Genomic DNA, 60,948 nt, shown 5'->3' on the forward strand with positions numbered 1-60,948 from the left:
GAAGGTCAAGGGCATGTCAAGTGTTTCTTCTCAGGTGAAGGACAAGCTGCGGAACTTCAAGTATCTCTCCACTTAAACAAAAACAACAAAAATAACATTTTGTGGGTCTCTTTGGAATTTGAATTTGGAGGCCACAAGTACCAAAGTTGGGAATACTCCTCTGACTCATTTATTGGGCAACCCCAGAGGCTGCCAAATTCTCAGGGGCCCAGAGCCAGAGTAGGCTCTCCAGCAGATCCTAGCTGTGGCACAAGATGCTTTTTTTTTTTTTTTAAGATTTTATTTATTTGACAGAGAGAGAGACAGCGAGAGAGGGAACACAACCAGGGGGAGTGGGAGAGGGAGAAGTAGGCTTCCCACCGAGCAGGGAGCCCGATGTGGGGCTCGATCCCAGGACCCTGGGATCATGACCTAAGCCAAAGGCAGATGCTGAACGACTGAGCCACCCAGGTGCCCCACCTTCCTTCTTGATCCTAGAACTCAGCAGGTCAGAAGGTGCTAGCAAGATCTGTGATTGGTTAGGATGTTGTCTGGAATCTGGAAAGCTCCAACACCAGAGACAGAACAGAAGGGTAGGATTCTAGAGTAAACCGGTGCCTTCTAGGGATGCGAACCAGTCATGTGAAGAGCAGCTCCTGTGCCCTGGTAGCAAGAGATCACCCAACAGCAGGACACAAAGTGAGAACTGATCAGTTTCCCATCATAAACTAGATGGGATCTGATCCATCCATCACAGAATTCGGTGTGCACAGCAGTGAGCTATTGTGCAATGGTAATGGCCTGTTTGGGACTGGACCCAAGTGTGGCCATAAGGCCCAAGTGAATCACAGAACATGTGACCCAGACTCCTACCTGTGCTGCCTCTCCCCTCGACAGCACCCATGCTTCATGGGGGGTTCCCATGACTAACTGGCACAAGAAAAGGACTCAGAGTGAATCACAACCAGGCTGGCTTGTCATGTTGGCAGAAATGGCCTGCTGCTGCATGCTGCCTCCTCATAGCACCACTTGGGATGTCCTTGGAAGACACTGTGAAAGGAAGTCCTTCAAATGTACCAAGCTGAGAGTGGCTCAGTCAGTCATTCGTAAGAAAGAAAATGACTGAAGGTACAGAGATACATGGACTTTTGACAGTGGCAGATGGCTTGCCTGGTTAGGGCCCTAGAAAGGTCAAACTGGAAGTCCGAGGAAGTTGGAGGAGGGCAAACAGCATGAGATCTTTGTGTCTTACCTGAAAGCCCACCAGAAACCACGTACTACAGGGAAGTCTCTCAACAATACGGTAACAAGATGACCATCCTCTGGCTGCCAGGCAGACTCTTCTCACCAATCTGGTCCTTGTGCAAAGGCCCATGAATAGTGTCAGGGAGAAGAGCTAAGCACAGGCCCAATGGCAAGGACTTCCTATATCAAGACGCACCTTACCTCCATAGCTGAAGGCCTCTCTAATGGACAGCAGACTGATGCTATCAACTTGGCACCGTTAATCCTGGGTATTTTGTCCTTACGACACCTGCCTATGGTTCTGCCAACACCATCACCCAAAGACTTAGAGAATGCCTTACCTGTGATATCCCACAGTACTGCCTCAGAACGAAGGACCCATTTCACACCAAAGGAGGTGTGACCATGAGCTCATGACTATGGAATGCGCTGGTCTTGTCCCATACCCATCATCCAGGATTGACTGGCCTGATATGATGGTGACACGGACTACTGACAGTTCCACTAAGGTGCTGGCCAGGGGTCAATACTTAATATGGCCTGGATACCATCTTCCACCCAGGATGTGCCATACATTCTGAACCAATGACCAATGATGAATAGTGCCACTACTGCTAGAATACAGGAGTCTGAGACCCAACAGGTGTGGGAGTGGCCCCATCTATTACGACAGCCAGCAACCCTGCATATTTTGTTTCCCATTCATACAACCTTGGGCTCTCAGGGATTATAGATAGGTCCTAGCTCCTGGAGATAGGAGTGGAGATAATTCTTTCAGGGTCACAGCAAGCATTCCTTTTAAGGGGAAGCTATGACTACCACCTGACTCTTTTTTATTCTTGGCCAGTGGCCCAACAGGCAAAAACTGGGATTGTAACTGACAAACATCAGGGACTAAGGTTGCTAGTAGATAATCGAGTAGAGTGGTGTGTGTCTACAACCTAGGTAAGTAACTGGGTATCTCTTAGCAGTGACTTAGCAGCAATGACTTTCAATGAGCAAGGGAAACCACAACCATCACCTTGGGGACGAAGATCTGGGTCACCCCACCAAATAAGCAACCCAGATAGCCCAAAACGCTGCTTAAAGGGAATCCAGCAGAGGGACTCTTGCTCATTTCACTAGTGCTCTTGCCATAGGCATCCAGAACAGGTCATCATCAACTTTGGGAATCTGGTCACATTTGCAGAGTAAGGATGCCTTTGTTCTCAGCAGGAGGCAGCTCGGGGATGGTAAGCTCCACAATGTAGTCTGAGAAATGTACACAATGGGAGGGAGTTGTGCAAAGGGTGGACTGAGCTGGGACGCAAAACTTATACACCTCCAACTCCCTCAACCAGTTCCCTCTCTCCTGCGGTTGGCACCCCATCTGCAGCAGGCTGCCCTGCACTTGGAGCTGACTGAGGCACACACTGCAGGGCATTTGAGCTGGCTGTCAGCCACTAGGTGCTGGATGGTACATACCAGAGGTGCACAGGACTGAGCCCCACAATGAGCTAAGACCTCAAAGAGCTACACTCTCAGAGCAAAGGAGATTAGCATCTAAACCTGCCCCTCCTGCCAGGTGCAGGGAATGAGAAGGCAGCCTGGTGCAGACCAGAACAGGGGAATGGGGGGAGGGGAGGCCTGGTAGGGAGCTGAGACAGCTACCCTGAACCTGCACTACTGGAACACATACCTTGGATTGGCCATTCAGATGTGAACAGGACTGAGGCCGTCTCCATCACTGGGTCCTGTGTCCATGTGTCTGCAAACACTCAGCATCATCCAGCTACCTTTTTTTTTTTTTTTTTTTTTTTTGCCAGCCTAATAGTACAAAGTGATAGGTCATTATTGTTTTATTTGGCTGTGATTACTAATGATTTTGAGAATTTCTCCTGTACTTTAGGGTTTGGTTTCTTCTGTAAATTACATTTCCTCTTAGTTCAATTTGGCAGTTGCTGTCAATGGCATGTCTTAATTTTGGTTATGGTGTCGCTTGTACAAAAGATTTAAATTTTGATATAGACTACTTCGCTGTGGGTTTTGCTTTTGTACTATTTAATCATGCTTTAAAAGCCTTCCCTTTTTGAATTTTTCCCCTATAATTAAAAATGCTGTTTAGATCCTTTACACATAAAAAAACTTATTTTTGTGCATGGTATGAGAAAGGAATCTGATTTTATTCCATTTGGATAGCCAGTCCTTCCAAGATCACATTCTGACTTGAAATGTCACTTATATTGTATACCCAATTTCCAAACATACCTTGGTCTGTTTCTTGATCCTCTATTGTCTATTCACACACTGATGCCACTTGCCTCAATGACAAAGTTTAATTTTGTCTTCATAATTCACAGGGCAGGTCTACCCCTTCCTTTGCCCTTTTGTTTCTGCAAGACTGTCTTGGCTACTCTTGTCCTCTTATAGCTCCATATACATCCGATAATCATCTTTTTACATTCTATTTTTAAAATGGTAGCAATTTTATTGGTATTGCTTTCACTATATGGTCTCTTTCAAGTAGTAATTGTTCTATCCATGAACATGGGTTATCTCTATTCTTCCTTTAGAAAAGCTGTGTTTTTTCTTCATAAAGTTTTTTTTTCTTTTTAGATCCCAAGATATTATAGTTTCTGGTGTTACTGTGGATGGGATAATTTTCCTATCATATTTTCTAATTTTTGTTACACTAATTTCAATATGTAGATAACCTATTCACTAATCATGCTGATTTGCTAACTCTAATGATTTTCTTAAGTTTCTAAAGGAGATAGTACTATTTAGAAATTATAGCACACATACCATTTCTAATCTTTTTTTTGGAATTTAAAAAAGTATTACATTTATTAGTACGCCCAGGGCAATACTAATCATGGTGGTGATCAATGTCGTACTTACCTTGTTTCTAACATCAGTAGAAATGTTTGTGATTACCTATCATTAAGCATGTTTGCTGTCTTTCATATTCCTTTTATCCAGTTAAGAAAATTATCTTCTATTATTTTGATATTTCATCATTTCTGCTTAGATTTTCTATTTAACTCGTCATTTAAAAGTGAATTTTAATGGTGTGTGTGTGTGTGTATTTGGCGTGACTGTCTTTTCAAAAAGGAATTTTATAGTTAGCAATTAGTATTTTGGAATTTGTTAAGACTTCACTTGTGGCCAAGTACTAGGGAAAATTCTTCAATGTGTTCTATTTCTACTTAATACAGAGTATCTTGGCCTGCACCTGGAGTAAGAGGCTCAGAGGAAGGCTGAGATCTGCCTGCTGCAGGAATCAGAGGTGCCACTGAGGCCTTCGTGCTCCCTCAGCAGCAACAGTCCTTGCCATATGAGAAGAAAGAAGCCTCAGAACTTGGATTTAGAGGACGTGAGTCCTTTGTGTTTCCCCCAGGTCGTGGTATCACACCTCATAGACCTTGCTTTCCCATGAGGAGCCTGTCTGCCAGACTCCACACACACACCTTCCACAAGAGCTTCCTATGCTCCCATTATGACTCCCTCCCAAGCTTCCCACATCACACCCAAAGCAGGGGTCCACAGAGCTCTCCTTGGGCAGGGCCACCATAGCCAGACATGACACCACTCTAATGCTGCAGCCAGCATATGCCAGGCTCTGGCTGGCTGCCTTCCCTAAGAACTGACCACACTGCTTTCCCAGTCACCACATATCCATGCCTCTCAGGTGGCCCATACACTCACCATTCCCTTATCTGACCTCCCCTTTTGCTAACACTCCAGCCTCTTTCCATGTGTCTTCACCAAAAACTCCGGTATCTCAACTTACCTGAACTTTCCCTTCATCTTCTGAAACAGCTATTTCCTTTCTTGCCGTGTCACGTGTGTTTATTTTAGCTAATTTCTTGTCTCCTCTCCCTTTCCCCCATGGCTGTATGCAGGATGCACTAGGACCACTGAGTACCAGATAGGACTGTAATAGGATTAACAGAGTTCTGACTTCAAGGTGACAAAGACCTTGGGTTTCACGTTATGTAAGTAAGATATTCACACCAGGGGAGGCTGGGCAAAAGGTATATGGAATCTGCGGCACTGCCTTTGCCACTTTTCTGTAAACCTAAAATTATCCCAAAATAAACCTTATCTTAGATTTTTAAAGGGCGGGGTAGGCTATATTTTCCTTTTGAGGAAATGGCTGTATCTGGGTTTGTCTATGTGGGGCACAGGTGCTATGTTGGGTATAAAGTATCAGGAAGAAGGGGCTGTGGTACTGGACAGCTGAAGCCACAGGTTGTAGTAAAGAGTTTCTCATCCTCATTGTCTGTTTCTCAAGAATGCTTCTTATTTTTGAAGAATTTTTCACAGTGCAAGTCGACTGGGAGCCGCTCAACTGAAGCTGAAGGGGTCGCTCTCTCCCATCCTGGCCCGGGTGGTGTGGGCATGTGGTGAAGCCAGAAAGTCACACACACATCCTGGTGTTTTGAGCGTCGGGGCTGCTGGACGTTTTCAGACAGCGGCGGCACCATGGGAGCACTCGGGGAGAACGACGGCAGGCAAGACCTTGCTGGAATGGGCCCTGGCTGCTGCCCGCTGCTCTGCTTCCTGCGGTCCCACACCTGTGCCTCCAGCCTTCCTGACCTGCTGCACTGCTCTATTTCCTTCCAGTAAATTCCTTTCTTGGGGTTAGCTAGCTTTCTATCCTGTTGCTTGCAGTTGAGAACTCTAATGATATGCCCACCAAAGCAGCCGGGGCCTCTCCGTGGACCACCTCCGGGGATGCCACTTGCACAGAGTACAAAATGGCGTCCCCACAGTTCTGCAGTATGGCACCACACAACTATTTATTGATGCGTGTCTAAAGCAGGTAACAGAATAGGACATTTCCTTACTTCACTACGTATCTGAACAACAATCAGGATACAAGTCTAGTACCTTGAACATGGGCCTTCTTACATCCACTCCTCTCTCCCACTTACTGTCTGAATAAGCTTGGGCAGGTGGCATAGCAGCCAGACAACAGGCCAATGATGGGTCTCTGTTACTGGTCATGCTCCTTGTCTGAAAAATAGAGACATCATATGTCCTTCATTGACTTGTTGTGAGGATTTAAAAAGAAAGTCACATAACACAGTGCCTGGCCCATAAGAGGCATTTGAGAATTGCTCATTCCTTTTCCAGTGTTGATAAAATAATCATTTAGTTTGTATGTAGACAAGCTTTTCACCAAAATGAGATTATCTTCAATTGACACAATCATCTGAGCCATGCTGCATGTTGAAGCAATATGACCTCAGAATACTCGTCCCGATGCTTCTGGCTTCCACACCTACAATGCTCATACTGTCACTTTCCACATGGGTGAATCCACTGCAAAAGGAAGGGACAGGCTGCATGTTAACTTGAGGAAGACATATATTTAAGTAGTTAAGCCTTTACGTGAAGATGGAACACAACCTCTAGACCTTCTCCATCCTAGTGCACCCCATCTGTGTTGAGACCTGCGTTCATTCCTACCAATTAGCAAATATGCTCACATTCTGGAGTGGGAGTATCAGCTTTGGGCCCTCCTGATGGTAGCTGCCTGAATTACGATTTCAGCAAGTCTAGAAGCTTCGGTAGAGAACAGGTACCTAATCCAATCTCGACAGGGTAGAGTCATTTCCCCAGAACTGAGAATCGGGCCATCAATTCCCAGCCAGTCTCAGTGAAAGACATCGACAGGAGTCGTCATTCTCCACGATGCTATCTTTGCCTAGAAAGAGGACAATGCTGCTCTGAGGTATGACAGAGAGTGAGCGGGTGTAGACAGAACCATACCAGCCAAACCACAAAAGGGACCTGAGTTTCCTGTAGAAGGTGGTTTTGGCCATAGATTGCTTCTAAGCTACTGCCACTTCGGCTTTCATGAACTACCTTTTAGCTTAGAAGAAACTCCATACTAAAAATAAAACAAGACAAAATAAAGCTGCTAAGAACGTTCATGTACAAGTCCTTGTTTGGATATAACAAACATTTCTCTTGGGTAGATACCTGGGGGTATGTGGCTAGGTTTCTGATAAAGTTATATTTAACACACCCATTTTCCCTGTTTTCTTTAGAGAATTATTTATGTATTACATATTCACAGATGATAACATTTTAGGAAACTGAAAAGCTCTCAGAAAGTACTGGTTATGTCTTGCAGCATTCAAAAAGGTGCTGGAAAAAACTTATGGGGAACAGCATGAAGCAAGAGTGCTGGGTTTATTGTTGCCAAATGAAGCTCCCAAAAGAAATTACCACTCAACTAAGGATTTCTGGAGGAATCTGTTCTGAATTAGGAAAGGGGCATAATTTAAAATCATGATCCATTCTGGGGTCATGATTAAAGCACACTTTTGAAAAGATATTTCTAAGTAAGTGTGCTACTTATTTATCACGTTGAGAATGATGTCATTTCAGTGAAGGATGTTTTCCATTCTACATCCATGTAAGTCAGCGTGTAAAAACACACGTGTAAAAGAGTCTCACAGTGCTACATGCTCAGCACGAGGGTCCTGTTGGGTAGTGCATGCTGTGCAGTGTTGCAAAAGACATGTAAAAAAGAAGTTTCTAAAAGTGCCACTTGCTTGCTAAGTTGAAACGGTGTTATTTCAGTGAAAGGATGCTCTAATCACTCAGTAATGATGTAGAGAATTCTTTAAAGACACACACAGAAAAGAAAGGGGAAAAGTGTATTTTGAGGCCAACATGGGAGCATAATCCCCTCACTTTCCAGCAACCATGAGAACAAATGTCTGCACTGTGTGTCCCTCAGCAGAGAGAGGCTTCCTGCCTCTGGAGGAGGAAGCATCACGGCGGTCCGAGTGGTTGCGGCGTCTAAGCGGGACCTCTCCCGCCGGAGAAGTTTGTCACAAACGCCGGCCTCTGGTCACACGCAGACTCAGCACGGTGAGGCCACGATGCCCCCGCCCCTGAAGGGCAGCGGCGTGAAGGGGCAAGTGTACAAGGGCATTAACTAGCAAAAATACAGCAAAGCAGATGCAAACGTGGCCTCAAACTTCAAAGGAATTTAAGGAGGAATCCTGAGTGAAGAAGCAACTGATGCAAGTCCTTCTCAGAACGGGAGCATCGGGGCGCCTGGGTGGCTCAGTCGGTTAAGCGTCTGCCTTCGGCTCAGGTCATGATCCCGGAGGCCTGGGATCGAGCCCCGCATCGGGCTCCTTGCTCTGCGGGAAGCCTGCTTCTCCTTCTCCCTCTCCCTCTGCTGCTCCCCCTGCTTGTGTTCCCTCTCTCTGTCAAATAAATAAATAAAATCTTTAAAAAAAAAAAAGAACGGGAGCATCAGGCTGTCCTCTATGCTTTGTTTAGCAAGTTAAGAGAGCGTGTTAAAACCTACCAGTTACCATAAGATTTAAGCTGAATCTCTATCAGAAAGTTGAGCTTGTTTACTAAAAGGAATGAAGTTCTTCTGTATTAATTAGGAGTTTGCTTTAAGAATTATCTTCAAATGACAACTGATTGAAAACTCAGAAATGAGGTAGGTTTGTTACAGAAATCTGTAGTTTTTTAAAATATTTGGTTTGGGGCTTGGTATTTTTTCCATTTTTCATTTACGACAGTAAAATGTCTGCCACAGGAGGCTGAAATTACCTCGGACCTCACACCAGTGATGGTGGTCAGCCCTGTCACCGTGAGCAGCCCGGGGCAGACCTGCCCGCCCTGTCCATTTGCAGAACTCAGTCTGGCAAGAAGAAACAAGTGATTCCAAAACACTAATTAAAGAACCCAAAGCAAAACCGCATTCTTGGGGACTTTTCCCACCACACCCCACTGACTCCACCACCACCTGCATTTGGGAAATGGTTTTAGAATCGTGTGGCTCAGGGCAGGAGGTGAGAGCGGGGCTGCAGGTCCAGGCCGGGCCCACCTGGGTGTCACTGTGCGTCCCTGCGGGACTGTGGGCAAAACAGCCACACCTCACAGCCTCTGTCTGATCCGGGAGCGTGCGTGGTACCAACCACAGGCGGCAGTTTTGTACGTTAGAGGAGATAATGTAGATGCTGCTTAGCATCTTTGTTTTGAAGCAGAGGAAATGGCATCTGAGCAGCGACTTATCTCAGGTCCCCAGATAGTGCAAATAGGCCGGGCTGAGACCCAAGTCCCAGTCACATGCCTTACAGCTGCCGCCGGCAGGCCAGGTGAGGCCGCTTCACGGGTCGGGCGAAGGGAACTGGAAGCAGTTACCTGGCCCATCTGTGGGAGCCCCCGAGCAGGTGATAGCAGCTCTTGAGGACGGGAAACTTATTTTCCTTATTCCACACGTAGACCCGCAGGGAGAGGTCGAAGGAAGCAGTGAGGACTCGGCTCTGGTCCTTGAAATGAGAAGCCGAGTGAGGTGGAGCCGCAGGCTCCGGAGGCGGGGCCCCGATGCAGGCGGGCAGGCCCCCACTCACCACCCACAGGGACGTGACGGGCTTCTGGTGGTCCTGGAAGGCTGCCAGCCGCAGGCCCTGGATGGTGAAGAGCACCAGCTCCGACCCCGACACCAGCAGGATCAACTGAGAGCCATGGCCCTTCATGAGGTGAGGGGGTGTCATGGCGTCTGGCAGGAGGAAACTTGCAATCTGTTGTACTTTTTCAAATGAAAACACAGACTGTCACCTCAGTAGCAGCTGGGGGTGTGGAGTACACGTGCCTCACCTAAGATGACGTGGTACACTGACAAGAGCAACACCTTTGTGGTCACACCTGCGAGTACTCCCTGAAGCCTCCCATACGGATGGCGGTGCCCTACTTAAGGGGACTGTAAAGATTCGAGGCAAAATGCATGTGGAAGTGACAATATCTGGCACACGTACCTTCCAGGGGATAGGCCCCCTGCCCCTCCCCAGCTACGGCAGGGGGATGTAAGATGTGGTGCCATGAGAACTATGACATTTGTAACATCTGCCAAAAACTATTATGATGATACTGTCTTTTATACTGTATAGCATTCCTTTTTTTTTTTTTTAATTAACTGGATCATTTCCTTATGGTTTACCAGCAGGAAAAAAATTACCTCTTTCGAAGAATTCATGCTCATATCAAACAAGGGATTTGAGTACACATCCTGTTTCCCTTTTTTCCTTGGCTGCTAGGAAGCTCAGAGTAAACTTTATGGTCAAATGATGACATGAAAACAAATGAATATAGTACAAAAGAAAAAATTCTAAGGGCCACAGGGCAGGCCAGTCACAGTGACATCCAGTTTGGGAGACAGAGGAGGCAGAAAAAGAGACAGCTATGGGTCTTATTTTCCTGTTGGCCTGGGAGCTCCCTGGGGAAGAAACGGTTGTGGCTTTTACTCATCTCTGTGCACACTCAGCACCAAGAAGAGTGTGTCTGCCACAGTTGTAACAAGACAGTGAGGAGAGGCGAGACTGTACGTGGTCAGTGGTTAGTGCCTGGATCCCAGGGCCACACAGAGGGCCTGGAATGCGGCAAGCGCTCAACCACTCGGCCAGTACAATCACAAACAACAAGACATTTGTTGGGCCACTATATTCACTGAGAGGGAAGAAAAGTGCCCCAAAGGAAACCCGAGGAATCTGTGCTTGAGGCACCACAGTGCAACAGTGACAGTCCTGGCGTGGGGACACTTACCCACAACGTCCACTCCTTCCTGGGACTGCTTGGCCCCCAGCTCGTAGGTGCTGATGGCCAGCTGCCTGCTATCATTGTTTCTGTGCATCACCATCAGCCTGGCTGTCTCGTCAGGGGCCCAGCAGGCTCTGGAAGTCAGCCAGATGGGGAGAGTGGTGGAGACAGGAGGCTCATCCTCTACCAGACAGAGCAGGGAGCGAGTGTAGAACACCTGGGGGAACACTGCCATGTGGTCTGTGCCACTGAGAAGCACCCAGGAGGGCCACAGACCCACACCCAGTGACCTCACTGTGTCTTACAGGGTTTCTGGTGCCCCTTGTGTGCCCTGCTCTCCAGACTGCTCGGACTAGCTGGTCAGGCCCTGCTGGAAACATCTTGCACACCAGTCCCGGGTCAGTCGGTGTGATAGGACAACCAAATCAACGGCTCTTGTGTTTTTTAAGGGCTCTTGTGGTTTTGAGCAGTGTACGTCACCGGCATGCTTTTGCCTCCAACGTCTTGCTCTCTATTCCTGTCCTACCACTTGGAAGTCTGCTCCAGATGACTCCTCTGTCCCTGGACCATCCTGTCTGCAGGTGCTTCTGGCAGGCTTGGTCCTGCACTGGAAGCCACCCTCCCAGACCCATCCACAAGCCTGGGCACAGAACTCACCACTTTGTGTGCACAAAGCCACTGACCTTTGGGCCCAAGTCTGAGTCCTGGGTCGAAGCAAACACCCACTGGCAGTCAGGAGAGCAGAGGAGACTGGTGGGGCTGCTCGGAAACACACTGGTCCTGGAGAGCAGCTGCAGCTGGGGCACGCTCAGCGCATACAGGACGCCCTCGGCAGAGGCCGCCTGCACAGACAGCGAAGACCGTGGTCAGCACGGGGCCTCCCCCAGCAGAGGGCAACCGCTCGACTGCCTCCTTGCCGGCTAACGCTCCTTGGAAATATTTCTTGTCAGACATTGCCCACGACTTTTTACTTTCTCTCACTCTTATGGAAATTTAATTTGTTCACAAATCTTGTCACTGCAGCACTGAGCGCCCCTGCACAGAAGCTCCACACACCGATTCCAGTATTTCCTCTGAGAGATCCCCAGCGCTGGCCTGATTAGGTCAAAGAGTGTCATACTGAAGACTTAACAGGAAAAAAAAAAAAGCTTTTCAAAAAAGCGCAAATCTTATTTGCCATGTGTAAAAAATACCTATTTACCCTCATCCGACTTACTGTAATGCCGGTCTTTGAAAATGTTTGCTCATCTGACAGGTGAAAAGCTTCATCCTAATGTCACTTTCTTGATTACGGGTTAGTAATCCCATATTGGCCAATTGTGCTGTTTTCTATGAACTGACTGCTATCTTTTCAACTAGATTCTATGCTTCATATAATCTGATATCAGTGCTTCGTTAAAGAAGATTCAGTGTTTTCTCATAATTTTCATGTATCTTAATGTTGTAATATTCTCTGGTTCAGATGTTTTGGATTTTTAAGTAAATCAAACCTATGTAATTTTTCTTGATTCAAAACTGTTTAGGGGCGCCTGGGTGGCTCAGTTCGTTAAGCAGCTGCCTTCGGCTCAGGTCATAATACCAGGGTCCTGGGATTGAGCCCCGCGTCGGGCTCCCTGCTCAGTGGGAAACCTGCTTCTCCCTCTCCCTCGGCCTGCTGCTTCCCCTACTTGTGCTCTCTCTGTCAAATAAATAAAATCTTAAAAAAAAAAAAAAGTTTATACATTCCTGAGATAATTTTACACTACTGTCTTTTGCATTAGTTTTTAATTATTCTAAACATATTTCTACAAACAGAGTGACATGTGAGTAACTTGTTTTCCTTCCTGTCCCTATGCTCCATTTCTCGAATAGCTTGTCCTTCGCCTACTGTTTTAAAAGGACATCTTTATGGTTTGTTCCCGGGTTTTGGTACCAAAAAAAAAAAAAAATTAATTAAACAAAATAAAAGGACATCCTTACCCAGGCACTCACACATGGAACCCTCTCTGGACTTTCTATTCTATTCAACTTACATAAAGACACCTGTTCTTACTGGCCAAGAAAACACAAAAACTATAAAATGCTCAGAAAATGGCAGGCAACATTCAAACAAAGTCATTAGAAGAAAGTGAAAGTAAGAAAGGAACAAAACATTTTAGCTGATAGAACCATTCCCCAAAGAACAACCAACAGAGATTGGTAGCCACACCCCGACATGAATCAAATATCATAAAATAAGCACGTGCAGACATGAAGGAACACCCTGAATTAGAAATTCAACACTCAAACCAAAATGGACAAAGAGCCAAGATGTGAAATAAGAGTTAAATTAATTCGGGAAAGATACTGAAGAAAAAGTTATCTTAAAGACTAGCAATAGGGCGCCTGGGTGGCTCAGTCGTTAAGCGTCTGCCTTCGGCTCAGGTCATGATCCCAGAGTCCTGGGATCGAGTCCCGCATCGGGCTCCCTGCTCGGCCAGAAGCCTGCTTCTCCCTCTCCCACTCCCCCTGCTTGTGTTCCTGCTCTCGCTATCTCTCTGTCAAATAAATAAATAAAATCTTTAAAAAATAAAAACATAAAAAAAAAAAAAAAAAGACTAGCAATATACCTGAGAATATATTCTACTGGGCCAATAAGGACACTAAAGAAGAAGGAAAACAGGCAAGAGAACAAAGATGGAATAAAGAGCTAAGACGAATCTGAGAGCAGGTGTCCAAGAGGACGGGCAAAGAAGATCTAGTAAGCATACAAGTGAAGCTCCTGCAGAGGAAAAGCAAACAATTAAGAGACTAATACTTAAAACTCACATACAATGAAACTTTCTGAAAATAAAAGAAAACCTGAATCCACATATCAAAAGGGTACATATGTTCCTGGAAAAGTCAATCCAGGATGGTCACCACAGACACCTCACAACAAAACTACTAGACTTTAAGTATTTCAAAAATCCTTCAAGCCTTTGATTTACAAGTCCAAGTGTACAACAAGGAAAGTAAGTCAAAGTGGGAGCAGACTTTTCAACAAAAACACAGTGAAATAGTATTTTCACAAAATTCAAGACAAATATGAGTCAGGGATCTAGGGCCCAGCCCGGCCATTCTTCAAGTGTCCAGGCTACAGAAAGCAGCGTCAGACCTGCAAGGATGTATTCGAGAGACTTCCTCGGGGATCTACTAGAGGATGGGCTCCACCAGACCACAAGATACAAGGAAAACGTCACCAGAACTGGTGTGACTACTAAGTACAGTACACTGTAGGTCAAAGTTTAAAAAAAAAAAAAAAAAAGGGAGACAAGGAAAAACAATGTGTAAATGTTGCATATCTCAGAAAGGTGGAAATAGTGGATCTTCAAAAGTGGGAAGAGAAGGGACAAGGATCAAAGTAGAATAAGTACACTGATCACCATGGGAGAAAAGGAGTATCATGTAAAGCCAACAAATAAAATAATACGTAGGCCTGAATAAGGAAAATGGAGACAAAAAGTATTAAGACAAAGGTAACCACGCCACAAAAAACAAACAAAAAATACAAGCCTTCCTAAATAACAAAAGATAGCACCTTTACCCAAAAAGATACACATTAAAAAGGGAAAACATATTTGGAGAAAGGAGCTCAGTAATGTGCCACATCACACCATAAACGTGACATAAAACAAAACTTGAGATCAGGCACATATGTTGTTCAATGTAAATGGCTTAACTCACTTTATCAGAATAAAAAAGATTACACTGATGTACAAAAGAAAACCTGACTGTATATTCAAGAAGCTCAATCAAAACAGAAAAGTTAACCATGACGAAACAGTAAAGGTGTGTCAGGCACACACAAATCCGTGGAAGGAGGCAAAGTGGTCCTAATACCAGAAAAGGGAGGACTCAGGCCAAAGCAGGAAATACAACAACAGACACTTCCTATCCCTGTGAAAATTAATAAAAGGAAACCTTGTCTAGAATGGAGTTCAGAGGCCGGCAGGGGGAGCTCTCACGCCAAGCACTGGTTGTCAATTGCGGACCCAAGAGGAAGAGAGGGACCTCCTGGAGGATGCTCCTTAAAATCCCAACGGGAGGAGGAAGGTTTCTTCCGTCCCAGCAACAGCTCAGCCAATGAGAGGCAGTCACAGCGCAGCCCACGAGAAGCCACTATACTTCCAGCTCCCAGTTCAGCCCCTCCCCACACCCCTTTTCCTCTCTAAAAGAACCTTTCTCTTCTTTGTTTTTTGGACTTCTCTATGGTTTTGCCACAGCTGGCGTGTCCTGAATTGAATTCTCTGCTATTTCCACATAAACCCATTTTTGCTAGTAAAATAACTGGCAGCTTTTTTTTTTTTCAAGGTTAACAACAATAAAGGCTGTAATTCACAATGAAAAAATAAAACCTCTGATACTTATCAAAGAAACACCCCAATCATCTTCACAAAGCAGACACAAAAAGAAACAAAGTGAAACACAATAATAATATTCAAATATTTGAGTTAAACATGTTATTATATAAACAATAATAATGCTCTCAGTCTAAGGCCAAGTAGACAGAAAGTAAATAAACATAAGACCTAACAATATAATTGGGGCACCTGGGTGGCTCAATCGGTTGAGAGTTGGAATCTTGGTTTCGGCTCAGATCATGATCTTGGGGTTGTGAGATTGAGCCCCATGTCAGGCTCCATGCTCAGTGCGGAGTCTGCTTGAGATTCTTTCCCCCTCCCTCTCTCTGCTCCTCCCCCTGCTCGTGCTCTAATAACAAGACTTAACAATAATAATAATGACTATATTTGGATATTTGTATCCCAATAATGGAGAATACACCTTCCTTGCAAGCACACATAAACTTTCACAAAAATGGAATAGTCACAAAGAAACCTCAGTAAATTCTATATCGTAAAGTAATACAACATTCTCTGATCATGATAAGGAAAATCTGTGTCCTAAGATGGCCGACGAAGCCAGCAAGAGTTCCAGTCCTTGCCCCGGGGCTCTTCCAGGTTCTCCCCGCTCTGCTTCCCACACCCACCTATCTGGGTTCTTCTCCCTGCCCCGCTTTGCGCACGCGCCAAAAGTGCCAAGTATGCGGAAGTAGAAGTGTATAAATTGCCCCCTTTGTGCTCAGGGCTCAGACCTTTGGAGACCACTCTCCTCTGAGCCCACCGGCGTTAAATAAACCTCTTGTCCTCCAAGATCTCCATGTGCCGCTTGGTTCTTCCGTCAGGCGATCCAGTCCAGGTTCCGTAACATTTGGTTCCCTGACTGGGAAACCCAACCGTGCTGGCCCATTGTTGCCGCCGGTTTGGGGGCAACGGCGGGGCGGTGACGGAACGAGGGATCGTAATGGCGAAGGCGTACCCTGCCTAATTTTCGGCAGTCTCCCGCCCCGTCACCTCAGGCCGGCCCCTCTTCGCTGTTCCCACCCGACTTGAGGAGACTGGGCAGGTGAGCACCTGGTCCCAACATCAGATTCTGGTAAGGCCTGGGGCCCCAGGACCCAGACAGGCCCACCCCCACTGGGGTGCAGGGGAGCTTGATCACCTCCCAGAGACCTCTTAGAGGTCTCACAGGTAGGGATTCCCAGGGAGGGAATGTAATAACTTCTGGAGTGTGAATGTGTGAGTGAATGTGCAGTCCGACCTGGCTTGCTCAAGCGGACTGATTCTGTAGCTCCGCGGGCAGGCACCCTTAAGGTCCCCAGAAGCCTACGGAGTCTGAGTGCGCCCGTCTGCAATTCCATGGTGAACGGCATACAGTCTACGGCAGCATCAGAATAGTTTCCGATCGTAAGTCACAACGCTGAGACCGCTACGGCTAAGCCTCACCTAAGCTCCTTGGGGACACGGCCAGAAGGGCATCTGATTGGTCTCCTCACCTCAGGAGGCACCCCCCCTTTGTCTGTCTCTGCCCCACCGCACACGGGGACATCACCATGGGGTCAGGGCAGAGTAAACCTACGGTTCTAGAGACCATGATCAAAAATTTCAAGAAGGGGTTTTCGGGAGACTATGGAGTCAGGATGAACCCTGGCAAGTTGAGAACCCTGTGTGAATTGGAATGGCCCACCTTTGATATCAGGTGGCCTTCAGAAGGGACATTCGATGTCCCAATGATTCATCGAGTGTGGCGAGTCCTAACAGGAGAACCAGGACACCCTGACCAGTTTCCGTACATTGACTCCTGGCTAGGAACTGCTCAGACCCTTCCCCCCCGGGTGCGATTCGTTTGCAATTGGCAAGGACAGGCCAGGGTCTTAATCACTTACCCCCAAGACCGTCTACACCTGGCCCTTCAGCTCCAGACACTCCACCGCCATGGGTCTCACCAGCGCCCCCAGGCCCAGAGGATCCACCAGCGCCCCCAGGCCCAGAGGATCCACTTTCTCCAGGACCAGCAGCCAGGCTGTGCCCCACACCACGCCCCAGGCCGGGCGCAAGCACCCTTCAAATGCCGGTACAAGAGACGCGGGAACCGGAGAGGCACGATGAAGACGGGACAGTCCGACCTGGCCATTCTATGATGTATTATCAGCTCTTCTCCACCACCAACCTCCTCAACTGGAACTCATCGGCCAACCTGGGAAGACTGCCCACAGTTACTCCCCACCGTTTTAACACAGAGGGAAGGAGGAGAATAGTGACAGGTGCACAGCAGTACCTGGAGGAGCACACACCAGCGGGAGTCATCGACCCTGCTGCCTGGGCTAAGGTGGCCACACCTGAAGAGCGCCCAGCGTGGGACTTCACCACAACCGAGGGACAGCAACACATCCGCCGGGACCAGGAGGCCCTCCTCCAGGGAATCTGGGCAGGAGCTAAGCAACCCATGAACATGACTAAGGTATCCTCGGTCACTCAACAACCAGGGGAGTCCCCCGGGGACGACTACGAAAGACTATGTGAAGCCTACAGGATATACACTCCATCTGACCCCGAGGCACAGGAAAGCCAACAGATGGTAAACACCTCCTTCGTGGCACAGGCCGCCCCAGATATCAGAAAAAAACTTCAGAAAGTAGAGGGTTTTGCCGGGATGAACATCACCCAACTAATAGAGATTGCCAATAAAGTCTACATGAACAGGGAGGTCGCAGCCGAACGGGAAGCCGACAGAAAGATGAAAAAGAAAGTCAGCCTCCTTGCCGCCACCCTGAAAGAAAAGGACAACACAAAGGGGGGGAGATCCCGACCTCCGAAAGGGGGGAAGCCCAGAACCCCCTTGGCAAGGGATCAATGTGCCTACTGTAAAGAGAAAGGGCATTGGAAAAACGAATGTCCCAACCGGGGAAAGGCTCAAAAGCCCAGCCGCTACAATTAAGAACCCCAAGAGGAGAACCTCATAGGCCTTACGGGAATGGACTCAGACTGAGGCGGACTGGGCTCTTTCCTCCTGGCCCCCATGAGCCCACCGTCAAAATGAAGATGGGGGGCCAATCAGTGACTTCCATGGTTGATACTGGGGCCGAGCACTCTGTTGTCACCTCCCCAGTGGCACCCTTCAGCAAAAGGACTGCGACCATCCTCGGGGCCACTGGGACACGGGCGATACAACAGCTCTTTTGCCAGGCTCGCCAGTGCAAACTCAGGGGCCACAAGGTCCGACATGAATTCCTTTATCTGCCTGACTGCTCCATCCCCCTCCTGGGCCGAGACATACTCTCCAAACTTAGGGCTCAGATAACCTTTGGGCCAATGGACACACTAGCCTCTGACTGAACCCAAGGCAATTACCACTGGCAATTACCACGCCGATGGAAGAAGAATGGAGGCTATTCTGTGCCCAGGCCCAACCGAGCAGCCCGCTGGAGTTCAGACTCGCCTACTCCTGCCAGTCAAGAAGCCAGGAGGGGGATATCAACCAGTTCAAGACCTGCGGGCCATCAACAAGGTGACCATCTCTCTGCACCCAGTGGTCCCGAATCCATACACCCTCCTTGGCCAAATCCCAGGATCGGCCAGATGGTTCACTTGCCTAGGTTTGAAGGATGCCTTCTGCCTCCGCTTAGCTCCCCAGAGCCAGCCACTATTTGCCTTTGAATGCCCTGAACCTGATACAGGGTGCCAGAAGCATTACCAGCTGGATGGTCCATGACTTGGACGCGCCTCCCGCAGGGGTTTAAAAACTCACCAACCCTCTCTGGGGAAGCACTGGCTGCAGACCTCGCCAGCTTCCCAAGAGGCCACACGATGCACCCTCCTCCAGTATGTGGATGACCTCCTCCTCGCCAGTGACACATAAGAACACGGCACAAAAGGCACAAAGGCCCTCCTACAGCTCCTGTCAGACTCGGGATAACGAGCCTAACGGAAGAAGGCACAAATCTGCCAACAGGTCCGATACCTTGGTTTCCTCCTCACCCAAGGGAAAAGAGAACTAGGGCCGGAGAGAGAGAAAGTCATCATCTCCCTGCCACAGCCCCAGACAAAAAGGGGCCTACGAGAATTCCTGGGGGCTGCAGGATTCTGTTGCATCTGGATCCCTGGGTTCTTGGCAATAGCAAGACCCCTTTATGATCTCTTAGGGGGACCAGATCAAGAACCCCCTGCCTGGACTGAGGAAGCAGAAGCCGTTTTCACAGGGATAAAGACCTCCCTGGGGCGGGCTCCAGCCCTGGGCCTACCAGATGCAGAAAAACCCTTCAATCTCTTTGTGCACGAAAAGGAAAAAATAGTGCTCGGGTACTCACCCAGACTATTGGGCCCTGGCAACGGCCAGTTGCTTACCTGTCAAAGAAGCTAGACCCTGTGGCAGTGGGATGGCCGCCGTGCCCCAGGGCGCTGGCAGCCACACTCCTACTCATCAAGGAGGCGGACAGACTTACCCTGGGGCAGAAACTTAACGTCAAGGTCCCTCATGCAGTTGTGTCCCTCATGAAGGCACAGGGACACCGCTTCCTTCCCAGCTCTCGGCTAGCACAACACCAAGGGCTCCTCTGGGAAAACCCACGGGTTACAGTCAAAACAGTAAGGACCTTTAAATCCAGCAACCCTTCTCCCCACAGAAGAGGGGAAACCAGACCATGACTGCTCCGAGGTGACTGATGAAGTCTACGCGAGCCGTCCAGATCTGCGGGATCAAGCCATAAAGGATCCAGAGCTCACGCTGTTCAGCGATGGCAGCGGTTACCTACGAGAGGGTGCCCGGAAAGTGGGTTATGCAGTAGCCACAACCACTGAAGTCCTAGAAGCTAAGGCATTACCAGCTGGATGGTCAGCTCGACGGGCTGAATTATACGCCTTAGTCCGAGCCCTCACCCTCGGTGACAGAGTCAACATCTATACTGACTCTCGGTATGCCTTTGCTACTGTACATATATATGGAGCCATCTACAAGGAAAGGGGCCTCCTAACTGCAGCAGGAAAAGCTATCAAGAATAAGGAGGAGATACTGAGACTCCTCGAAGCCATCTGGCTTCCAAAGGAAGTAGAAATCCTGCACCGTAAGGGACACCAGAAAGGAGACGACCTCATAGCGCGGGGAAATCGCCTGGCATATGAGGCAGCCAAGACCGCAGCCAGTGAGGACATGGGCAGAGCCCCTTCCCTCACCATGGCCCTGACACCCCCGGAAGAATTCCCTCCACCCAGTTACACTAAAAAGGAAAATGAATGGACCATGGCTGAGGGAGCCACCCTGACTGAAAAGGGATGGTGGATGATGCCAGACGGGCGCATCTTTGTTCCAACAGCAACTGGAGGGCATCTAGTCAAGGAATACCACCAACTCACTGATCTAGGAAAAACTGCATTAGAGGCCCTTCTCAAAAATAAAGCACTGTTGGGGCGCCTGGGTGGCTCAGTCGTTAAGCGTCTGCCTTCAGCTCAGGTCATGATCCCAGGGTCCTGGGATTGAGCCCCGCATCGGGCTCCCTGCTGAGCGGGAAGCCTGCTTCTCCCTCTCCCACTCCCCCTGCTTGTGTTCCCTTTCTCGCTGTGTCTGTCAAATAAATAAAATCTTTAAAAAAATTAAAAATTAAAAAAAATAAAGCACTATTACATCAGTCAGCTGCCAGCACTATGCCGAGGAACAAGTAGATGCTCGGTCTGCACCACGGCCCCCGCCAGGTGTCCAGAGAACGGGAACAACCCCCTTCAAAGATCTCGAGGTAGACTTCACAGATGTGCAGCCGAGCAGGGGGTTCAGATCTCTCCTAGTAATAGTACGCACATACTCTGGGAGAGTCGAAGCCTTCCCGACTAGGACTGAGCAAAGCTGGGAAGTAGCTAAAGTCCTCTTGCAGGAAAGCGTGCCCCGGTTCGGCCTGCCATTAACAACCCATAGTGACAATGGACCCGCATTTGTGGCAGACATTGTACAGGTCTTGACTAAATCTCTCAACATCACCTGGAGACTCCACACTGTATACCACTCACCCTCTCAGTCTCAGAACCCAATGCCACATCATGGGCTGCAGGAATCATTCTCCTGTTGGGCCAATATCACCCCATGGGGACCGACCCCATGGCCAAATTTATGATTAAGTCCATGTTCACTCCAAGCCTTACAGTCAACCCCTAGAGTCAGACAGAAAATAACTCGCCCTGGCGCATCCCCAGGTCCCCCATCCACACGCAGCAAGCATCTATAGTGCAACTGTTAGGTATGATTAACGCCTCCCACCAAGCGCTTAACCACTCGAATCCACCCCTAGTGTCTGACTGCTGGATCTGTAGGAAGCCCGGTCCCATCCAATACCTAGGTGTTATCCTCAACCAATCTACCGTGTCACCTCCCACCTCGGCACCGGGGACCTCAGATTATCCCTTTCTGGCTCCGGTACCGCTATATGGCAACTCTTCCTCTCCCATCACGGGCCAGTCGGGTCTGTGCGCCTAACAACACTTCTGGCCTGTGATCAAGGTGTGTACACCTGCATCACCCCGCGCGATCAATCATGCATGCTTGTCAGTCTCTTACCCGATCTTTCAGTCCTCCCCGGGAGTGATGCCCCACTCATCTGGAGACCTTCTAGCTGCCCTCGATGCTCCCCTGCAGCCAACCCTCTTATTGTGAGCCTGCCGGCTGCATCAGGTGTTGCCCTAGCACCCCTGGCGTCGGGATGTCTCAGGTTCAGTACCAGGGGTTAACTCAACAACTCACGGCGGATTTTTCCACCCTCACTCAGTCGGCCCTGGCCCTGCAGCGCCAACTCTATTCACTGGCCTCAATGGTCCTCCAAAACAGGTGCAGGCTAGACTTGCTCATGGCCGCGCAAGGGGGGCTCTGCCTCTTCCTACAGGAGGAATGTTGTTTCTATGCTAATGAGTCAGGGGTGGCCCAAGAAACTCTGACCCAATTACAGGAACGAGTACATCGTCGGTGGGAAACACCCCAGCGGAAAACTTGGTGGGATACCCTCTCACAATGGTTCCCTTGGCTCGCCCCCCTTGTCGGCCCCCTCCTATTGCTTCTCCGCATAGTGGCATTTGGTCCTTGTATTCTTAATGCCCTTATTGGGTTTATTACTACTCAAATTGCTAAAATCAGACTCCAATTACTTCTTATTCACTATCGCCCCTTAGAAGATGAAGACGATGCCCTCAAAACTAGGTATTTAAAGGGGCATCAAAGGGGGAAATGATAAGGAAAATCTGTGTCCTAAGATGGCTGACCAAGCCAGCAAGAGAGTTCCAGTCCTTGCCCTGGGGCTCTTCCGGGTTCTTCTCCCTGCTCTGTTTCCCACGCCCACCAATCTGGGTTCTTCTCCCTGCCCTGCTTCGCGCACACGCCACAAGTGCTCAGTATGCGGAAGCAGAAGTGTATAAATTGCCCCCTTTGTTTGTGCTCGGGGCTCAGACCTTTGGAGACCACTCTCCTCTGAGCCCGCCAGCATTAAATAAACCTCCTATCCTCCAAGATCTCCGGGTGCCGCTTGGTTCTTCCGTTGGGCTATCCAGTCCAGGTTCCGTAACAATCACAATGAAATAAAATGAAATGAAACTGGAAATCAGTAGAAATATTAAATAAAACAGACAAGGCACTAGCTAATCACGAAAAAATGGGAGAAAGCACATATACACAAAAAGAAATGGCAGGCCAATAAAGAAGATGTGGTATTTATATACAGTTTATTATTATTATTATTATTATTATTATTACTCAGCCATCAAAAAGAATGAAATCTTGCCATTTGCAATGACGTGAATGGAACTAGAGGGTATTATGCTAAGCAAGTAAGTCAGCCAAACAAAGACAAATACCATACAATGTCACTTGTATGTGGAGTTTAAGAAACAAAACAGATGAACATAGGGGAAGGGAGGGGAAAATAAGATAAAAACAGAGAGGGAGACAAACCATAAGAGACTCTTAACTCTAGGAAACAAACTGAGGGTTGCTGGAGGGGAGGTGGGTAGGGGCATGGGGTAACTGGGTGATAGGCATTAAGGCAGGCACTTGACATAATGAGCACTGGGTGTTATATGCAACTGATGAATCACTAAATATTAACCCTGAAACTAATAATACATTATATGTTAACTAAATTGAATTTAAATTAAAAATTTTAAAAATGACAGGGCAGAAACAAATGTTCAAATAGAGGAAATTTAAAGAAAAAAAATCTCAAGAGTATTCTAGACAACTGTATGCATAAAAAGGTGAAAGCCTAGATACAGTGGGTAGTTTCCTAGGAAAACACAATATATTAAAATTGATCCTAGCAGACAAAGAAAAGCTTGAGCAGGCCAATTTCCATAGAAAACACTGAGAAAACGGTTTTAAAACTCCACCACAAAAAAAGCATCCAGCACCAATAACATCAAAAATAAATTCTACCAAACTGAAAAACCAGATAATCCCAATGCAACTTGAATCGTTCCAGGGCATTAAAAAAAGCAGAAAAATGTTCACGTTCCTTGAAGTATAGCATTTATATGTAAACCTGATAAAGGAAGACCAAAAAAACTATCGACCAATCTCCCATAGACAGATCCAAATCCTGGTAAAATGCCAGCATTTAGAATGTATCAGCACATTAAAAAGAAATGCACGGATGATTTATATTTTAAAAATCCAATAAATCACCATAACAAACCTAAGGAGAAAAACCCTGTAATTATATCTGCATACCGAAAAGGCCTTTCACAAAATTCTACACCTAATCATGATTTTTGAAAACTAATAGTAAAATGGTCACTGACGGATCTTTCATTAACATCATTCCTGAAGCCAGCACCCCACCCCCCACCAATGAAGCTCCAGGTCATCCCACCACAGTCAGCCACAAGGAGAAATGGCCACCAATGCCACACTGATTAATACTGTACTGGAAGTATTGGCCAGAGAAAAGAAAGCAACTGGATGCCTAAGGCTTGAAAAAATAAATATCTCTAGCTATAGATGATAAAGTGTTTACCTAAAAAAATTAAGAAAATCAGTTATAAAATAAATGCAAATAAGAGAATTCAGTAAGCTGACAGAATATAAAACACAACAACAGTTTTCATTTAAACAAACAACACCCAGTTAGAAAACAATGGAACAGAAAATACTTTCCCGTATCAATGGAATAGCAACAAATGATAAAATACTTTGGAATACCGTTAACAAGAAACGTGCAAAATTTATCTGAGGAAAAACGTAAATCACTTCTGAAGGACATAAAAAGCAAACTTGAACCAATGGAAATACATCACTTATTCTTGAACAGACTGACTCGGCAGCATGAAGATGTCCATTTTCTCCATGTTAGTATTTAAACTGAACGTGGTATCAATGAAAATACCCTTTTCTTTCCAGGAGACAGAAAATTTGATTCCAAAGTTCATATGGAAAAATAAACATGAAAGTAGCTAAGGAAACTTGAAAAAATAAGAGGTAGGGAAGTCAGACTTACTAGATTATCACAACCATAATCCGGTTCCAGAACATCTGCACCATCTCCAAAGTTTCTGTGTCCCTCAACAGTCCCCTCCATCCCTAAGGACCACTGGTCTGCTGACAGTGCAGATCTGTTCTGTTGAGACTGGAATTTCCCAGAAACGGAATCATATAATATATACATACTCTGTTGTGTCTCGCTTCTTTTGCTCGGCATGTTTCTGAGGTTCATGCATGTTGTTGCACAGATCCATAGCCTTGTTCCTTTTCCATGCTGAGCAGTATTCCACTGCATGCATATACCATTTTTATAAATCCACCTGTTGATAAGCACTTGGGTTGTATCCAATGTGGCTATTATTACTAAAGCTCCTACAAACATTTGTGTACCAATCTTTCTGTGTAAAGATTTTCATATCTCATTGGTAAATAGCTAAAAGAAATACTGCTGGATAATATGGTTAAGTGTTTTTTAATATTTAAATAACTGCCAAACAATTCTCTGAAGAATTGTGTCACATCTGTGTAAACATGTGTTTACTTTCAGCTCTTCAGATCAATATGGCGCCATATCTCCCCATGGTTCTAAACTGCATTTCACTGATGACTGGTGGTGTGGAGCTTCTCTATGTGCTAATGGCTACCACTCTATATTCTTCTGTGAAGCATTCAAATCTTCCACCTAATTTTAAAGTTGTGCTGTCTCTTACCTACTGAGTGATAATAGCTCTTCACATATTCTGGACAAAGTCCTGAAACGAGGTTGCATTATTACAAATATTTTCTTCCAGCCTAAGGTTTGCCTTTTCTTTTGCTGAACAATGCTTTCAAAATGCAAAATTTCTGAATTCGATGATGTCCAATAATCTATTTCTTTCTTGTACAGTTAGTGTTTTTTGTGTCCCAAGAAATCTTCACCTACCTATGAAAATTTTCTACAGTCTACCAAAAAATAAAAACTACTAAAATTAGTGAGTTTAGCGAGGCTGCTAGATGAGGTAAATATACAAAATTCAAATGTATTCTTACGTATATTTATACAGAAGAAGCTTCTATGTATGCTAGTATAGTATGTGTAGCAATTTCCTTATAAATACAGAAATACACATTTATATATTATTTACACATTTCTGTATATGCCAAATACTAGCAATGAAAAATCAGAAATTAAATTTTCAAACAGTAACATTTAAAATATATAATATACAATTAACAAAATATATGCAAGCCCAGTTCACTTAAAACTATAAAACTTTGTTGAGAGACATAAGTGAAGGCCCATCTAAATGGAGACATATTTGCCATGTCTGTGGCTTAGAAGACTACATCTTTAGATGTCAGTTGTCTCCAAATCAATCTATAGATTCAATGTCATCAAAATTCCAGTAGGTAGTTTTAAAGAAATTGGCAAGCGTGTTGTGATGAGCACTGGGTGTTAAACGCAACTGATGAATCGTTGAACACTGCATCAGAAACTCACGATGTACTATGTTGGCTAACTGAACATAAAAAATGTTTTTTAAAGAAATCCATCTATTTTTGAAATAAGAAAATGCTGGAGGTCATGACTTACAAGTCTACAGCCCACGAGAGCCTGTGTCTGTCCTTACAGTGGAAATGGACTCACACATCATGTTGGTATTCTGACAAAGGTGCTGAAGTAATTCAGTGAAGAAAGGATGGCCTTTCCTACAAAATCTGGAAACCCATTTGTAAATAAAAATGAACCTCAATGCTGACCTTGCACACACATATAATTTAACTTTAAATGACCTACATGTAGTGTCTCCAAATAATCCCTGGGTGAGAGAAGTCACATGAAGCTGAGCTGAGGTGCCAGGTTTTCACCTGGAGGCCCAGTGGGGTTGTTGGCAGCTCAGCCCCTTGTGGCTGCAGGCAAAACTGAGGTTTCCCCTGTGGTGGGTGGTGGGGCGTTCCCAGTTCCCAGGCCCCCACAACACGACAGCCAGTGGGGGGTTCACGTGAGTGCCCCCCAGGCCTCCAGTCTCTGACCTGCGATCAGCCAGAGAAAACTCACTGCCTTCAAAGCACTCACAGTGGGTCCACCCAGATCATTTCCCTTTAGCTGTGTAACAAACTTCTCATAATGCTTGTAGATTTGACCATTTCTCCTTGAAATTCCACAAATTTTGTTCTATATGTGTTTAGGCCAATTTTAGCCTTGCTCTATCCTCCTTGGAGGCTAATCTAATTATTATTACAAAGTTCCCCCTAGTATCTAGTGATGACTTTTTCTGGTCTAACGTTAATAGCTTATCAGCTTGCTTTTAGTTATTAGCATCTCCAGGGCATCATTTTCCCTCCTTTTCATTCCAAACTTCCTTAAGTGTTCTGGGTTTTTGGTTTTTTTTTTTTAAGATTTTATTTTTAAGTAATCTCTACACCCAATGTGGGGCTCGAACCTACAACCCTCAGATCAAGAGTTGCACACTCTACCCACTAAGCCAGCCAGGTACCCCAAGTGTTCTGTTTTAGGGTCTTACATTAATTTTTAGGGCTGCAGTAACAAATTGGGTGGCTTAAAAAACTAAAAATTTATTCTTTCACAATTTTAGAGGCTAGAAGCCCAAAATCAGGTGCCAGCAGGGCCCTCTCCCTCTGAAGGCTCTACAGCTTTCCTTGACTTGTCTGCCCCTGTGTGCACCTGACCTTCTGTGTATATCTGTGTTTTCTCCTCTTATGAGGACACCACTCATTGGACAGAGGGCCCAGTCTAAATCCAGGAGGATTTTACCTGAGATCCTTAACAGGATACCATTTCCAAATAAGGTCACATTCTGAGGCTCTGGGTAGATGTGAATTGGGGGGTGGGGGGCGTGTGGAGAGGATATCCTATTCCATACCCTACTGGTGCACGTACAGAGTTAGTAATCTCCAAATCTGAGCTCAATCTTGGTAGGGGGCTGATCCTGCTCCATCCCCCTACAGGGCAACACCCAAGAAAATGAGTGCTTCTGGCAAAGCCTGCTGTCCTCTGGTCACATAACACTCCACTAGGGTGAAGGCTGCCAGCGGTGTCTGGGCCCTTGTGCTCAGGTTGGTGCTCAGAGGTCCTGAGCCCCTGGACTTCCCATGTAGGCATTAAGCCTCGGGATGTGGAGGCGCACCTTGCAGCCTCTGCCCGGCCACCGAAGCCTCCCTGCTGAGATAAAAATGGCATCTTCAGAATCCAGGCAGGCTAGGGACATGGTGGGCTTTCCCTCTGTGGGAGGAAGTAGCTTCCTGTTGTCCTCAGACCCTTGCCACGTGCAAGGACGCTGGAGAAGGACACCCTCTGAGCAAACAGGAAAGGAGTTCCCACACTACACAGGTACCAAGCTGCCATCACAGATGGTGGAGCCCACTGCTGTGGCCCCTCCGCCAACTGGAACGTCCCTGCTCAAGGGTGGACCCCGCGGTTGGCGCAAACGGCCCTGGAAGCGCCCGCTAAGGACCAGCCGCAGACGCCCGCCGACGCTCTCGGGCCATTGCCGGTGCTGCAGCCACGTGGCCAGAAACAAAGCTTCTCATCCCAAATTCTCCCTCTTGGTGAAGACTCAGGAAGGCTTGCCTCCCAGAACCCCCAAGACATAAATGGCAATCGGACACCCCCATCCCCTTTGGAGACCCTGACATACCGACAGTGACCGGGCACTCACTTCACTTCTTGAATACACAATGCTGAGTCCCAAATGAGCCAGACAAGAGAACTTGCCCTCGGGTTCCAGCCTTAGCAGGTGGCCCCCCAGAGCACCACGCGTTTGGCTGGCTTACACAAGTCCGAGCTCGAAGACATAAAACGTGCACATTTCAGCCATCAGCCTGAAGGCAGAATTACAGCAAAGTCACCAGAAGGGAAGCTTATTGGAATCTGACTCTGTCTCTGATGTTTGGTGACGGACAGCTTTCCGGCCTGCCCATCCCACCCTCCGTTCCACATCCGGACAAGCGGATAAAGGCCACCTGTGGAGAATTCAAACCACAGAAACCCGGCCCACGCAGGGGCCCTCCCTCCATCCCACCCCAACCACAGGAAGAGCAGGCCACTCACTCCCCGCTGCTGCCTTTAGCCGTTCAGACCCGCCTCCTGGGAGCCACCGTCCTGAAAGCCTGGTTATGTGACAAATTACCTCTTCATACCCTCTTGGTGGTCATGTGGCTTCATCACTCTTGATAATCAAGCCAAATTTGGGGTCAGGGTTGATCCTGCCCCTTTTGCTCTTAGGACTTCGAGGCTATATGCTCCTTCATTTCTCTTCTGGGAGTTAGGGGAGAGGTTCCTCCTTGTAGACGTCACTGCCCATCGGTACATAAATGGTCCCAGACAATTCAAGGATCCTGGACTGTTTAGTTCCTCATAACCTTCTCCTAACGTAAATGCTAACGCCCTCTGTTTCTCTTCTGCGCGTAGTTTAAAATCCACAAGACGCGGTTCCTGCTGTTTTACAGTTGACCCTCAGATCTCCTCGTCCCCAGCGCTGCTCATCGGCCTTCCGCTTCGTGTCCCACGCGTGTTCTTCTCAGCGGTGCTGGGACTGTTACGGATTCTCCATGTTACCTGAGATGCCTTCACTCCCCTTCACTCCTGGGGGCCACTTTCTGTTACGGATTTCCTGCTGGCAGTTCTCTCTTTCAAGACCCTATTCTATGATCCTTGAGATCCACGGTTGCCCGCAGTAAGTCAGACCCTGAAGGGAGTCTGCGTCCCCTGGCTGCTACCAGAGAGGCTTTCTTGGTCCTCGGGTAATCTCAGTTCACCCTGATGCGCCCGTATGCAGATTCAGTTTTGTTTATCCCACTTGGGGCTTGTAGGCCTTCTTGATTCCATGGATCAATGTCCTTAGTCTATTTTGGAGAAATATCTGCCATTATCTCTTCAAATGTTGCTTTTGACCCATTCACTCCCTCCCCTGCTCCTGATACCAAATGCTAGAATTTTTCCATGGATCCTTTATGGCCTTGCCACTCAAAGTGTCGTCTAAGACCGACGGGACCGATACCACCAGGCAGCTTTTAAAACGTCAGAATCCAAGGGGCGCCTGGGTGGCTCACTCGGTTAAGTGTCTGACTTGATTTCAGCTCAGGTCATGATCTCAGGGTCGTGAGAGAGAGCCCCGTGACGGGCTCCACACTCAGCAGGGAGTCTGCTTGAGATTCTCTCTCGCTCTCCCCCTCCCTGCTTGTGTGCTCTCTCTCACAGAAGAAAAAAAAAAGTTAGAATCGAGGAATCCCCAGGGACCCAACGAATTGGAATCTACATTTAAACAACATCCCCAGTAGTTCCCATGCCATTAAAGCCTGAGAAGGACTGGTCTACATCTTGTACCCTCTCTTTCCATTTACCTCACTCAATATCTGCATTTCATTCCAGGTAACCTCTTAACTTTTTCACTGATGCAGAAAACACCATACAGAAAAGTGCACAAAACACAAACCCAACGCTCAGTGCATCATTACAAAGCAAATATTCACACTGCCACCCAAGTTAGGAAATGGGATGTTGCCAGAGCCCCAGACGCTCCCCTCCACCCCGCATCTCGGTGTGATTCCACTGTCCATCCTGCTATGAAACCCACTCACTGAGTTAACCTTTGTACTCAGTGTTTCTATTCTGGAATTTCTACTGGGTTCTTTTCTAAATCGGTTCCGTCATTTTTCATAGCTTTGAGTTCTGAAACCCTCTCCCTAAACACGGCAACCACAGGGGTTTTAGCGTGTAAGGACTGCAGTATCTTGAGCTCATACTCTCATCTCTCCCGTGCCTAGTTAGCTCTAAGTGAGTGCTGGACACTGCATTTCAAAGCACAAATAACATGCGGCCTTGGGTGACGTTATCTTTCCCAGGAAGGAGTCTCGTTTACTCCTCCCAGGTGGCCGGGGTGCCAGGCTGCAGCCAGGGGGAGCACGGCGGACCTGCAGATCCCACTTCGGGCTGCAAGCCCCGACACCCCGCCCAGTGTAAGGGGAGGCCCAGGGCTCCGCCCTCACCGGCTCCCTCAGCCGGGCCATCAAGGGCCTACAGCCTCTCAGCTGCCTTGGGGGAAGGGTCTCCAGGGCAAAGTTGCCACAGTGTCGGCAACTCCATCTGACTCCGGCTAAATCTCCTGAATCTTGGTCTAGACATTTCTGTTCTTTCTCCTCTCTGAGGTTATCCAGCAGATGTACGCCTCCTCCCTTTACTATCCTTCGCAGACAAAGAAAGGGAAGCACATGGTCTACCGCTCCCAGAGAGAACCTCAGTGGCCTCTTCATCTACGCAATGGATTCTCAAATGGATCTGGGGATGCCAATTACACTTATTCGGAAGTCTTCTTCAACAGCTGCACAATGGTTTATGTGAAATGTTTCATCAGATGTTACTCATTTTGTTTGCTAAGCTTAGTTCCTTTCCAGTCAGTTCTGTGCGCACGGACGTCTGCTCCTCTTGATCCCCGGGACGCCAGCCTGCCCAGCCTTTCCAAGGCCTCCTTCCCCACAGGTGGGGACACTGCCTCCATCTGAGAGCCACTTCCCACACCTGCCACCTTACACCCACTTTCCTTGTTTCTCCCGGCCAAACCCTCCCAATGCCCAAGAGTCACTTCTAAATGGACATTCTGGTAACAGAGGCTTTTGGTGTCCTGGGCAAGTGCTCATGTTTGTCAAACATGCCTCAGTTTCTCCTGAGTTGGGCCTTAGCTGGGACTTGAAACAAGGTAAGGAAGGGTAAGAATGCAGACAGAGAAGGAATTGCAGGGAGGAGAGAGACTGCCAGCAAGCTCAGGGGACAGGAGAGCAGAGGCACATGAACTGAACCCACAAGCAGCCCATGGCTGAGTCTCGGTGACGGCTCGGGAGGGGCAGAGACGGGGCTAGGGAGACAGGCTGCTGCAGGCAGCTGAGCTGGAGAGGAGGAGCTGGGGTACTGGGCCACAGAATGACAGCTTGTCCTACCACATCGAGTGCCCGGCTCCAGGCGCCACCCATCACAGTGGTCACGGCACAGAGTGTCCGTGACCCTGGGAGACAGCTAGGACCTGCAGAGACTCCCAAGAGCCAGTCACTCACCAGCAGGAAGGGGCCCTCTGGATGGTCACAGGCCTGCAACGCAGATGAGTATGTAGGCAGGGAGAAGGAGGCCCACTCCCTCCCATTCTCCGCTTTCCACACCTTGATCAGGCCCAGCTTGTCCACGGTGACGACCAGCTGCAGCCGAGGGTAGGTCACCAAATTCACCAGAGCAGCGGGCTGCAGGGGGCTTGACCAGATCTCTGTGCCCTGGGCAACGACAAAAGGAAAATAACAACTTATACGGGGGCCATTCATTTCATAAACATATGACCATCGCCTAGTGCACAAGGGGGGCGCACGGGTGGAAAAGGCACAGACCCCACGCTCACAGGAGCCACAGTGTGGTGCAGAGCACGACACGGAAGCGGTGTTTCGGGGCACAGCAGTGGCGGAACTGGGGGTGTACGGAAATTCCCAAGCGCTGGCACCACCAGGACTGCACTGGGGGGCGGCCAGTGTGCACACAGTGGTTGCCCCCAGCTCCACCAAGGCAGGCTGGGCAGAGAGCTGGGGCCTGGGCCACACGGCTGCATACAAAGAACTTACATGTGCAGCATCTCCCTCAGGCCCCGGCAGCCCCATTTTACAGATTAGCTAACTCAGGCTTGTGGGTGAGAACAGTTCACGTGGCATGTCCGTGTTGTCCTGCTTAAAACACCCCCTTTCCTGGGAGGGGCCCTAGCCAAGGCCCGAGCTGGGCGATTCCATGGTCTTTCCCAGGACTGTAAGAACTGGAACAGGTGGGAAAGAGCCGGTGCCGGTGGGCTCAGGGCACCTGAAGGCGGGACACCAGAGAACTATCCGTGACGTTCCATTCCCAGTCTCCCAGAGGCACCACCTGGGCTTCCGTTCCCATTCTGGGTTATTATGACCCTTTTTCTATCATGTGTTCATTTTACCATGATCTGGATCTTTTTTTCCAACCAAGATACTCAGGATTCCTCTATGAGATCCTTTCTCAGTTGATTTCTGTTGCTCAAGCAGCAAGGTGATGCGGAGGGATGGCAAGGAGTCTCGGGGAACAGAGCACATTCACCAGGGTTACTGAAGGAGGCGTGAAACTCCCTCCTGGCTTCGGAGTGGAAGCGGAGGTCAGGGGTCGGAGCACAGAAACACGCTGACCAGTGACTGGGGGGCAACACGCCTGCCGCAGAAGGAAGTGGGCTGTGGTGGCACCAGGACTCTGATGCCAGAAACAGATGAACTCAAACCCTAGAATTCTCCAGGGACAGTGGATGACACGTGGCATGGAAAGCCAGACCAGAAACCAATATAACCAGTCAAAAGCATGGTCTTAAATACTCTAAGTGGAAACTAAGATCATTTTTGAAAAGGAGGATTTATTGGGGCATCTGGGTGGTGCAGTCAGTTGAGTGTCTGACTTCTGGTTTCGGCTCAGGTCGTGATCTCATGGGTCGTGGGGTCGAGCCCCACATCGGGCTCCACACTCGGCGGGGAGTCTGCCTGAGATTCTCTCCCTCTCTGTCCCTCCTGCTCGCATGCACATGCTTTCTCTAAAATGAATAAATAAATCTTTAAAAAAAAAAAAAAAAAGGAGTATTTATTAACTTTAGGAAACGCCAAATGTTAGCTTGCCTCATAGCTCAGTGTGAAAAGCACTTACACAATTACAATACTACTAACCATACAGATAATTATTTGGGGACAGGAAGACTCTCTGTGTGGACGTGGAAGGAGGAAAGGGGGGGTCGTTTTCTACGGGAGGTTTGCTCGTGGAGAGTACTACGGTTGTGCAGCCAGGCAGGATGTGTGCAGGCGGCTCTGGACTCTGGAAGAGGCTCATGCTGGCAAACCAGACCACACGGAAGTAGAGCTCAGCAAATTATGGCCTTCGGCCGAACCCAGCCCACTGCCCATATTTGTAGTTTAGTTTAAAAAAAAAAAAAAATTCAAAAGACGATTTCACAACACATGAAAATATGTGCACCTCACATGTCAGCATGCGTTGCTAGCTGTCAGAACAGGCCACTCTCCTGTTTGCTTTCTGCTCCTGCCTCGAGCCCACAGAGCTGGGGGTTACTTAGGGACCACAGGGCCCTTGACGGGAAACGTCCGCCGAGCCCGTACCCAAGTGCTCTCCCTGTTCAAGTCGAGACCTGATCATCTGGGCAACTGTAGGGTCTCCCAGGCACCGTGTCTTCTTCCGCTGACCCCCCACCCTGAGCCCATGTGGCCAGGTGTCCGCAGCCGACGCAGGTCCTACAGAGAGGCCACAGGAAGGCGGGCAGCCTCCCACCCCAGGAACCACAGGACCTTCCTGTGAAATGACCCTCAAATACTGCCTTGTAGGAGGAAAACCAAGCATGAGAAGAGGAAACTATCATCAACAACCGAAAACTTGGCCACGGAGTAGAGAGAAATGATGCAAACAACTTTGTACCCTTTAAACAAAAAAGAGCATGGGGATAAGAACGGGCTCCTGGTAACGAAGAAGTTTCTGCAAAGCAGGCAGACAACACAGACTCTCTGAAGCATGCGGATGGAGGAACAGACTCTACTAATGTAAAAACGGATGAATCGATAGCCACCAGGAAGACGAAGATTGGACAGGACTTGAACGGTGGTCGCCTCTGAGAAGAACTGCTGAGGAGAGCAGGCAGGGGGAGAATTTTTTCACTCATGAAATATCTCCTAGTCCTACTTTTCCAAAACCCTCAACGGTGTTTTACTTTCATGATTCAAAAGCAAAATAAATTGTAACTAACCACAGCGCATCCCTCATGTGCCCCCGCCCAGCGCCCCTTCCTCCCATTCCAAGCCCCTGCCCTGGCTCCTGGGCCCCTCACAACCTAGGCTGCAGCCCAGCTGGGACTTTCAAGACTCCATCACCACCTCTGTGCCCAGCAATGGCCTCAGGTGGCCTCTCAAGTGTCCCCACGTGACCAAACGCAGCACACACCCGCTCTCTCCCAGACTCTAACGTGACGTCTGGGCAGAGCAGTGACCCCACGGCTGGCATGGGGGTGGCAGGACGCAGCTCCCAGCAGCCTGCTTCCCTCGCACACTAGCGAGGAAGGCCCAGGTCTCGGTCAGTGTGCTGAGAGCCAGGGTGCCCTGTTCAAAGCGGCCAGGGAAATCCGGGGAGCCCCCTCTGCTCTCTGCGCGAACTGGGCGCTTCCAGCAGAGCTGGCCAACGGTGACACGAGGAGGCTCCCCACTTAACGTAGCAAGGACCCACAGGTGCCTTTGCTTGTCCAGGGCTTTCAAAAACATGAGGTAATCTGTAGTTTCCAGGAAAAAGTCCTATAGAGGAGGTTGGTTTCTATGTGTGCAGAACCCTTGGATTTACAGGGAACCACACGGTTCAGGACTCAGAGACACTTCCCTCTCCGTCTCAGACTGATCGTCCATAAAATCAGGGTGATAATAATGCATGCTTTGCTCAGCTGCGGTGAGAATCAGTGAGGAAATGGACTGCAAAGCTTTTTAACAATAGTGACAACCAAGTGTGAAATACCAGTTATCAAAGTCTCAACACTTAGCTGGTACATGGGGGTAACTAGAAGGGGCAACTGTTTGGGCAAAACACCCCGGACTGGGCACTAGCTCCAACGTGGACACCGCGGGACCGGGGGCAGGTGATGCTGTGTGGCCGCTGCCGCAGGCGCCCACCTCCCCGAGGCAGGCCGCTCAGAGTCAAGGGCAGATCTGGCTCCATGTGCGATCAGACCTGAGTTCTAAGTGCGACCCGGCCTCTTGCAGCTCAGAGTTCTGGTCTATACCATGGGGATCCCACCACCTGGAAGCTGCCCCCGGGGGCTGAACGAGCTAGCGAAGGGGAAGAACCTCAGTAGGATCCTGTGAGTGGCACCCTGGCCCCTCCGCCCGGCTCACCTCCTGCACGTCCCAGGCACGCACTGTGCTGTCCGAGGACACGGTGCACACCACCGACTTCTCCTGCCCATCAAACCGGCGCTCGTTGGTTGAGATGTAGGCCAGCTCGTCTATGCCTCCTGGAAGAGAACAGAGACTGGCCCTGAATGCACACCGTACGTCTGGGATGTGGACATGCAGACTGAGGAAGGGCCGCCGGGACACTCCTTCCTCTCTCTCTCTCGGGAGCACACAGGCGCTCCTTAGGGGACAGCTGTGGCCATAGGGCTTCACACCCAGGACTGCCCCCTCCCACCAGCCACGTGGCCACAACACTCCCTACTCTCTTGCTTTCTGTTTCTCTCTACTCTGAAATAAATGTAACAATTCCTTCTTCACAGGGCTACTCTGAGCACCAAGTGACATAGCCAAATACAGAACCCAGCAGGGCGAGTCCTCGTCAAGCAGCCCCTTCCCACTCACTGGCTGAACACCAAATCCCAGGGCACTCGACCGGGACAAGTGAGCAGCAGGAAAGCTTGCAGCCATACCTTCGTGCCCAGCAATGGCTTTGCAGATGAAGTCCTTCTCTGGCCGCCCAGATTCCATTCGGAACTCCAGCTCAGATCGGCAGAGATAGTACTGTTTCCATGTTTGTGTGCCCAAGGTCATCTGGGAGGCTTTACATGATGACCAGCGTCTCAGACACAGCTGCCTGGAACACAGACCCATGATCCCAGGCTGGACAGGGCAGGCGTTAGAAGAAGGTACTATGAGGGTGCCTGGGTGGCTCAGTTGGTTAAGCGACTGCCTTCGGCTCAGGTCATGATCCCAGAGTCCTGGGATCGAGTCCCACATTGGGCTCCCAGCTCAGCGGGGAGCCTGCTTCTCCCTCTGACCCTCTCCCCTCTCATGCTGTTTCTCTCTCTCTCTCAAATAAATAAATAAATAAAATCTTTAAAAAAAAAAAAAAAGAAGAAGGCACTATGATGTCCACAGGTCTAGTTTTGATTCCTGGCTTTACCATCTAGTAGCTTGTACAATGCACTCTGCCTACTGAGGCCTCAACTGCCTCCACTGTTAAAGTGGGGATGATGATGAGATGACACTGAACAAGTGCTCACCACCACCAGGCATCAGTGCTTCTTGGGTATTCCGCCACTTTTCCTGACACCCCCATGAAGTAGGTCCTGACCCCTTGTACATGACCGGGGCTTTAATTGACCCAAGGCCAAGGGCATGCAGCTTCGGTCATGCAACCGAATTACTTCGGTAATTCAAGAGTATTTCTTGGGATGCCTGAGTGGCTCAGTCAGTTAAGCATCTGCCTTCAGCTCAGGTCATGATCCCAGGGTCCTGGGATCGAGTCTCACATCGGGCTCCTTGCTCAGCGGGGAGGCTGCTTCTCCCTCTGCCTGTCGCCCCCCTGCTTGTGCTCACTCTCTCTCTCTGACAAATAAATAAAATCTTAAAAAAAAAAAAAAGAGTATTTCTTGAAGTCTCCAACTCTTATTGCTGAATTGTCTATTTCTCCTTTCAGTTCTGTCAGCCCTTCATGTATTTTGATGCTGTCATTAGATGTGTATGCATTTATAATTTATAGATCTTCTTCATGGATTGACTTATCATAAAACAGCCTTCTTTGTCTCTAGTAATGCTTTTTGTCTTACAGTCTACTTTGTCTGATATTAGCATGGCCATTCCAACTTTCCTTTGGTTACTGTTTGCATGGTGTATCTGTTTCCATTCTTCAAATTTCAACTTATCTAAGTCTTTGAATCTAAAGTATGTCTCTTGTAGACAGCAGAAAGTTGGATATTGTTTATCCCTTCTGACAACCTCTGCCTTTTTATTAGAGTGTACACTTAATACATTTCACATAATTAATGACAAGGCATGATTTACATGTCATCTTGCTACTTATTTCTAGGTTTTAAGCATTTTCCCCTCTAGTCTTCTGTTACTGCCTTCTTTTGTGTTGAATAATTTCTAATGTACTAATTCCCTTGTCATTTCTTCTACCATATTTTTTGAGTTCTTAATGGTTGCCTTGGGGATTAATCTAGTTTTGATTAACATCAACTTAAATTTCAACAGTATTCAAAAACTTTGCTCCTACGTAGCACCGTTTCCTGCCCCTCTCCAATTGTGCCGCTACACCTACAAATCACGTTTTATACATTATATATGCATCAACAGACAGCTATATTGTTTTATGCAGCTGTCATTTAAATCATTAAAGAGAAAAACAGACTTAGAAATAAATACATTTATACTGCCTTTTACATATGCCTATAAAGTAACATCACTAGTGTTCTTTATTTTTATGTAGATTCACCTTACTACCTAACATCCTTTCATTTCAAACTGAAAGACTCCCTTAGGGTTTCTTGCAGGGCAAGTGTATAGCAACAAACCCTCTCAGCTTTTGCTAATCTTAAAAGGTCTTCATTTTCTCCTTTATTTTTCTAGACATTCAACTCTAATAATCTTTTCTTTCAACACTTCCAATGTCATCCCACTACCTTCTGTGTTCCATGTTTTTTAATGAGAAATCAACTGTTAAATATCATCAGGGTTTCCTTGTACATGATGAGTTGCTTCTCTCTTGCTGCTTTCAAGATTCTCTATCTTTAGCTTTCAAGTTTGATTACAATGTGTCTTTTTAAATATTTTATTTAAGTAATCTCTACACCCAATGTGGGGCTTGAACTCATGACCCCAAGATCAAGAGTTGCATGCTCTACCGACTGAGCCAGCCAGGTGTCCCTACAATGTGTTCTGATGTGGAACTCTTTGTGAGACTGACGTGCTGCCTACTGCACTAAGACGACACTGGTGGTGTGGAACTCTTTCAGTTTATCCTACTTGCAGTTCATTGAGCTTTTGCATGTGTAAGTTAACATCCTTCATCAAATCTGGGAAGTTCCCAGCCCTTATTTCTTTAAATATTTTATTCCTTCTCCCTTTCCCCTCTCATTCTGGGACTCCTGTTATGCAATGTTGGCATGCTTGATGGTGTCCCACAGGTCTCTTAGGCACTGTTGATTTTTCTTCCTTCTTCATATTCATTCTATTCTTCAGACTGGATAATCTCCCTTGGCTTATCTTCAAATTCACCAATTCTATCTTCTGTGCTCAAATCCTGAGTTTTTAATTTGATAGTATAATTTTCTACTCTATAATTTCTATTTATTTTTATAAATATTCTTTACTGATATTATCTATTGGATGAGACACTGTCCTCCTTCCCTTTAGTTCTTTGCACATGGTTTCCTGTAGTTGTTTGAACATAATGAAAATAGCTAATTTCAATTCTTTACCCAGTAAGTCCAATGCCTGGGCTTTCTCAAAGTTTCTGTTGTTTGCTTTATTTCCTGTGTATAAGCTATACTTTTCTTATTTCTTTGCATGACTCATAACTTGTTGAAAACTGAACATTTTAAATAATGTGGAGTTCTGGAAATCTGAACCCCTGCCCCCCCCCTGCCAGGTTTGTTGTTTCAGCTGTTGACTGTTATTGTTTAGTAACATTTATGAACAAATTCTGAAAAGCCTGCATTCTTTGTTACATATGGCCACTGAAGTCTCTGCTTAAATTAGAGCTTACTAATGACTGGCCATGGATATTGCAAATGCCTGGAACTACTAAGTCTTCTGGTCATCACCAAAAGGCTCCTGTGCATGTTGGAGAATGCATTCAACACTCAGTAAGGCAGCTGACAACTATACCCAAGCCTTCACTTCCTACTTGCATAGAACCTCAGGGTTAGCCAAACAAGTGAGTTTAGAGCCTTCTTAGGTCTTCCCTGAATTTGTGCACACCCTGTTACATGTGCCTGGGCTTTTACATTCCTAGGAAAGTGTCAGGGCTTTTCAAAGCTCAAGCCCCTAAAGACATCACATTCTCAGCTTTTCAAGCTTTTGGTTAGCCTACTATTTGCTCAATTGCTGTCCATCAGCTCTGACAGGCCACAAAGTTAATCAACTGTCAGTTACTGTTTTGACAAAGGTCCCAAAGTAAAGGCTTTCACACTGAGTGAACTCCAAGTCAGACCAAACAAAAACAGTCTGCCCATGGGGTCTTCAAAGAAATACCAGCAGGTCAAATAATGACAATTCTCTGGTAATGAGAATCCAATCCCATTCTTCCCCCTCCAGTGACTGCCAGGCTCCTGGTTTCACTGTGATCGTGAGCTGTTGATATTCAAGGCTAAGAGAGAACTGGAGAGGTTTATGGGAACAGGGCAAGAAAACTTGCTGTTCTAAGATTCAAATATTTTTTCTTGAACAAACACTTCCTAGACTACTACAAGTCTCTTGTTAATTTCCAGAGCTCTGAAAAAGTTGATTTTGACAATTTGTGTCAGTTTTCTCATTGCTTTTATAGAGGAGAAAATTTCCAAATCCACCATTTTCCAAGCTCCTGCATTCTGAGCTTCCATGTGACTGCTGCTCTCAATTCTATGATAGCACCTCTCTCATCAAGTTTTTGAGAATAAAAATGTTAGCTCATCCACACTGTAGAGAACTACGGACTCTCCATCTAGTCTTTGGGCACCAAAGTGAGTGAGACATGGCTCTTACCACAGGGCGCTCTCAGCCAGTGGTTAGGAGAATAAGCAAAATAAAAGTTCATGGGAGAAACGTGACATTTCAGAAGACGCAACATGTGATATGGGACCTGAGCACAAAGAGAGTGGACTTCTGGCTGGGAGAGGACTAGGGAGGCTTCATGGGCAGAGGCTTCCAGCATTTTACAGTCCACAGAGCTGATGTGGCATTGTGTGGCTCCAGCCTAGCACTCCTATCTCACAGAGAACACAGATGAGGTTAGGTGGGAAATACATGGCTCATAGCCCATGGCCTCAATAAGTACAATACAGTCATCATAGCTTCTCCATTCACTGAGCACCTCCATGTCAGGCCCTGTGCTAGGCTCTAGGAACCTTCTAACACACTGAGAAAGATCCAGCGCCCATGTTGGATGAAGGTTTTACTGTGCTTACTGGAACTCTGGTCCTTCTATATTGTATACTGGGGTGCCTGGGTGGCTCAGGTCATGATCCCAGAGTCCTGGGATCAAGTGCCGCATGGGGCTCCCTGCTCCACAGGAGTCTGCTTCTCTTTCTGCCCCTCCTCCTACTCGTTCTCTCAACCTCTCTCTCTCAAATAAATAAAATCTTAAAAAAAAAAAGATTCAACTTAAAAAAAAAAGTAGTATACTGGCAGCCTATGCGCCAAATGGACCCCCAGATTATTTTGCTTGGCTTGCATAGGATTAGCCTGCATAGACTAGCTGCCACACTTAAAAATCATAAGTTTTCACATAAAAGTCAGGAAAAGGCAAGTGGTCTGACTATACTAAACCCAAATTCCCACCTGACAAAATCTGTCTGGAGCTGCATAAGCCTGTACCCTTTAGATAAGAACGAGCTCTCAGCTTCACCATCTCTTTTATCTTCTGGATGGTGAGACCAAGTGTCAATTACCTCGTATCACCAGTCCTTATGTTGCTGGTTTTGAGTTGAAATAAAAAGGGAAATTTCTTGTACCCGTATCTCAATCTAAAGAGTGTGAAAATGAAAGCTAGACCAAGAAGATAATGTGGCTTAAGAAAAAGAAGGCACATTTCTTAGTGGAAGTAAAGTCTAGTATTTAAGGCCATTACACACCATTATATGAACCTTAAGTAGGACCCATGACCAATATTTAGAAGAAATGAAAAAACAAATGATTTGACAAAAACAAAGGCAGACTGGGGTGCCTGGGTGGCTTAGTCGGTCAAGCAGCCAACCTCCTGATCTCAGCTCAGGTCTTGATCTCAGGGTTGTGAGTTCAAGCCCCGCGTTGGGCTCCACGCTGGATGTGGAGCCTACTTTAAAAACAAACAAAGGCAGACCATCAAAAAGGTTTAAGTATGACTATGAATAAAGTATGTGATATGCCTCTGAATTTCAATGTATCAAGTGCAAAAATACTGTGATACCACAACTTTTCACAGATAGCAATTAATAACAAATGATCTGTGGTACACGACAGAAATTATGTACTTTAAACAAAAGCAAACATTTGCGGGCACCTGGGTGGCTCAGTTGGTTAAGCGACTGCCTTCGGCTCAGGTCATGATCCTGGAGTCCCTGGATCGAGTCCCGCATCGGGCTCCCTGCTCGGCAGGGAGTCTGCTTCTCCCTCTGACCCTCCCCCCTCTCATGTGCTCGCTCTCTCTCATTCTCTCTCTCTCAAATAAATAAAATCTTAAAAAAAAAAAAAAAAGCAAATATTTGCAACTTTACTTCTAACCAAAAGTTAATGTTTAGTGTGTTGAAGGCAGCAGAATTTAAAAGGTCATGGGGCATTAAAAAAGGAACTTGCAGCATTCTCAATTAAAATTATACAGTACACATTAAAAATACATGATCAGTTAACTACATTCATTTGCTGTGTCCATAAGAATTTCTAATGGGCCTGGAGAACTCTGGAGCCTGGTACCCATGACAGACACTGCATCAGAAATGACACACGCATGTGACCACAGATGACGATGCTCCTGAAATGCTGTTGTCCCAGCTCCAGAAACAAACCCACCGTTTTTATAAGAACACAGTTCAAGAATACAATGCTGAGGAATGACTTTATGCTAAAAACGTTTAGCACCAAACAGTATGAAACAGTAATGAACTGAAACCCGTTCGTGACCTGCCTGTAGAAGCCAAACCATCTACCTGAGGAATCAGAGGCACCACGTGGTAACATAGGACATCCGTGTGGAAGTTAGGTGATAAGCCACTGAAGGTATCTTTTGAACGGCTGAAAGAAACTTACTCCTGTCACTCAAACAGAAATTCCTCTCCTAGCCTATCAGCAAAGATGAGAATGAAGACCGGGGTTGGGGCTGGCATCCTACCTATTTCAACATATGAATACTGCTCTGCTAGGTCTTCCACAAATACTCGCACCAACCCATGAGTCAGTTCACTTATTTCCTATGACACAAAGTCATTGAGCATCATATTTGGCAACACATAATCTTGTCCACTCCCTACACAGGAACCAATTTCCAGAACTGAATGTGTTCTATCTAGAGTACATTCCCCCAAACTGTAGATAAAGACGGAAAGCCAACAAAAGTTCTCTTCAAAACTAACTAAAGGGATTAATATAATTTTTCTAACTAGTATCATTATCAATAACAAGTGAATGAAAAGCAATAGATACTATAGACACTGAACACTAAATACAGCAAGACTGGCATTCTAGAATTCTCAAATATCTCAATGCACAGTTATCCTGAAAACGAAACCCATCAAGCAAAGACTCCCTCCACATTTGGCAGCCCCTTCATGTGTGAACAGCTGTAGTGGCTAAAACTAAATACAGCTCCTAGCTGACAGTCAAGGCTATAGTCGGTCTCACATTCAGCAAGAGATAGATGATCTGACGCTCCTTTCTTGGGACAAAAGAAGTCAGGTTCCAAAGGAAAAATGAATAAGAAAGAAAAACGTATTAAATTAATGATTAAAATATTTTTTATTTTCAAATTTAATTTTTTTTATTTTTTTTTTTAAAAGATTTTATTCATTTGAGAGTGAGTGAGCACACACACACAAGAGAGAGCACGAGCAGGGGGGAGGGACAGAGGGAGAGGGAGAAGCAGACTTCCCACTGAGCAGGGAGCCCCAGCCCCTTCTGGGACTCTGAGATCACAACGTGAACCAAAGGTAGACAGTTAACTGACTGAGTCACACAGGCGCCCCTGATATTATTTTTTTTTTAATATCGTATGTGCTTATACAGCTATGTTGTTACACCAAAGATGAGTTCAAATAAAATAGTCTGTTGATGTATCTTCTGTCAGCCAGCTGTATGCATTTGCTGTACATTTCTGCCCCTGAGTTTGGTACTCCTGACGTATATCAATCTCCCATTCAATTAATAAAACTCTTATATTTCAATATACTATTAAAAAAAGAGAGTGTTACACGCCTAACGGGGGGGGGGGTAGGGTGGGGGGACTTTCCTGCTGATAAGTTCTGTGGATTGTCCTTTCTTGTGTATGCATCAAAGCCAGAGACACAGTGCTCAGACCACTTATCCAGTGCACCCCTCACCTTCATGGGACACTCTTCTGACCATGTTTGGCTTTTCCTTCACTCACCTCCACAGTTCCTTGGTCCTTGAAACTTCATTCCAGACCTAGAACAAGAGAGCAGAGAAGACAATGTCTGGTCAGTCAATGTGAGTTGGCACCTAGCTCGCCGGGCACTACAGAAGGGGCAGAGAGCTACATCAGACTTGGTGCCAGCAGGAAAGAAGATTCACCCTGGGGAATGAGGCCTATTTGGACAGTGCAATAAAAACAACCAAATGAGTGAGAAAGGAGAGAATGCCCAACTCAGTGGAGCCAAGGGGCTCAGAGGTGACTACTGATCAAGTCCCCAGTGGCTGAAGCACTCTAGGGAGAGAGAAAACTACTTGAGCAAAGATTCTGAAGTGTGAAAACATGGGTATTCTGCCATAATTGGAGTATAGTGTTCTGGGGAAAGGAGCTGGAGATCTGCTTAGACGCAAATCCCAAAGTCCTACTGGCAAAAAACTGTGTGAAGCCATTTGGGAACTGTGGCTGGAGGAGTGGCAGGGTTACACTTGTTTTAGGAGGAGGATCATTAGCTGCCGTCAGAATTGGAAACAAGGGCAAAGCAACAGGCCCCAGAATGGCTGCTGCACTGGCCTAGAGGATGTCCCAGAGATGCCAAGATGGTGGAACCGACAGCCACCTGGGGGGCGGGGGGGAGACACACTGTCAAGCCCTGCTTCATAAACTGCCCCCTGCAGAAGCACTTGGGAGAGGCTCAGCGTCAGTCCCGGGAGGGGACCAGAGTGCCATGCCTGACCTCCATCAGGCCCACAGCTGCATCCTGGGACTCCCTGGCCTCTCCAGCCTAGGCCAGCCTGGATTCTGAAGCCCACACAGCTTTGGCGGGAACCACTCTGGAGTTGTCTGTGGTCCAGCTCCACTGAAGGCCCCATCCCAGAAACTGGCTTTCGGATCCATGACAGAAGGAACCACCTTCCTCTGAGCCCAGGCCCCCACTTCCACAGCCCTTGGTCATCTGCTAGATCAAAGTTTCAGTATTTTTGGAAGGAAAGTAAAATTTGTATTTTGCAAAAATCAAGCCAAGTCAGGCAAGAAGATTTACACATTTTCCTTTTCTATATCTCCTAGTTCAAAACCCAACTGAGACCTTATTTCCCAAATACAGAAGTATAATGTGTAATATAACCTGATAAATACCCCCCTCCCCCACCTTTGAGGATCTCCCTGTTAGATCCTGGCCTTCATGATGACACGGTGAGGCAAAAATTATTGACCTCATCTTACCTAAGGGGGAAACTATGTCCCAGAGAAGTTGGTGCTTTCCAACGATTTAAGTCACCCTCCTTTCAAACTCTGCCCCTACACTATCCCTAGCCTGCTGCTGGGAAAACAGGGATCCAGTTCCAGCCCTGTATGGGACTACCTGGGTGATACTCAAGTTTCCTTATCGGTAAAAAAGGGATGAAAACCCAGTATTTTACGTGACACATTTTAAATGAGTTATAGAATTCAAATAAGAATCTGCTAAAAAAAAAAAATCTGCTTATTGATCTTTCTGTAAAATGGTACGATTATGTGTTAAAATTAATAAGGAAAACCTTAGGAGACCAGCAGGGGGGGTACTCTTCAAGCCACAGCACTTGACAAGGGCAGACCCCACAGGAAGAGATGCACATTGCAAATTGACACTAGTTTAACTACATTACTATCCCAGAGGGAGATTTCCTGGCCCAGCAACAGCCCAGCGAACGAGAGGCCGCTACACTTCCAGCTCGCAGCTTAGTCCAACGGACGTTTAGTTTACAACAGCCCTCCCCACCTTCCTCTATAAAAAAGCCTCCTGGCCTTTGCTTTCTGGACTATGATTTTACTGTAAGTTGCTTGTCCCAAATTGCAATTCTCTGCTATTCCCAAATAAACACATTTTTGCTGGTAAAATAACTGGCAGTTTCACTTCTAAGGTTAACAAATGTATTTTAGGTTCCTTAACGAAATTCATTTACTCAGCAAGTATTTACATAGCCTAAGTGCCAAGAAATTCACTGGGTGCTAGAGACAACATGACGCAAAACACAGAAATCCTTGCTCTCGGTAATGAATCTCGGTAATGAGAAAAACAGACGTTAAATAAATACGCTCCACACTCAGCGAAGCTGTGTGCAGACCTAGGAAGAGCTCCGCGCAGGTGCACACGGGGGCGGACGCGCAGGTGCAGGCAGACGCACTCAACAGGCCCAGGGCAAGCCCAGCCAAGCTCCAGGTGTGGCGAGGCCTGAGCGCAGGGGACGTGCCACTCACAGGAAAATCTTGGCTTCCCAGGCAGGCCCAGGAGGGAAGTTCCAGAATATTCCAGAAAAGGTGGGAGGGGCAAGGAAACCGGTGCCCAAGCCCATCTTAGCACTGAAGCCCGATGGCAGGGCGCCCGCTGCAGGCGAACCGAGCAGGGTTCTGGGCGCTGCCAGGGGCCGGCGGCTTGCAGTGCTGCCCCCACAAAAGCCGCCCAGGTCACCACCCCGGGGGCCGCGAGCGCTCTCTGCCAACCACGGCATCAGGGTCGCCTGACGCCGCCTCCCAAATGGGGAACCAAACCCAGAGCAGAGCAGAGCAGAGCCAGCCGGCCAGCCCTGCCTCCGCCCCGGACAGAGCGCGCTACCTTGTCCACCTGGGCGGCGCAGAGCAGGTCTCGGGCCTCCAGGAACGAGAAAACGTGCAGCAACTCGTGGAGCCCAAGCCGCGGCTCCATCTCGCGCCGCCGCCCCGGCCCCTCCCTCCACACGCTTCCTCGCCTCTCGGCCAAACCCCGCCCACCTCACCGCGCTTCCGCCCGGCAGGCCAAACCCCGCCCACCCCACCGCGCTTCCGCCCGGCAGGCCAATACCCCACCGATCCCACCGCGCTTCCGCCCGGCAGGCCAAACCCCGCCCGTCCCACCGCGCTTCCGCCCTGCAAGCCAAACCCGGCCTACCCCACCGCGCTTCCGTTCCTCAGCTAAACCCCGCCCACTCCGCCGCGCTTCCGCCCCGAAAGACAAATCCCGCCCATCCCACAGCGCTTCCGCCCCACAAGCCGAGCCCCGCCCACCCTGCCGCGCTTCCGCTCCACTCAACCAAACCCTGCCCAGCCTACCTCACTTCCGCCCCGTAGGCCGAACCCCTCCCGTCTCAAGGCTCTTCTGCCCGCAAGCCAAGCCCCGCCCGCCCCGCCGCACTTCCGCTCCACTCAACCAAGCCCCGCCCATCTCACGGCGCTTCCGCCCCGCAGGCCGAGCCCCGTCCCCCCCGCGCTTCCGCCCCGCAGACTACGCCCAGCCCGGAAGGCTCGTGCCGTTCTCAGTCAATCCTGTTCAGTCAGCTCTCCGCCTCATGCAGTAGCCAGTCCGCCCCGCTTCTCCCCAACCTTCCACTTGCCCCTGACCACCCCCTCGGCCCCCGCCCTGACCCTCACGACAGGGACCTTGAGGCGGGCACCTCCCCAGCCCTGGCCGTTGCCCTCACTCTTGCCAGTAAATGTGCCCTGTCCTGCATTCCAGCCCCACCCCTTACCCGCTCTCAACCTGGCCTTTGACAAGGTCCTCTCCTTTACCGGGGTCGGGCCGCCCCTAGTCCGGACACTCCCCCTTACCTTGCCCCAACCCCTCCCCTCCAACCTCGCCCTGCTTCTAACCCTCAACCCGGCTATCATCTCCATCTGCCCTACCCGAAACCCCTACCTTCACCGGACCCTGGCACCGTAACCCTCACAGTGAACTTCACCCTGGCCGTGACACCCAGCCTCACTCTGACCTTGACATTCAAGGTCAGTAGTAGAACTGTGGGTACAAGCTCGAATTTACTCGGAGCTCAGAGCTCCCAGAAGGTAGCCAGACTGCAGCTTAGAGTTGACAGAAGATGTAGCTGGAGACAGGCACACATCCCTCAAGCATGAGACCTCTCCCTGAAAGCAACAGATGAGTCTGCCTTGTTTGCATGGGCCTAGGAGCTTGGAGGGCAATGACCTGTCCTCAGCGCTCACAGAAGTTTATCCACATGAAGAACAAAAGATTGCTAAGTTTCTCTGCTCTGTTTTTAATTCTTCCCGAACTAAGGCTGCACCGTCCCAATTATTGAGCCCTATGGTAAGTCTTAGGTCTAACAGAGTGAGTCCTTCCCTTTTTCTCTTCTGCTGCCTTCTCTTAACCCTTTTATTCCCATACATACTGTAGAAACGGCTTATCAAATCTTATTAAACAACAAACAAGGGCTGATTTTGCTTGGATCTGGATTTACTAAATTAAGACATGAGTTCCAGGAATGCCTGTCTCCTCACTTGCTCTTTATCTGAGTAAGGAGGTGACACATCTGGTCCTGGCTCACCCTTAGCCTGAGGGTAGAGATGTTGGTAAACCGACTTAAACCTGATAGGTCCCCAACCTGAGCCAGCCCTGGGCTTGACTTCCGCCACCTCACTGTCTGAAGCCCCCAGGACCAGAGTAGCCATGCCTGGGGCCACTTCCCTGGTGACCAGAGAGAAGCAGAAGCCAGGAATCAATGCCACTTCCCTCAACAGGAATGGAAGAGGGGCAGACACCAGGCAGGACTACCCGGGCTTTTCATATAAATCTCGAAACTGAACTAGCTTTTAATGCCTCTGAAAACAAAACCAAAACCAACCTGCCCTCCCACTTGTGTTTCAATGTGAGGACATCTTACACTCTGCACTCCCCTAGATGGCTCTACCAGGACCATCCCTGACCAGGAAGGCAGGGCCTGGAGAACCAGGACCATGGCAGGCACAACCCCGGAGCCCACTCTCTCCCTCTGATGGGTAAGTCAGCAACACACAGATGGGAAGCCAACAGTGCAAGCTGCAGGTCTCCTCTGCTGGAGCTGGACGTCCTCAGCACCTGGCTGGGAGCAGGACCAGGCATGGAGTGGAACAAGTATGGCTGGGTAGAGGCCATGGGAGGTTGAGTCAGGCTAAGCAGAAGAACAAGAAGCCTGGGGGGCTCTGGGGAGCAGGACAGCAGGGCTAGCCCAGCGTCTCAGCCCTCTGGGATGAAGGGCCGAATCAGCTCCGGGTTCAACAGCGACTCTTCGAGAGGCCGGTCCACATGGAAGTCATGGACGTGGGGGGGCCCTGGGTGGGCCTTGGGGGCAGGTCCCCCTGGGCGCTGGGGAATCGGCAGCTCCGAGGGGTGGGCAGGCAGGGGAGCCGTGAAGAAGTACTGGTGCAGGAGGGCCTGGGGGCAGCAAGGGACAGCAGAAGGAAATCAGTCACCTCCCAGTCCCCACCTCAGCTCACTTCCCTCTGAGGGGGGATCTGAACACTGCCCTCCTGAGGCTCACTCCTATAGCACCTCTGAGTGCTCACCATCTGAGCACTGTTCCAGAGGCTGGCAGATCAAAGAACCTGCCCTCATGAAGTCTTCCACGAGTCAGGGGTGCGGGTGCCCAAGATAAAGAAGATACAGGGTGCAGAGACAACAAGGGGGTGAGGGATGCTGGAGAGACTGCAGGCCTGCAGAGCGGTGCTCGAGCAGAGAGCTGAGAGGTGCAGGGGCTAGGCCCAAGGACAGAGTGCGCCTGGAGCCCAGGGGAGAATGAGCAAAGGGGCAGGAGCTGACAGGGCCCCAGAGGTGATGGCCCCAACTGTGTGACACCCGTGGGCCCCTAGGACCTGGGCTTCTGCTCTGAGAGGGGGTCACAGGAGAGCCCTGCGGGGGGTATGAGCCAGCCTGCCAGGTGGAGGACACACTGAATGGGCAGAAGCAGGCAATGGCGGGGTGGGGGGTGGGGGGGGGTAGTGTGCAGGGGCTCAGACTGCGGGAAGCAGTCAGATGACCTCAGCCCACTTTAGAGGTGCCGATGATGTGAGAACTCCCCAGGGGGCATGCCAGTGCTGACAGTGGGGAGGGGACAGCGGCCGTGAGGCTGGGGACACAGGTACACCCGAGACAGAGGCCCTGGCACTACTGGCCAGCAGCCCATGGTCCTCCCCCTCCTTCCCGGCCACACAACCCACCCTTCCGGGTCCCCCATGCCAGACCTCTGCTCATCATTTCTCCCGTGCTTAAACCTGCACTTCCCCAAAGTCAGTCCCAATCCCCCCACCCCCAGCGCCCAGGATGATACTGGGCATGTGCCGATGCAGAGTAAGTATCTGTTGAAGGGATGAAGGAGCCGGTCACCGACAACCCAGATGTGCTCTTCTGCAAGGTGGGCATGGGCCCCCTGACCTGCCCGTGACCCCCCAGGCTCTGGTTCCAGCCCACCACAGATCCTGAGGGGCCTCAACCTCGGGGTTGCGGGGCCCAAGCGAGGAGGGTCAGGGAAAGCGGGTCACCGTACCCACCTGGGAGGCTGAGATGCGCTGGCGTGGAGGGTAGAGGAGGAACTGCCCCAGCAGGTCCAAAGCTTGAGGAGACGCGTCGGGCAGCACCTCCTCCAGCGGCACGGGCGCCTGCTCCTTGAAGGAAATCTTGTTGTAGTCGGGCAGCTCCGTGATCTCCTGGAACCACTGTCATCAGTTCTTGCTCGCTATGACCCACCTGCTCCCGCTCCCGCTGTCACTCCTGAAATCCCACATGCCCTCCCCGACTCAGGCGCCTGCGCCATACCCAGCTTGGTGACAAGTGCAAGTGTGCTGGGAGGGAAGGGACAGGACCTGGCCTCAGGCACCCAGCAGGGTAGAAAGGGAGAAGCCCCCGACGGAGGCCAGGACAGTGGTCTGGGAGGGCAAGCAGGTGTGGGGCCACAGGGAAGAGGTGCAGGAAAGGGCGGTCCTGGCTACTGGGGGGAAGGGAGGATACCTGCCCCCACCCCCTCCCCAATGGGAAGCCCTGCAAACCGGCCAGACTTGAGGACTGGGGGTGCCCAAGATTCGAAGCACACAGCAAAGCTGTTCAATATCGTTCTCCCCAGGAAAGAGAGGGGATCCGTTCAGCAATTCCCCCAGGATGCAGCCCACAGCCCTGTGGATACAGACGCAAAGAATTCAGAGATCTCACACCAGGACACAGATCTCCCCCCGCCAGCTCTGTCACTTCACACCAGGACACAGATCTCCCCACTCCCAGCTCCGTCACCTCACACCAGGACACAGATCCGCCCACACCAGCTCCGTCACCTCACACCAGGACACAGATCTCCCCACACCAGCTCCGTCACCTCACACCAGGACACAGATCTCCCCACACCAGCTCCGTCACCTCACACCAGGACACAGATCTCCCCACACCAGCTCCGTCACCTCACACCAGGACACAGATCCGCCCACACCAGCTCCGTCACCTCACACCAGGACACAGATCTCCCCACACCAGCTCCGTCACCTCACACCAGGACACAGATCTCCCCACACCAGCTCCGTCACCTCACACCAGGACACAGATCTCCCCACACCAGCTCCGTCACCTCACACCAGGACACAGATCTGCCCACACCAGCTCCGTCACCTCACACCAGGACACAGATCTCCCCCCGCCAGCTCTGTCACTTCACACCAGGACACAGATCTCCCCACTCCCAGCTCCGTCACCTCACACCAGGACACAGATCCGCCCACACCAGCTCCGTCACCTCACACCAGGACACAGATCTCCCCACACCAGCTCCGTCACCTCACACCAGGACACAGATCTCCCCACACCAGCTCCGTCACCTCACACCAGGACACAGATCTCCCCACACCAGCTCCGTCACCTCACACCAGGACACAGATCTGCCCACACCAGCTCCGTCACCTCACACTAGGACACAGATCCGCCCACACCAGCTCCGTCACCTCACACCAGGACACAGATCCGCCCACACCAGCTCCGTCACCTCACACCAGGACACAGATCTGCCCACACCAGCTCCGTCACCTCACACCAGGACACAGATCTGCCCACACCAGCTCCGTCACCTCACACCAGGACACAGATCTGCCCACACCAGCTCCGTCACCTCACACCAGGACACAGATCTCCCCACTCCCAGCTCCATCACCTCACACCAGGACACAGATCCGCCCACACCAGCTCCGTCACCTCACACCAGGACACAGATCTCCCCACACCAGCTCCGTCACCTCACACCAGGACACAGATCTGCCCACACCAGCTCCGTCACCTCACACCAGGACACAGATCTCCCCACTCCCAGCTCCATCACCTCACACCAGGACACAGATCCGCCCACACCAGCTCCGTCACCTCACACCAGGACACAGATCTCCCCACACCAGCTCCGTCACCTCACACCAGGACACAGATCTCCCCACACCAGCTCCGTCACCTCACACCAGGACACAGATCTCCCCACACCAGCTCCGTCACCTCACACCAGGACACAGATCCGCCCACACCAGCTCCGTCACCTCACACCAGGACACAGATCCGCCCACACCAGCTCCGTCACCTCACACCAGGACACAGATCTCCCCACACCAGCTCCGTCACCTCACACCAGGACACAGATCCGCCCACACCAGCTCCGTCACCTCACACCAGGACACAGATCCGCCCACACCAGCTCCGTCACCTCACACCAGGACACAGATCCGCCCACACCAGCTCCGTCACCTCACACCAGGACACAGATCCGCCCACACCAGCTCCGTCACCTCACACCAGGACACAGATCCGCCCACACCAGCTCCGTCACCTCACACCAGGACACAGATCCGCCCACACCAGCTCCGTCACCTCACACCAGGACACAGATCCGCCCACACCAGCTCCGTCACCTCACACCAGGACACAGATCCGCCCACACCAGCTCCGTCACCTCACACCAGGACACAGATCTCCCCACTCCCAGCTCCGTCACCTCACACTAAGGACACAGATCTTCCCACATAGACCCACACCCCATACTGGGGCCAAGGAACCACAAAAGAGCACAGATGCTTCACATCTAGGAATACAGATTTGTAAATAAAGACCACAAGCCTAGAACATAGAACATATTCCCCTACCAAAGAGCTCACTGGCCTCAACCCTAGAAAACAAAGCAACACCCTCAATAGTTCTGAGACTTCTCAGAGCCTCAATTTCTGGGACACACAACCACCACCTCACACTCCTCACCTTCTGGGGCAGACCTCCAAAACAGCCCCTACATCTCAAGCTCTTAGGCATGTACAAACAAACCATCCTACCCCAAATAAAGGCTCAGAGCCTTCACACTCAGGGACCCAGGCCTCTAGATAGCTCACCTCCTGGGATATACGCAACCCCCTGTCCCCTAATGTAGATGACCCATAAGCCTTGAGCCTCAGACCACCTCCCCCACTCCAGCCCAGAAGCTTCCCACTCTGATTACCTAATCCCCACCCAGCTCAAAAATGTCACAGAGAGGAAAACTGACCCCAAACTCCTCAGAGATACCCCAACCAGGGAAGACACCCCCAAGGCAACCTATAGTTCGCAGCAGGAAGACACCCCCCCAAATGGCTTAGCAACCCCAAAGCCCAGGAGAAAAAGGTGACTCCATAACCCACATCCCCCCACGCCCAGCCCACAGGGGCTCACCACAGGTCAACGCCCTGGTCATACTGGCGGGCACCGTACAGGAGCTCAGGGGCTCGGTACCACCTGTGAGGAGGAGGGCGGGCAGTCACAACCAGGTCGCTGGTCTGCCAGAAGGCTGCCCGGATAGGTCACCCCAGCCCCACAAGCTATGTCTGAACTGAAGGCCCAGAAGCATCTCATCCCCAGTGAGAAGGTTGGGGCCTGTCCATTGCCAAGCCCTGCCTGGGAACTGGCCTTCCCTACCTGGTGGCCACCTGGTGTGTGTAGAGGCGGCTGCCATCTGGGGAAAAGACCCGGGCCAGGCCAAAGTCCGCTATCTTGAGCTGGCCTGAGGCACTGATGAGCAGGTTGGCTGGTTTCAGGTCCTGAGCACACCAAAGGAGGCATCAGTTCCTCCAGATCCCCCAGAGGACCTTGGGACAGGAGAGCTTGGCAGGCTAAGTACATGGGTCAGCCCAGGCCCCCACGCTCTCTGGGGCCACTTACTCTGTGGTGTGGCCACACCATAGGTGCCGTCCCCTCTGACCCCCTCTGACCACACCTTCTTCAAGGGCTGGCCCCACAGGTCCCGCCGCAGCCCATGCCGAGACTGACCCGATGCACGATGTTGTTGGCGTGGCAGAATGCGACACCCTTGAGCAGCATCTGCAGGTAGCTCTTGACCTGTGCCTGGACCAGCGGCCTCTGGGCGTGGCGCACCACCTCGGCCAGATCTGACAGCATGAACTCGAAGGCCAGCACAAAGCCTGCGCCGTGCGGGAACACAGCCTTCAGCTGCACCACCTGCGGGGCAGGCATCCCGTCAGCCCTGGGCCCACAGTGCTCAGAGCCTCTCGGGACCCCCAACCCTTGCCCTGACAGAGGACAAGGCAGGAAGGCAGTTCAGAGTTCCCTACGTGCAGGTCCCCATCTAACACTGCCTTCACACTCAGGGAAAAGGAGGTCTAAGGAAGGTCACCTAGAGCAGTGTCTGCCCATCCACCCAGCCCAGGAACTGGAAAATCACCTGGGAGGGGTCTCTCTCTCTCTCACTCTCATACACACACAGACACACACACACACACGGCACAGGTCTCCTCTGGGGCCATGAAATCCCAGTATCGGGAGACACGTCACATATGCTTCCTGAGGGCCCACAGGTCACAGGGACTGGGCGGCACAGCAATGAGCAGGAGCAAGGCCTGGCAGGTCCTGACGACCTTAAGGAGCTCACAGGACAGGGACACACACACACCTGACACATGAGCAAGCAAGCCCCCCAGCTGTGTCCAGGTTCTGAGGAGGACGGAGAGAATAAAACGGGTGGGGTCAGTAACGCAGGGATGTGGGAAGGAGCTGAGGGCAGAGGGCAGAGGGACAACAAGCACAAAGGCCTGCGGTGGGAACAGGAAGAAGGCTGGTCACCGGCATGTAGGATCCTCTAGGGAAGGGACCTTTGCTCGGTTCTGTGCTGTGACCTGGACGGTGTCACAGGAGACACTTCAGAAGGTGTGTGAAATGAATGAAGAGAGGGGCTGGAGTTCTCTGCATGAAGAAAAACCAGTGGGCTTTTCAAGCAGGGAAGTGGATTCGATTCCATCTACACTGGCTGACGGTGGGGGGAGGAGCACCGTGAAGTGGATTCCATCTACACTGGCTGACGGTGGGGGGAGGAGCACCGTGAAGTGGATTCCATCTACACTGGCTGACGGTGGGGGGAAGAGCACAGTGAGGAAGCAGCTGCACTGGCTCCGGTCAGAGCTGAAGGTGGCCGGGGCTCAACTCTGGAGGGTTTTACAGTAGACACTTCCAGGCTGCTGACTCGGGTTGAGGCCCCTGTCCCCAGCCTTCTTACAGGCCCTCCACCTCTCCCACATGTGGGCTGTCTGCATGCCCCTGGACTGTCCTCAAAAAAATTCGAATAGCCTTACTGCTGGTTTTCAGACTTTGAAGGCAGCACAAAATCATTTCACAGATCACACACATACATTCAGATAAAGCACAGAATTATAAAGAAAAAAAATCAACAAAAGAAAAATCCTATCAAGTACAATCAACCTTAGAGCACATTCTATGAGACTACACAACAGATACGGCATGTACTAACACATATTATATATACACACACACATTTGCATACAAAACTAGGATGACATATTTTTAGATGTGTTTTATAAGCAGTTTTACAACATGCTTTTTTATCATATCACGGACATCTCCAGAGAATAACAAACAAGCAGGACACGACAGGACTGTCACTCCCCAGGGATGAGAGAAAGCACAGCGAAGAGCACTGAGGCTGAGGGTGAATGTGTCCCTCCCCGTGTGCCCACAGCGCCTCCAGCCCCATCACAGCAGAACAGGGCCACGTGGGCCCTGCTGTCTCTGTGCATCTCCCCTACTGCACCTAAGTTATCAGAAGCCCAATCGGGGCCCATGCCAGCCCAGGACAGGACCTACGGGTGGACCCCAGGTTAGAACATCTGGACTCCTCCATCAGACCCCAGCCAAAGCATCCACGGACCAGCTGTGCCCCCAGCTGGTGGATGAGCCTCCCCGCCTGGCCTGAGAAGGGGAGAGCCTGAAATCGCCCTTGCAGAGCAATGGAGAACTCAGAATGAAAACGAACCCAACAGTTAACCTAGCCTGGGGAACAGAACAGAAGCTCAATACAGGCAGTTATCGTTATCATTACAAATCACCAAATGTTTTATGAAAAGAAGTCAGTGAATAAATGAATGAATTATGAGAACAGGAAGAAACAAGTGGGTGAATAAGAGGAAGTGAGTGCAGAATGACATAAGTGGGGGACGAGGTGGACAAGACAGGGAGTAAGGGAGGGGTGCCGGAGGAGCACAGGGAGGCTGCGGAAAGGGGCCCTCCGAGCCCAACCCCACTCACGTGCTGATTGTCCTCGATCTCCTGCAGGGCCTTGATCTCCCGCAGGGCCTGGTTGGGGATGCCATCCTCCAGCCGCCGCAGAGCCACCTTCTTGAGCGCCACGATCTCTCCAGTCTGCGGGACAGAACTAAGACACTGCCACCCGTCCAGCGCTGGGGAATGGGGTGCGCCGACGGGACAGGCGCCATCTGGGGGGACGCAGAGGCCCGAGGTCCTCTTGGGGGTGGGAAGCGCCCCCACCCCGTTCTGGAGGGAAATCAGGTCCAGCCTGGGACCCAGCTGTTGCAGAGCTGCGCGAACAGCTCCGAGACTCTGACGCCACGCTCCCCGGGGCACTCGCGGGACGACTGCGGTGGCATCGCGGGTGGGTGGGCATCTGACCGCAACCTGGACGACCCCCACTGAAGGGGGCCAAAGTGGTGGGCGCACACCACGAAGCGGGGCCGGGAGGCGGGCGCGGCGGTGCAGGCGTGGGCACGGAAAACGGGGGTAGGGGGGTCTCTCTCTCGACCAGGAACGGCTGGAAGCGAAGGCAGGCCTGCGCGCCGCCCCGCGTGCCGGCTCACCTCCACGTGCTTGGCCTTAAAGACGATCCCGTGCGCGCCCTCCCCGATGCGGCCCAGGATGCAGTACTGGTCCATGCCCGGCCGCCGCAGGCCCCGCCCCTCCCCGCTGGCCCGACGCGGCTGCCTAGCAACGGGCTGTCTCTCAGCGCCCGGCCGGGCGGCCGGCAGCAGCTGCGGACGTGTCCGGGCCTCGTCTACGCCTTCGCCGGTTCCCCGCGGCCAGGCCGCAGCCCACTCCACGCGGGGGAAGCCATCGTGCGCGGAGGGCGCCAGCACCGGGGCGGCGGAACAATGGCGGCCGGTGCCCCCTCCCCGCGCCTCCCAGACGTCACGTGACCGGCGCCGCCGGGGCACGCGGCGGGGGGCGTGGCCGCGCTTCCTGGGGTAGAGCTCCGCGGCCAGGTGGGCGGGGAGGGGCGGGGCCGCGATGGCGGGCCTCGCAGGTGGGAGGGCGGGGCTGCGCGTCTGGGCGGGGCCGCCTGGAGAGGCGAGCGCAGCTCCGTCCCAGCAGGCCCCGCTCCCCACCTGTATCTGGTCATGCCAGCTTCAAGGACGCTCTGGAGCCAATGATGATGGGAGCCCGGTCCAGGGCCAGGTTGTGGAGGGAGCGTCAGTGGGGCCTCCCTTCTGGAAGGTCAGTTGGCAACACATAGAGACATTTAAAAAGTTCAAACTCTGACCAGAAGTGCATGTCTAAGGCTTCTCTTGAGGTAACATTTGGAGGAATTTGCATGAGTGATTCTGAAGAACTGCATACCATCAAAGGATGCTGACAAAAAACACAAGTTGCTCTTAAACCCCTGAAAAGATGCTCAATCTTACACACAAGATAAATGCAAAATAATCTACAGTTTTCCGCCTATGAAGTGACTAACGATCCCACATCTAAGTCCATTAGCCAGGCTATGGGAAAACAGGAGCTTTTATACATTGCTGGTGGGAGTGTAACTTGTCCTGCTGACAAGTTACAGATGCATATCCCTGGACTCAGCAAGTCCACTTCTAGAATTACCCCAACAGATATACTGCACACATGTGAGATGACCTGTGCAAAGTTACTCATTGCAGCATTGTGTGAACAGCAAAAAATTGAAAACACCACAGATGTCCATCAGTAGAAGACTGCCTAAATGGTGGTACACCCATCCAGTGGAATATGTGGCCTGATGCTTTTTTATGTGCAGTAATAAGAAGACTTCTAAGATACATTGTTTAGTTAAAAAGGCAAGATGCAGAACAGAGCATACAGTGTGCCCCCAGCTGTGTAAAGAAAAGAAAAAAATCTAATGTCTGTTCATCCATTACAATATATCTGCAAAGATACTCAAGATTTCATAATTGCAGTTACCTGGTGAGGGACTGGAAGGACTGGGGACAGGGTAGGAAGTAAACTCTTCACCGGGCCTTTGTATTCTTTGAGTTTTGAACTGTATCATTTATTAATTTTTCAAAAAGGTAAATATTTTCTAGCTCAGAAGTTCCACCTTTAAAAAATTGCAGAAGAATGCCTTGATGTCCATACAAAGATGTTCACCCTGTTTGATGATAGCAGAGGCCAGAAAATAACCCAAATATCCCATGGAAGAATGGGTAGACAAGTTATGGGAGTGCCTTAGAATGGAATATTTTATAGCTATTACAAATGGTGAGGAAAAGGATGTGGCATGGGAAAAGGATGGTCTTCAAAAATTAGTACTGGGTCATCTGAAAGGTCATATGAAGAAAAAAATGTGTATTGACCCAAACCTCACACCATACACAAAACCTGATTCCAGATGGAGTGCAAAACTAAATATGGAAGGTAAACAATGAAGTTTTAGAAGAAAACAGAGAATCTTAATGACTTTGGGTTAGGTAAGATTTTTCTTAAAGAGATTATGGAAAGCACTGAAGGGAAACTGAAAGCACTAAAATGAGAAATTGGACTTTATCAATATAGTAAGAACATCTGTCCTTCAAAAGACACCACTAGAGAGTGAAAAGGAAAGCCACAGAAAGGGAGAAGATACCAAAATACATATATATGACTAAGGCTCCTATCTAGAACTTATAAAGAACTCTTATAAAATAATTAAGAAGCAGACAACCTTACCAGAAAAATGGGCAAAACCTGGAGTAGGCACTTCACAAAAGGCAATACCCAAATAACCAATAAATGTTTGACAAGGTCTGTGCTAACTTCACTGGTCATCAGGAAATTTCAAATTAAAACCATACTTTTACTGGGGTGCCTGGGTGGCTCAGTCGGTTGAACATCCGACTCTTAGTTTCAGCTCAGGTCATGATCTCAAGGCCGTGGGACTGAGCCCAGCATCAGACTCCATGCTCAACAAGGAGTCTGCTTGTCCCTCTCCTTCCCTCCACTCATGCTCTCTCTCAAAAATAAATAAATAAAATATTTAAAAAACTCATAATTTTACTGTAACCACCCAGAATCATTTAAATGAAAAAGACAGACAATGCCAAATGCTGGCAAAGATGTAGAGCAGCCAGAATTCTCATACACTGCTGATGTGAGAGCAAGTTCAGACAACCACTTTGAACACTATTTGATACTATCTTTTCAAACTCATGTGGAGATTTTACATATTTATAGATAGATGATAGATAGATGATAGATAGATACATACACACACATATATATATATATAATCTAGTAATTCCATCCCTAGGAATTTAACTTGGCAGAAGTGCATATATGTATGTTCCCAAAGGACATACAGGTTCATAGCAGCACTCGTTAATAGCCTAACCTGGAAACAACCCAAATGTCTACAGTAGAATGGATAAATAAACTGTGAAATATTTCCCCAATGGAGTACTACACAGTAATGAGAATGAAGAAAGCATCACCACTGGCAACAACATGGATGAATCATAAACACAATGTTGAGAGAAGAAGCTAGACACAAAAGAATGTAAAATGGTGTAGCCACTGTGGAAAACAGCATGGTGGTTCCTCAAAAATTAAAAATAGAATTTCCATATGATCTAGCAAATCTACTTTTGGGTATATATCCAAAAGAATTGAAAGTGGGATCTTGAAGAGATATTTGTACACCTATTTTTATATCAGCATTATTTACAACAGCCAAGAGGACGAAGCAACCCAGGTGTCCATCAACAGATGAATAGATTTTAAAATGTGGTATATACGTACAACAGAATATTATTTATCCTTAAAAAGGAAGGAAATTCTGAAACATGTTACAGCATGGATGGACCTTGAGGACATTATGCTAAGTGAAATAAGCCAGTCACAAAAAGACAAATACTGTAGGATTCCACTTATATTCATAGTGGAATTCATAGAAATAGAAAGTAGACTGGTCAGTGCTAGGGGCTGGAAGGGAGTGGGTGAGGGAAATAAGGAGTTATTGTTTAACGGGTATAGCATTTCAGTTTTGCCAAATGAAAAGTTCTGGATATTGGTTGCCCAGCAATATAAATATACTTAATACTACTGAACTTTACAATTAAAAATGGTTCAAAAAACAAAAGAAATTATTCAGATGGTAAATTGTATATTTGTTTTTTCTCCACAATGAAATTTTTTTAATTAAAAATCTAAAAAGAAATGAATGGAGTGGGGCGCTTGTGTGGCTCAGTCGGTTACGCATCTACCTTCGGTTCAGGTCATGGTCCCAGGGTCCTGGAATCGAGCCCCACATTGGGCTCCCTGCTCAGTGGGGAGTCCGCTCCTGTCTCTCCCTCTGCCTCCCCACTCATGCTCTCTCTCTCATGCTCTCTTTCTCTCTCAAATAAATAAAATCTTAAAAAAAAAAAAAAGAAATGAATCGAGTATGAGGGACCTGTAGGACAATAATAGTGCTTCTAACATTTAGGAGAGGAGAAAGAGCACAGGGCTGAAAAAACATTAGGATAAATAATGACAGAAAGCTTCACAAATTTGGGGGGAAAGATAATGTACAGATTTTAGAAGCTGAGTGAACCCCAAACAGAATAAACTCAAAGAGATCCATGCCCAGAAGCATCATAATCAAATTTCTGGACACTAAAGGAAAAAGAACACTTGAAAGCATCCATAGAGAGATGATACATTGCCCACCCAGAGTACAATGTCCCCAGTGGCTGTGATTTCTCACCAGAAGCCACGGAGGCCAGAGAAGTGGCACCATGTTTTTCAGGTGAATTCCATATCCCGTGAGAAAATCCATCAGAAATGAAAGGGAAATGAAGATGTTCTCAAAGGAAGGAAAACAGAGATTTTTGTGGTTAGCAGACCTCACCTAGAGGAATTGCTAAAGGAAGTCCTTGAGACAGAAGGGAAATGATAACAGAAGAAAGCAGGGAATGTTGGGAGTGAAAAAGAAGAGTAGAATGGGTTAATATTTGGTGAATATGATAGATTCTTCTTCTCCACTTGGGTTTTAAAAATTGATATTTGAAAGCAAAAATTATAGCATTGCTTGAAGTGGTTCTCAAAGTAGTCATGGACAATA

At 49.1% G+C, this 60,948-nt stretch overlaps 2 protein-coding genes across 4 annotated transcripts; both read right to left on the minus strand.

Moving 5' to 3' along the window:
* Positions 1–5,981: 5,981 nt before the first annotated feature.
* Positions 5,982–46,343, minus strand: LOC118530392 (F-box/WD repeat-containing protein 12-like). The gene is made up of 10 exons (XM_036083824.2): positions 46,200–46,343; positions 43,607–43,644; positions 36,000–36,163; positions 35,470–35,588; positions 31,612–31,821; positions 11,469–11,627; positions 10,792–11,002; positions 9,603–9,781; positions 9,394–9,521; positions 5,982–6,534 (listed from the first exon to the last, which is right to left on the minus strand). Exons 1-10 carry the CDS (start codon positions 46,287–46,289, stop codon positions 6,408–6,410), a joined length of 1,425 nt encoding a protein of 474 aa, XP_035939717.1. The 5' UTR covers positions 46,290–46,343; the 3' UTR covers positions 5,982–6,407.
* Positions 46,344–47,786: 1,443 nt separating this feature from the next.
* CDK20 (cyclin dependent kinase 20) lies at positions 47,787–56,807 on the minus strand. 3 transcript variants are annotated; one of them, XM_036083814.2, is made up of 8 exons: positions 56,486–56,807; positions 55,920–56,033; positions 53,634–53,822; positions 53,283–53,404; positions 53,040–53,102; positions 50,372–50,495; positions 49,877–50,032; positions 47,787–48,764 (listed from the first exon to the last, which is right to left on the minus strand). In XM_036083814.2, exons 1-8 carry the CDS (start codon positions 56,558–56,560, stop codon positions 48,567–48,569), a joined length of 1,041 nt encoding a protein of 346 aa, XP_035939707.1. In that variant the 5' UTR covers positions 56,561–56,807; the 3' UTR covers positions 47,787–48,566. The 3 variants fall into 3 exon arrangements, with proteins under 3 accessions (XP_035939707.1, XP_035939709.1, XP_077918348.1); XM_036083816.2 differs by lacking the exon at positions 53,040–53,102; XM_078062222.1 differs by lacking the exons at positions 50,372–50,495; positions 53,040–53,102.
* Between the last annotated feature and the right edge of the window lie 4,141 nt (positions 56,808–60,948).

This window comes from Halichoerus grypus, chromosome 14 (genome assembly GCF_964656455.1).
Source record: "Halichoerus grypus chromosome 14, mHalGry1.hap1.1, whole genome shotgun sequence".
Classification (NCBI taxonomy): domain Eukaryota; kingdom Metazoa; phylum Chordata; class Mammalia; order Carnivora; family Phocidae; genus Halichoerus; species Halichoerus grypus.

Coding starts and splice junctions, on each gene's coding strand:
- LOC118530392 (XM_036083824.2), bottom strand. CDS start 46,289: ATGGAGCCGCGGCTTGGGCTCCACGAGTTGCTGCACGTTTTCTCGTTC. Junction 9,522..9,602: donor CCGTCACGTCCCTGTGGGTG/GTGAGTGGGGGC, acceptor TCTCATTTCAAG/GACCAGAGCCGAGTCCTCAC. Junction 6,535..9,393: donor GGCTCCCACAGATGGGCCAG/GTAACTGCTTCC, acceptor TTCCTTTTGCAG/TGGATTCACCCATGTGGAAA.
- CDK20 (XM_036083814.2), bottom strand. CDS start 56,560: ATGGACCAGTACTGCATCCTGGGCCGCATCGGGGAGGGCGCGCACGGG. Junction 53,823..55,919: donor AGATCGAGGACAATCAGCAC/GTGAGTGGGGTT, acceptor CCTGCCCCGCAG/GTGGTGCAGCTGAAGGCTGT. Junction 48,765..49,876: donor AGCGCATCTCAGCCTCCCAG/GTGGGTACGGTG, acceptor TGCTGCCCCCAG/GCCCTCCTGCACCAGTACTT.